At 38.6% G+C, this 72,089-nt stretch overlaps 2 protein-coding genes, 1 long non-coding RNA gene and 1 pseudogene across 4 annotated transcripts in view; 2 read left to right on the top strand and 2 right to left on the bottom strand.

Moving 5' to 3' along the window:
* Positions 1–450, top strand: part of LOC148846156 (uncharacterized) — a 3,897-nt gene extending 3,447 nt beyond the window's left edge. For both annotated transcript variants that reach the window (XM_088955350.1, XM_088955351.1), the window contains exon 2: positions 1–450. This exon is cut by the window's left edge. The gene's annotated coding sequence lies outside the window, so the exon portion shown is untranslated.
* A 37,562-nt stretch (positions 451–38,012) lies between these two features.
* Positions 38,013–39,035, bottom strand: LOC148846155 (uncharacterized). The gene has a single exon (XM_088955939.1). The coding sequence runs from the start codon at positions 39,033–39,035 to the stop codon at positions 38,013–38,015; it is 1,023 nt and encodes a 340-aa protein (XP_088812065.1).
* A 1,469-nt stretch (positions 39,036–40,504) lies between these two features.
* On the bottom strand, positions 40,505–44,323 carry LOC148846153 (uncharacterized). The gene is made up of 2 exons (XR_016102547.1): positions 43,370–44,323; positions 40,505–41,247 (listed from the first exon to the last, which is right to left on the bottom strand). It is a non-coding gene; the product is annotated as an uncharacterized LOC148846153 (long non-coding RNA).
* On the top strand, positions 42,390–42,989 carry LOC148846154 ((+)-cis,cis-nepetalactol synthase NEPS3 pseudogene; annotated as a pseudogene).
* Positions 44,324–72,089: the final 27,766 nt, after the last annotated feature.

Below are 72,089 nucleotides of genomic sequence, written 5' to 3'. Positions count from 1 at the left end.
ACTAAAGAGAGATTATCCACCTGTGGCCCACATTCCTTGTTATTTTCAATTATTAATTTTTGGGGTCCTCTCTAGAGTCTTTAGAGCTTCAAATTGGGGTTCAGGTGGGATCCACGCTTCCTTGAATTCTGAATTTCTGATCGAGTATCATTAGCCCATTTCTCATCCAATCTCATCCTCCTCGTTAGTAAGAATAAAAGTATTTGGAACGACACCAAGCGTACATTAGAATGGCTTCTAAAATAGGGTTTGAGAAAGCAATGAAGTCTTGATGTCATGATACGCGCTTTGTATTGAATTTGGTTGGATTTGGTGGATCTCTCTCTCGTTCCCCTCCGGTGGGTTTTTTGTTTTTTTGGTAGGCCAGACAAGAGGCTTTGGTGGGCGAGTTTGTTAATGTTAGAACTTTGTAATGAAATGGAATTGGGTAAATGATTTTTCACTGTTTCACTTCTCCATCTTGCCAAGGCTAAGGTAAGAGCACAGAGCAAACGATGTCATTTCTCAAAGGGCTCTCAGCCGTCTGATTTGCTTGAGATTGAGGATTCGGTCCAGTATGTTTTCTAGTAGGGTTGATTAGTTTTAAACTAATGGGTGTGTCCTTGGGGTGGTCTTAGCGTAAAAAATGGTTACTTTCAGACTTCATATGCAAATTGCAGTGCCAATGCCACAAAACTCACTTTACCGCTCTGCTATTAGGAAATGTAGTTTTTCCCACCCAAAGTACTAGAGTCTGGCTGCCACGATTCTTTGGGAAAACATTGGCTGTATGTAAAAAAAACTGCCTGGGCTGCCACGTCTAGGTAGGATTACATTTACTTTCCATTAGTTATAAGCTAAAGTTTTCCCTGTACAACAGAAGGGGTATTGGTGGGTGCCCAGATGTGTGTATTATCCAAGCTGTTGATAAAATATATACGTTTACATTGGTGGGTGCCCAGATGTGTGTAAATCCACGTCTAGGTAGGATTACATTTACTTTCCATTGCATTGGAAGGTTTTTTGGGGGATCTTAATTTGCCATGTAATTCATCACATCCTTTATTTTAGGATAAAATATATACACTTACAGCCATATGCCTCAATCTCTGAAATTGAAAGCATTAACTAATGCATTGACCCCTATGCCCATCAATTAATGTGAGAACTAACTAAAATAACCCCAAATTAATTTACAACTTTTAGGCTTCGTTTGCTTTTTGGCAAGTTATTTATTTGGGTAACCTGGTAAGTGCATTCACCATATTCATCATAAAATCTATTATTAAAAGGGGTTTTCTTGTTTCATTCAAGTGTTGACAACTTTTCTCAAGGTGGAAAAATTATTTATCCATTTAGAAAATGGGTATTACTTTTCGGGGTTTCTATGTAAATTTAAAACAAGAACATGAGATTCTTGGTCAAAGGAATTAAATTCACATTGAGCAATTTTTCCTCTCAAAATCTAGAAAAAGAATGCTCCCTTATGATCTGATTGGTTGTCAAGAAAGGATGGGATGGGATGAGAAGGGAAAATTTATTTTCTCTATCCTGTCGCTCTATTTTTGGTTGTCGAGAACAATTATCTTACCAAATTTGCTTTCAAAATAGATGGTTCCAAGATAGATCAAATACTTTAGAGCCCTTCGAATAGCCTTAAAACAACTAACAATAGTTTGGTTTAGTAGATCTAACATAGGGGTTGCATATTTGAAAAAATGCCAACATGTTAGATCTGCAGCCATAAAATCTTCTAATGGAAAAAACGGCAGCATAATCTAGGATTATTTTTGTTGCAGACAAGGAAGACGATGGTGGTTGTTGTCATTGTTGGCCTTGTGAATCTCGTCTAGAGGATAAAAGGGACATGAGGTCCAGAGTAGGGAGAATATAAAAATATGGTTAATAAGTGTTAAACAAACAATAGAATAATGTTTCCATACCTTACCTTCGCTGGAGAAGACGATAGAGATGGCTAGAGTTTTAACGAAAATGAGTTCCATAGCTTAAAGAAAATACAAAGGCATTATGAGAAGAAACGAAGAGGAAAAGAAAGTGATTCGATGACCTACCTTTGTCAGAGATGATGACGGAGACGATGGGGTTGTGACTATTAGGAGGCCGAAGCTCGGTTAAGACAATGAGGAGTTGCTGCCTCTCGACAATATTTTCGCACTTGCTTCTCAATATTTTCGCTTCTAGTGAGGTTACACCTATTTGGTACCTCACATTCCATATTTTTGAGAAGAGCATTCTCATCAGATTCCATTATTTCCATTATTTTGCTTAAAACAAACATGAGAAAATAGGAATCTTTGATGAATATTCCTTTTTCTCATCCTACTCACACAAACCAAACATACCAGTGGGGTAAATTGTTGAAACCTCGCTTGAAGTTTTTGGTTGTTGAAGCCTCTTCCAAAGTTAATTTTCAAAAAAAAAAAAAAAGAAATCTCCCCTAAAGTTTGGTAATTGCAATCACCTTCCCTGCTAACATAGTTACAAGTATCCTATTGTTAGAATTCTCTAAAAAATGCATGAAAATGTCTAAAATATCCATGCAATTACTTTTGTCTAAAATGTTTATTTTCTAATTTTTTCTCTTCATATGAATTTTTACCCCAAATCGTTTCAGTCTTTCTTTTTTGTGAAATTGATTTAATTTTCAAAATTGCCCTTCATATCAATCACTCAAAGGTAAAGCTATAATTTTAAATTCTCTTTTTTTTTTGTTGTTGTTTATAAAGTTTGTATTACTTTTCTATAGAAACTAGCCTTAATAATAACCACATGGGTATTTTGGACATTTTCATGCCTCTATTTAGATGCTTAAATAGAGGGGGTCTATTCAGTTTAGGGGTGGTGATTATAATTACAAAGCTTTAGGGGAGGCTATAGCAACAACCCAAAACTTCAAGGGAGGTTTCAGCAATTTACCCTAACTCTTAATTAAAAATGTTACTTGGGTTGAATTGAAGAGAAAAATAATTTAATCTTATAAATTTGTGATGTACAATAAAGTATGAAGTCTAGAATGGCAAGTCTAACATTTTGTATTTTGTTGAAAGATGCACCACTTATAGGGGTGGATTCAAGCCGAGCCAAGCCGAATAGTATGAGGCTCAAGTCAAAAACTCATAAGCTCAGGCTTGGCTCAAGCTTGATTTGAGAAAAAAAATTATAAAAATAAAAAATTATATATAAAAAATATTTTTTATTTAATATTTAAAAAGTAAGAATTATAATAATTAAGTATTATAATAATTTTATTATATATATTATTTTCTATAATTTTATTATATATATATTTATATATATTCGAGCTTGGCTTGAAGCTCGGTTGAACCGAGCTGAGCTGAGCTTTTCACGAGCCAAGCTCGAGTAGCTCATAAAGAGTTCGGCTCATGGCCACCCCTAAATTCAAAGTTTTCATGACTAGGACAATGACAGAAAGTAACTGCATATTTTTGCAAAACTAAAGAAGAGATTTTTTGTAAAGTGAAATCTCAATGAGGTGTTTATGATGGGAAGGTTTTTATATTTTTCTGGGTAAAAGACTTAAACCTCCCCCATAAATACTTATATCTCCCATTTAGTTTTTGTTAGGACTTAAACCCCCTATTACGATAAGATTTGACAAATTTGACAAAAAACACCTCTATACCCCTCATTATTATTTAAATTTTCAAAGAAAACCACATAAATATAACCCAAAATCAAAAAGGGACGAAAATAGTCTATTTACCTTTCAAATATTCCAGAATGTATCATATTCTTATCTATTCATCTTTTTTTTTCAAAAAAAAAAAAAAAAAGAGTTCTGCATCTCTTCAGGCCCATGGAACAAATAGGCATGCGGAAGAGGGAGAGGGGGGCTATGAGCCATCTCTTTTCTTTTTTTTTTTTTTTGATAGAAACCAACACAAGATGGGGGGTAGTGTGTCCCCATAAATTAGACTTACAAATACAAGCTAGATTCCAAGGAAGATCACTAAGATTGAGACTTACTGTATCCTATAGGGATGAAAAGGCTTGATTGGCAAGTCAGTTTGCTGCTTGATTAGCTTCCCGATAGACATGATTGTACACCAAGTCTTCGTTTGCTCGATTCTTCAGATCTAAACACTCTTGAATGATGTTTCGAAGGTTCCAGGGGGTCGATGAGTTGTTTCAGACAATAAATCACGATCAAGGGATGAAATGGAATGGTTTGGGAAATTCATTGCCAAGTTGTGGTTTGGGAAATTCATTACCAAGTTGTGGGCCTCCCATGCGGCCCAAGCTTCTGCCAAGTGAAGGGATGAGAGATCCATCATATGGATGGCCGAACCCTACAGGAAGGTTGGGCAAAAATTAAAAAATTTCCTCTCCCTTCATCTGGGAATCACATTCCCTATTTTAGAAAATTTGCATTTTCAAGGATCAATCTTGAACCCTAAATCGAACCAAATCTGAAACCAAGAGTAGGAGAGAGATATACCTGATACGGAGAAATAGTATCTCCCAACGAAGGTGTTCACGCCCAAAGAAAGACTCCAAAGACTGTTCCCACTAAAGATGATACAGTGAATGGTGGAGCAGAATCAGTAGTGTTCGTCCAACGAACCGAAATCTTCACCAAGAATTCGCTGGAGGCAGTGAGCACAACTTCAGATCAGCCTTTCTCCAAAGGTTGATATCAAGACTCTTCTTGATCGCTCCTAGAATGGAGATCGAACTGGCAGTGTGGCGGCAATTGGAGGAGAACGCAAGAGCAGAAGATGGCGAAGCTGTCTTCTCTCTTGGTGGTCTAAGCTCTGATATCTAAGAGTTTTGGGATGGGCTGAATGGTTCGCCCCTCCTCCTTTTATAGCCTTAAAGAGAGCTCCTAATCTCATTAGGAGTTTCATAATCCAAATTTGTATTTGGATAATGAGTTATCTTTAAGAGATAAGGATAAGCCCTTATCTTATCTGCAGATTAGATTAGCTCTTTCCTAATCTCATTAGGAGGTTTTTAGATCTAAATCTTATTTAGATCTAGACTCTCTGAGTGGATAGGGATAACTCCCTATCCTATCTATTGATCTAACTCCCAGATTTGCTCTTATTTAACTGATCATATCAACCCAGTTCGAAATGTGCTTTAGGCCCATGAAGTCTAAGTGCTCAGTATGCTTCCAAATTGCTGCTCAGTTGGGCTTCTTTGTATGGTGTGGAACCCAAACATTGATCTACACATCAGCCACATGGGTTCAGCCCAGCCTTTGTTACAAGGCTTGGCCGAATACACTGTTATGGACAGTGAACCCCCTAAAGCTCATCACATGGGCTCCTAATGGGCCCAACACTTACACTAAGTGGTCCCTGGGCCAAGCCACCTTATAAAAACCCAAAGACTATGGGCAGATGCAAGATTAGCCCATCAGGTATTACCCTCAATGGTCTTACATTTAACCTCTCATCCCATAATGATCAAACACTGCCCGACAAGAGATGACCTCTCCCTCGGTTGCAAGGAACAATGTTGCACTCTCTATTCACATGGATCCTAGGAATTAAAACATTTTGCAAACATTTTGAAATCATAATATATATACATATATATATATATATATATATACATACATATATATATATATATATATATATATATATAAATAAATATGTATATCCAAATATAAATATATTTTGCAAAACAAATTTCAATGATTGAAATCGGTTGCCAGCAGTCTTGATTTCCATCAAAGAGAGTGCATCCCCAACCATTACCTTTGTCCGACAAAGGGGTTGATCCTGTCACTATGATCATCCACTCAGGTGAATTCTCAGACTGTCCCAATATACCCAGGTTTTGACCCCCTCTAAGGATCTCACTGGTTGGCATATCAAAGATAGCCCAATCTGACACCTAGTGCAGTATCATAATCGAGTCTAGGGGTCAGGTGCAACTTTTCAGTTTTGCCCATCAATCTCCAAGGTCCATGGAAATACTGGAAATCTGGTCCAGTTTAGTGTTTCAAGTAAATCTACACTGCATGTACCTCGGGTCACACCCTAGCGGCTGAGACTGGCCACCCCAACATTTGGCGGCACATCGTGTTAGCCTTGGCAGGATAAATCTCCCTAGACTTATTCAATGGTTGTGAACATTCTAAACTAATACGAGTCTCATAAGTATCCAGTTTAAGAGTATTACACAGAAACACACCACAAGAACACGAATCAAATATGTACTTTATTCATTTACATTAAATGTCATAAGGTACATTTGGAGTTAAGGGCATACACTGTCTAACACCAAATTGATTGTCGTAGAACCTAAATGGTGAGCCTTGTAATCTACCACCTCACCAATGAAGTTCCTAGCTATGGCTACGATTGATTACAACCCATTGTTAAGCCGGGACACATCAAAGCTAATTTTAATAGTGCCAATTTTTGGAGTTTGCCACACAACATATTTGCATGACTTATGGGAATCCACCCCATTGGTCTTCAAATTGGTTTTATAGTATTCCGAAAAGACCGATAGAGCTCTTTCAATCACCACTTGAATAGGGGTTGATGCATTATTAAAGGATTTTTGGTTTCTATTTTTCCAAATGTACCATAATAAGAACACACACTTTACTCTTTCATTGTTTCCTCCATTTGAATTTTTCTTACCAATTTTAAGCCACCAATCTTCCAATGGTTATAACCTGAAGGATCCTCCAAAATGGGATTTATTGCATCCCAAATTTGTTTAATAACTGTACAATTTTTAAAAATATGATCCACATCCTCATTATCTCCACAAAAACTACATGTTCCATCCACACTTCAACCTCTATTTTGTAGAAGCAATTTTGTTGGGAGTCTTTTATTAAGGAGATAGAAAACATTTTTAAATTTTGGTGGACAATTAACCTTCCAAACAGTTGAATTCCACTTTGGGTTCAACTCTTCATGAATAGACAAGTTACATTTTAATTTATAAGTAGACTTAATTGAGAATTTTCCATCACAGCTAAGTCTCCACACTAATTTATCTTCATTTTTATTTGAGGGGATAAAAATAGATTTTATTTTCCCCCAAATATTCAAACGAACCAAGCTACAAATTCTATTTTCAATCCATACACTCCTATTCTGATCAATAACCTCACTAAGGAGGAGATTATCATTTTCAATTCTATCAGGAGGAATAATTTGGTCCAAGGAGGTATTGTCAACCCAAGTATCTTTCCAAAATTTGATAGATTTGCCATTGTTTATTTCCCAACCTAACCCTTTTTTAAGGAGATCTCTCCCCTTAAGGATACCTCTCCATGCCCATGATATACCTTTCTTTTCATTCACATTCCAAAAGTCCTCTTTTTGAAGGTACTTTGTTTTAATAATTTTAACCCAAAGGTTATCACTGTTAACTAATATTTTCCAGCCCAACTTTGCTAGGTTGGCTTCATTAACCCAATGGAGGTTTTTTTTGCCCCAAACCACCCCAACATTTTGAGGTACACACCTTGTATCAACCAATTAAATGAACCAGTTTTTTTTCACTAGAATTTGTCCATAAGAAGTTCCTTTGGCTTTTATCAATTTCGTCAATGATATTTTGGGGAAGCTTAAAAGAACTCATAAGAAATTGTGGCATTGAATTCGTTGTAACATTCAAAAGGGTCATTCTACCTACCAAGGATAAAGTGTTTTTTTTCCAACTTGCCTGTTTGTTATTAACCCTTTCCTTAAGATTCAAGAATGTGCTCTTTAAAACTCTACCATTTATTGTGGGGGCTCCTAAATAAATAGCAGACTTTGCTTGGATTGGGATCTTCATAATTTTTGCTATGATTTTTTGGAATCTCATTGGTGTGTTTTTCGAAAATTGGAATGTAGATGTTGAAAAATTTGGGCACTGGCTAGACGCCATAGCAAAATTAGTGAGAATGTCTTTTATTTTCAAACATCCTGTAATCGAGGTCTCAGAGAATATCATATAGTCGTCTGCAAATTGTAAAATTGGAATTTTTGGACTTCCTTTGGCAACCTTACAATCAATTGGGCTTTTCTTACATAGAGATTCTTTTTCAAGTTTCTTTGCTAATGTTTCTGTGCAAAGAATAAAAATATAGGGAGAGAGAAGATCTCCTTGTTTGATCCCTCTAGAAGGGGTAAATTCCATAGAGGGGCTACCATTTATTAAAATTTGATAAGATACCTTTTTTATACATTCCATAACCTAGGTAATCCATTTCTCATGAAATCCAAATTTCCTTAAGACTTTCTCAATGAAATCCCATTCTATTCTATCGTAAGCTTTTTTCATATCAATTTTGCAGGCAAATATACTAGTTTTTCCTTTTTTCTTTCTCATTGTATGTAACATTTCATGAGCAATAAGAATGTTATCATTAATCTGCCTGTTAGGCACAAAGGCACTTTGGTATGGAGATATAATATTCTTCAAGAAAGGCTTAATCCTATTAACAAAGATTTTTGAAATGATTTTGTAGATGACATTGCATAAATTTATGGGCCTATAATTGTTAACATTTTCAGGGTTCCCATTTTTTGAGATGAGTGTAATAAAAGTTTTGTTCAGAATTTAGTACAATTTCCTAAAATGGAAGAAAGCTTTCACAGCTTTACAAACAAAATCTTTTGTGATGTCCCAAAAGTTTTTGAAAAATAGGGCATTAAGGCCATCCGGACCAGGAGCTTTAAGATCTTTGATTGATTTAAGAGCCTCAACAATTTCCCCATCGATGACCTCCCTAATAATTGATTTATTTTGATCCTCAATTATACATTTATTGATCTCCTTAATAAATTCATCTATTCCTCTTGTCCCTTCTGTTTGAAATCTCTGCTTGAATTTCAAATAAAAGACACATAATATTCTCTCTTGATCTTCAATTCTTTCACCCTCGTCATTTTTAATAGTAGTGAAGTATGGAAAAACTTATTGTTTTTATCCCTAAGTTTAACCCACTCGATTATTGATTTTTTTGCCCAATATGCTTCCTCTTTAGTAAGAATATTATTTAGTTATTTTTGCAAGGCACCTTCCAAGTTCTGCAAAGATCTATTATTATTTTTCATCCAAGAAACGTTTTTGGACATCTTCAAGAGAGTTTAAAATGTTTTGTTTTTTCTTAAAAATATTTCCAAAGTGTTTTTCATTCCAAATTTTCAGCATTGTCGCCACTTTATTTCTTCTCTTTACGAATTGGATTGCTTTGGATCCAAAGCATTCAATGTTCCAAGCTTTAGATATGACCTCTTTCACACTCGGATCTAAGCACCACATCTGTTCGAATCTAAAGGGCCTCGGACCATTATATTGAGAAGGGTCCGTATGAAGGATGAGGAGGGTGTGGTCCGAGGAAAGGAATGACAAATTTTGCAGAGTGCTATTTGGGAAAAGTCTCCTCCAATCATCGTTAATAAGTGTCCAGTCCAAATGCTCCCAAGTGAATTTATTTTTCCATGTGAATTGGAGACCCTTCATTTACAACTCCATAAGGTTACAATCATTAAGGAGCTGGTTGAAATCCCTTGTTTGGCTCGCCATGACCTCTCTCCCTCCTTTCTTATTATCAATTGTCTTGAAAGAATTGAAATCACCAACAAGGCACCAAGGCTCAGTTATTGAATCTGAAATGTCTTTAATCCATTCCTAGACAACTCTTTGTTCAGATTTATTAGGCGGCACATAAACAAAAGTACACATCCAAAATTTGTTTGAAGTTAAATCAGTTATGCTAACATGAACAAGTCTCATTAGAAAATATTATATGAAGATTACATAATTTTTTTTCCCATAAAATCCAAAGATCCCCAGCAAAACCTACAAAATCAACTAAAAAATAGTTTTCAAACTTCAAGGATTTCACTATCTTTCTTGCATGAATTGGATTGGCTCTAGTTTCCATAAAAAAAATAATACCAAACTTATGAATGTGGTTCACATAAAAAACTTGTCTTTGGAGTTGTGGTCTGCCCGCACCCCTGACGTTCCAGCTAAGTAGTTTCATTGTTCACCTTGGTGCTGTTTGAACCCATATTGTCCCATCCAAGAAGATCACGATCATGCTCATAGTCTTCCCCATGCTGGTTTTTCTTAATCTTCATTTCTTCATTTGGTTATGCAATCCCATTTTGGAGTTGCTCCATCCAGTCTTCCTCCATACCGTCCTCTCCATCATCTCCTTTCCCAACTTCTTCATTTCCTACATCTTCCTCCTTGTCATCAAGCCCATTTTCATTCTGGTCATCTTGTTTCATTTCTTGCAAATCAACCTCACAAACGTTATCATTTGTTTTGTCCTTAATTAAAATTTTCCTTCTAGAATGAAACTTATTGGTCCCAACAAAGTTTGTCACTTTGAAATATTTTTGTACCCTTTTTTCAATCCATCGTTTTTGTTGGAAATTTGTGGTAGGTTCAATGATGGCATGACCAGGATTTATGAATTTGGTCCTAGCAACTCCATTAGTATAGTCCAAACACAATTCCGACTGAGGGATTTTCAAATGAGTATGAAAATTGCGCCTGTTGTTCCAAGCCTTTTCCCTGTTGCGTTGATATCCCCTTGTGCTGACCCTTGTGCCGACCACCCTCATATTACTTGGAGTATTTTATTAAATCTAATCTTTTTCCTGCTGTTAACAGTAATCCATCCATCTTGATTGTTGTCATTTTGCTTAGCTTTTGGACAATCATAGGCTTTGTGAGGTTACTAGCCCTCTCTCGTTCTTGTTCCCAGACCACCCACCCCTTCTTTCCCCTTCGTCCGGCCCAGTGAGGTTCGAAGAGATCTGATCTCTCTCAATCGAAGTGAAATGATAGGAAGACAAGACTCAGCTTGACCTACTTGACTCAATGGTTAGAATATCGCTTTCATACGATGAGTCATTGGATCAAATCCAATAGTAGGTAAAACCGGCCTAAACCTCTACTCTTCCCAACATGACAGCAAGCACGGACTAGCAGCAAGGAGTCAATTGAATGACCAAAGCATCGGTTGCTTCCACTTGTGGCCTTCTTCAACTAACAAGCAAGGCCCTACCCGAAATCCAACTGTAGTGGGTTTCTCCCAAGTACGCCGTTAGAGTGCGCCCTTTTTCAATAAGCCCCCCACTCCCTAAGGGGCCCCTCTCTGATAAGGAAGGAAATGAAAAGAAGATATGATCACTTGTATAACGATGATGTCAAAGGGAAGCAACATCGTGGGGTCTAGTGTACAATTAACAAATAGTAGGTCCGTTGGAGAGAAAATTGTATAATTGTTTAAATTTTTCTCTCCCTGCTCTCTCTTTCTCATCTTAAACTCTGAATTGAAAGCAAAGGTGCTAGCAAAGTTTTAAAAAATTATGTGGAGGCCGAACCATTTTTACCTCTAGGTTGCGAGTCACTAGCTCGATCGTTCAGGTCAAATGGGTCAGACTATCCCACATGTATTTAAGGTATAATAGTGGTGACCTGGGTGATGCACGAGCTTTTTTAAAAAAATTTGAAGCAAAAGGAATTAAGGGTGCAACTTGAGAAGGCCTAATTTGAGCCCAACCTGACTTAACCAAAGATTTTGCATAAGTTGGGCTTGAGTTTTCAACTTCAAGTTGGGTTTAAGCCAACAAACTCAAGCCTAACCTAAATTCAAATTGGATGAATTTGAGCCCGCCCAACATTTTGTGATACACATATCTACATATTATCAATATATTCTACCTAGAAATTGGGCTACAAAGCTCAACACATCCAATCCCAACCTAGCTCAAGATGTTGGATTAAAGCTCAAGTTAGCCTAGGTTGGTAAGAGAAAAATTACTGGTAATTTTCAATAATTGCTGATAATTTATTAATATATAATAAATATAGAATGACAATAATTACTGATAATTTACTAACCTAGGCCTGATACCAACTTAGGCCTAACCCAAGCTTAACCTGAAATCTTGGGTTGGACTTGGGCTTGGGCATATTGAGCTTTATAGCCCAATTTCCAGGTAGAAATATTGATAAAGTCGGGTTGGGTAGAGTTTAAACTACCCGAAGCCTCAACCCCCAACTTGAAATTCAAAAACTCAAGCCCAACTTGTGCAAAAGCTTGAACTGGGTTGGGCTCGAGCTAGGCCCACCCAACCCAAGGTACACCCCTAGCTCCTTTTGCCTCAAATGCTTTTAACAAAACTCATGCATCGCAAGGTCCCTCATGTAATTAATGGCACTAACTTTAATTTATATTTACTAATAGTAATATTAATTACTAAGAATAATAATATTTATGGTATTTTTTAATTATATATATATATATATATAGATAGATAGATAGATAGAGAGAGAGAGAGAGAGATTACTATTATTGATAGAAATAATAGTTAATTTAATTATTCATGAAAAATTATTAATTTTTAAATTTTGATATTAATAAAACAATTAATTATTATTGATAATTAATTAAATTGTTGGTAATATATCACTAATTAATTAATCATGAATTATTAATATATCACTAATATTAATTACTAAAAACAATAATATATTTTGGTATTAAATTTTGGAAATTTTAATAAATCATGGATATAAATAATAGATTTTAAGTGAACTTTGGGATTTTTAATTAATCCTAAAATGAATTAATTATTTTTGGTAAACTATTAGTAAATTGTCGATAATATTAGTAATTAATCATTAAAATTATTAATTTTTAAAAGTAGTAATATTGTTTGGGAGTTTTTAATTAATCACAAAAATAATTAATTTATTTTTGTATAAGTTATAATAAAATAAAATGAAAATTTTAATTATAAACAATAGGTAATATACCATTCAAAGTAAATGGGTAGTTAGATTAATGAAAACCAAACCATACCCAATCCAATAAACCACATCACTTTAGCTAAATGGATTGAAGAGAGAGAGAGAGAGAGAGAGAGAGAGAGAGAGAGAGAGAGAGAGAGAGAGAGAGAGAGAGAGAGAGAGAGAGAGAGATTTTAGGTAAAATATATCAAGCTAGCTAATTAGGAAATGAAAATAGAGGGATGGTGATGTGTACCATCTTGCTATATATATGTATAATAATATAACATGTTTTAGAAATATTATATGTATTTTTATATTTAATTTATTTTTCAATTCAGTTTTTAATTTTTTTTTATTTATAAAAATATTAAAAATTGTAATTTGAGGCTAAAAAAGGTGGTTTTTTTTCATGAAAATGACAAGGAAAGGCACCTATGGTACTTGGGACACATAGATCTCGAAAAGTTACCCAAAATGAAAAATACCCCAATCGGAAATCAGAGATTTGAGCCAATGACCAGGTCGAATGGGTCTACAGTTGAACCGGTCGGTCGGACTAAGTTAACGATTTTTTTACTACCTGACAGGTTTTGACTGAACCAGACCCGAAATCCTAATTGAGTGATGGTTTGAATGGTTCAACTGATTGGGTCAATGATGGGCTGAAAACACTAGGTGCTAGCACAAAAGGAAAGGAGCTTTGAGCCTCCCAGAGCTTTCTAGCCCAAAAGAAAGAATAGTGAAAGGAAGAAAGAGTAATCCATTTTTTGGTGTGAATTAATATCATCATGGCCCTATGGATCAGATCTTTCCATCCCTTTGCTACCTAGATCTTTTGTTTGATTTTGACATCTATAAGTGAGCTCTAATGGTGTTTTAATGGTCGAGTGTTATACTCAGGTGAGAACATGAGGGTTCAAATTTATTTTATTTCTTAGTAATTTGTTGCATTCTCTTCCTAGAAACATTCAAATGGCCACTTGGAAATTGATGCTCTCTTGTCGTTCTTCATTGGATTTTTTATATATCTTTATAAGTAAAAAAAATATATATATATATATATATAATATTTTTATTATATAATAATTTTTATTATATACATACATACATTTTTATTATATATATAATATTTCTATTTTTTGTATGTAAAATAAAAAAAATATTTTTATATCTATAATTTTTAATTTTTTGAAAAGTTTGGCTTGTAGTCAAGCTCGAGCCAAGACGAGTTCAAATTTGCAAGCTTTTGAACCGAACTGAGCTCGAGCTCAAGTCTCTAGTTCAAATTGAGCTCGAGCCTAACACTATTCCTGCGAGCCAAGCTCAAATAGCCAAGTATTCAGCTAGGCTTGGATCAAAACCATCCCTAGTGCCAATAAAAGAGTTTCTGCTAGCATTTCTTTGTTTGATAGTAGAAAACTAGTGAGAACAATGAGTAAAGGGATGATAATGGAGGGAAAAATTGGGTTTTACAAAAAATGACAGATTGATCTTATGTACAAATGGATAATAGGCGGAATTCTTGAGGAGCATATATTTTTGTCCAATGATGTCATTTAATAGGGGAAGTCTTTATCCAATTTAAAAGAGGAGGGGAAGATTTTGTATTGAGAAGAAATCTTAAGGGAGGTTTAAGTCTTGTACTCTAATTTACCTTTTATTTTATTTGTATTTTTAGAGTTTGAGTGGGGCTTGGTTCTATTCCATTACATATCATGTCATGTGGTATCTTTCTTTTGAATAATTTAAGTTGTGTTTGGTTCCATGAGTGTTTATTGAAAAAACACTGTCACATCAACGCTACATAGGCATTGGCATTTATTGCATATGAAGCAAAATGAAACAACTGTTTGGTTTCAATTTTTATCAAATAAGTGGTAAAAAACTGAAACACTTTGATTTTTGTGCATGGGACATTTGGGGAAATGTCAAATTCTCGTTTCCCCCAATGCCCTAACGTTTCTTGAAACCAAATGCTGATGTGCCACACTTTAATGAGTATTAATCTGAAATGGAAAATAAAAAAACACTTAAAAGTAAAACCCAAGCAAAGAAAATGTTTAAAGTAAAAAATATTTGAAGTGAAAAAATATAACTAAAAATTAAAGTGGAAAGTAGAAATAAATGATCTATCCATAAACCGACACAGAACCAAACACAGTTTCAATGGTGGGTAGATTGTTATTTCCAATTTTGTCATGTTTTCCGGATGGGTCACATGGATGTATCTGTTGCGAAACAGGTGTTTGGTTGGATGAATCCTTTTACCTTCCCCGTTTCAACTAGATCCTGATCTCCCACCAATTGTATTTGGGGTATTCCTATTCTACTCTTGAATAACCTTTCTGCTATTTTGTCAAGGCATTCCAGGAATTACCCCCCTCTCTCCTCTTAAGGTGACGGGATCTGCTCTTCACAAATGGGCGCATCACATGCATTGACAACATCTCTTCTCCTGTGAATAATAATTAATATGTATCGAAAATGTTTCCGTGCATGTGAGGCGCCTGTGAGGCGCGAGGTGGGAAAAGCAGATCGGGTGTCCAAGGCATTCCAGTCAACACTGGACACTGGAATTAATGAAGCCTAGATTTGTAGGCGTGGGACCCTATTCCTGGCATTTACTTTTAGTCTGATCTGATTGTGTTAGTTGTGTCCCAGTTTTCCGAATCCAATTGCTATACTCTAGCGGGTGCTAAAGCGTTACTGTTGCTTTTTTTATTTGACTGGGTGCCCTTAACTGTAAAGTGTAAAGTGTGCGCGTCTTTTGATCTGGCCTGCAGGAGGCTGCTTCTACCCGCACTACAGAAAATTCAACAAAGATATCACTTATCCATCTAATATTTTGTGCACTTCTTTGTGGCATGGACTGAATCCAAATTTAATTCAGTAAAGAAATACAGTTGAATAATACATCAGTCTGACTTTCGTCTCTCAGCTAATAGCCATGCTATCTATGGTGGTGGGGCTTTGGCCATTGTAAATGATGGTTTCTGGGGCACTGTCAGTCCCTAAGAGTCCAGGCCCAAGCTTTTACCTTGGTCGAGAACATGAAAAAGAAGGCTTTGAAGTTGGAGAAGACGTCAAAAAATAACCGTTTTGAATAATTTTAAAGCTGTTTTTGGGGCTACGGTGGGGCCCGATCTGCTCGCAACAAAATGTATGCTTTTTTCAACAATTTCCAACTTGATATCTGTCCGCACACCTTACTATATAAGACTGGGACTCACCATAAAATGTTGGGATGGATTCATGGACCATGGTAAGATGTGTAGACATAGATCAACTTGTTGGAAAAGTATTATCTTGTGAGCTGATCCCAGCTCACATTGGGTTGGGTTAATTTATTCTAGATAGGTAGAAATGATGGATCGACGATGGGGAGAGTAACATATTTGGGCCAAATTGTGTGGGTGGTTTGTTGTTTTTGCCCCTACCTCGTTACCATATTGAGATTTGTTGACACGCAATGCAACCTTTATGTAGGCTACAATGTTAACAAAGGTATACTTTGGCAAATCATTTTAAGATCTTCTGAAAATTCACTAGGCCAAAAGAAACATTGGGTGTAAGAGGGTAGTATATGGCTCGATTCGACCAACCCGAGACTAAACCCAGGTCAATTTGGTCCACTTCACTAAATACAAGTGTTGAAACATAACTAAACAATACACATTCTACAAACCAAGAGAACATTATTGAACAAGAATAAACATGCGTATAATGAATGGATATTCTAGAAATAAATCCAGCTAAACATATACAAGAATAGAAATATACATGATTTAAATGATAAAAGTGTGAATATGGAAATTAACAAGATAATTCTATAAACACATATTTTAACCACATATACAAGAACATTTCAAGTGGCTTTGTAACCATTCTTGCCCCATCACCTTGATGTGAGCCCATTCTCTCTCTATCTCTGTCTTTGTCTCTCTCTCATTCATATCAATCCTTTCCCACCTTCTGTGCATCTAGGTTTCATTTTGTCTTTTCTTTCATCGGAATTCTAATTTTAATGAATTACATTGGCCTGATTCCTCATAGGAGGGTATGTAGGCAGCCCCTTCGGGGGTCTGGTCACCTTCCTTCCTCCCTTTTCTTCCCCTTTTTCGGTTCCACAACCCGAACCAGCTCATTAGACCTTTAGGTTCAAACCATTGTCACAATGCCAACCTCACACTAGGCTTTTTGGAGTTGGTCTTTGTAGCCTAATGATTGTTTGGTAACCATTGCTTCTAAGAGGATCTTCTCAATGGATGGAAGAAAAAAAGAAAGTTTGGAAATCACTAGTTCCACCAAGAGCCAAGTACCCACATGTGCCAACTTTTTGTGTTATGATTTCACATGCAAGAATTTACATACATGAAACTAAAACAATATATGCATATTAACAATGTGTGGGGCCCAATATCATCCAAAAAAGGTAGAAATAGGGTGCAGGGCCCCATTAACACCTAGAACCTGAAAAAATCACTGATGTAAGCCCACCAAAACCTAGAAAAGTAGAAATATGGTGTATGGGACCTACTAACACCTAGAACCTATAAAAACAATAATGTGGGCCCACCAACAACCAAATGTAGAATTATGGTGTATAGGCCCTATTAACACCTAGAACATGTAAGGTGCACTAATGTGAGCCTACCAGGTGTGTTGTCCCTTAGGTACATAGTGATCAGTCAGACCATCAGAGAGAGCACAGAGGGTATCAAATTAATACCACACGGATGCCTACTATAAGTGTGGTGGAAAGGCTACGTGAGGGGGTCTCCTTGAAGGATAAAGGATGACCGGGTGCAGGAGGTAGGCTTAGGCAAGGGCAAATGAGAATGGTAAGAAGATGATTTCATTATGAGATGGATATTTATTTATAGGGAGAGATTCCGAGGTCCCGAAAGGAAGGAGCCAAAAGCATTTGATTCCCACTAGGAAAGGGAATATTGGATTCGCTATCAGTTGTCAGGGAATACTACTAAGGTTTTGCCATGTCCGAGGATTCTCATAATTCGCGTGTGGTACTTCCTTTAGTGACCCATTTAACCGACATGGCACGAGTGATATCATCGTTTAGTAAGCACTCCTTTACTAGGTCCACGGGGCATCCTGTCACATGCATAATTTAAATATGCATGTGTAACTAATATTTATTCCAGGTCTACAGTAATTCTACGTTTGTCATGGTTCTATAATGGCTTTGAACTCATCGCAGCCCTGCACGTGTCTAAAACTCATTGCAAATTTGTGCATGTCTAAGGTTCATCGCAGATTTGTACGTGTCTAAAGTTCATCGCAAATTTATGCTTGTCTAAAACTCATTGTAAGTTTACACTAGCCAAAGTTCATCGCGATCCATTTCAGTACGAATTTGATGTAGTCATGTGATGAGTTATGTACTTATTGTAGATATCCGATGAGTTGTGAACTCATCATAGGCATCCGTATGATATTAATTCAGTATCCTCTGCACTTTGATGGTTTGAGTGATCACTATATACCTACATTAGCCCCCCTGCTTATCGGTAAGTGGAATCTTACTGATAAGCATCTTTGTCATCATATTTGTCTTGAGATTTTGTGATGGAGTAATGTAGAGGGGCTGGCACATTGATCTTTGTGCATTAAGTCTGGTGGTCATCCCTGTCTTGATTAGATCTTTCACGATTAGGGGAAAATTCATTTGGATCTGTTGTTAGACCCCTACTAATTGACAAACTGTGAACCGGTCAATAAGCAGTCATACATTCAGCTTGGTGGTATCTTCGAATGGGAATCAGGTTTGTCCGTTTTGGGCTAGCTTTTCATTCACTCTGTGATTCAGCCCCCTGTATTTTGACAATTTTCTTTATGTTAGTGGGCAACTATATGCTTGGTTTGTTAACAAAGTTCTCAACCCCCTTGTCTATTGGTAGGAAGTAAATTGTCAAAAGACAAGTATTAAATGGCTATCTACATTAAGAGTTAAAATACAGGCATCCAATTCCCTGTCTTTGGTGAAGTATTGCCCATTGCGAATACACAGTGTGAGTTTATTGTGTTCTATTTGGGTGGCTTTTTGTATTTAGTCTCCGTTGAAGTGATGGGAAAGCTGTTATGCACCTGTGATGTGGCGGTCATCATTAGGGCTTTTTGTATCTGCCGTCTCCACATAAATACACTATGTTCACGCGTGTGGGTTGGAGGAAGGATGTAACATTTAAAGTGGTGGTTGCCAATGTGGCACCACGTTTAAATTAATGCACCGGTTTGTCCCGCTCGAATGGGGTATATTGTAATTTTATATAGTTTACTTTATCGTTAAGCTATAGTGGGGAAGTTGTAATCATATCGTTTCATCTTCACCGGTGCCGTTTGGAATTCCGGATGCGTGCAAAGGTTCTATAAAAGAGGGTTGTGACTGCTATCCTTCCTTTCTGCATTTTCTATTATTCATAGTCAGTTTTCCCTCCTTGTGTTTTCACCATTGGTAAGGCTGTGGCGGTTGGTCGAGTCTCTGAAGGTCCAGAGAAGGCGATGGAAAAGAGAGAGGTCGTGGAGAAGAGAGAGGAAGAGAAGAGAAAAGGGAGAGACCCCCTTGTGAGAAACCTTAGGTCAAAGTTATATTGCCCTTCCTCCCTAGGGAAGAGTTGTGGTCCCCTTTTATAGAGAGAAAACCAAGGTTATAAGGAGAAGGACTTAAAAGAAGACCTTTCCTATTAGGAAAGGAGATATTTTCTTTTCATTTGACTATTAAGGAAGCATTATTGGGGTTTCGCCATGTGTCCAATGAGATCCTTCGAAGACAAAGTTTTCTTTCTCTTAAGGATTGTCTACATATGCTACTTCTTTTTGTGACCCTTTTATACTAACATGGCGCGATTGATGCCATCATTCGGCGGGCATGCTTTTACTAAACCCACGTGGTGTCTTATCACACACATAACTTAAAGATGCACGTGTAACCGACATTTATTCCCAACTTTCTATGGTTTTGTAATGGTCTTGGGTTCATCGTAACTCCATGTGTGTCTAAAGTTCATCGCAAATTCATGCATGTCTAAGATTCATCACAGATCTGTGTAGGCCAAAGCTTATCACGACATGTTTCGGGTATGAGTTCACCGCAGATTTGCGATGAGTTGTGAACTCATCTCAAACGTGCGATGGATTATGGATTCATCACAGGCATCCGTGTAGTGTTGGTCTGACACTCTCTATACTTTGATGGTCTTAGTGACCACTATTTACCTACATTAGCCCCCCTACTTATCGGTAAGTGGGAACTTACTAATAAACATTTTTGTCATCGTGTTTGCTTTGGGGTTTCGTGATGGGGTGATGAGAAATAGGATTGTAGATGTTGTGGTGTCCTGATCTTTTCACATTAGGTTTGGTGATCGTTCCTGTTCTTGATGAGATGCTATGTGAACTTTGTATACAAAAAATTTTATTTGGGTATGTTGATAGCCCCCCTTGCTTATTGACGAGTGTGTACTTGTCAATAAGAATTGTGGTGTTCAACTTAGTAATGTCCTTGGATGGGAATCGAGATCTTTGATTTTGTGATTTAGCCCCTGTCTTTTTGAGTAGATGTCGTGTCGACTCATACTTGTTTTCTAGGTTGTTTGAGTTATAGGCGAAGTTTTGAAAATGCGAGTGATGGTAAAATCATAGGAACATTTTGTAAGGTAAAATTCAATACTTCCTGTACTTTAGCCTCTCTGTTTCTTGATAGAAGTCATTGTATCAAGAAACAGGTGAAATGAATAGTTGGCTACTTTAATGTCCAACCCCTATATCTTGATAGAATGTCTTCTATCGAGAAACATTTAAGTGAGGTTTGTTGGGTGTGTTACTTTTGCTATCCCCCAATGTGAGTGGGGGTGTTGCATGGGTGTTTAGCGAGAAGAGTACCCAACCCCCGTTCATTTTTATAGAAGGCATGAGGGAAAGCCCCCCCTCCCCATTTATTGTGCAAGATTTTGGAATATGTTGATGTGATTTGAGAATTTGTTGTGACTGCTTTGCAACATACTAATATTCTTGTGATGATGTTGCGGATCTTTTATTTGAACTACATTCAATGATACGGGGTGTGTTATCGCTTACGAAGTTCTTTTGGATTGTTGCAGCTTGACTTGGTTATGTCATTACGACTAAGTGCTTGTGATACTCCATCTCCCTTGAGTTTGCCAAGGTCCGTTAGTGTGGTTGGGTTTTTCCGAATCATTCCTGATCCAACAGGACATGTCATCGCACTTGATTATGCTAAGTACCTGTTAGACAGTTTTGTATGCCCTTAGCTTCAATCAAGATGATGTACTTTATGAGTTTATGTAAATGAATAAAAGTACATAATTGATTCATGTTCCCTTGGTATGTTTCTGTGTAATACCATTAAACTGGACACTTAATGAGACTCGTGTTAGTTTAGAATGTTCACAGCCAATGGGTCGGTCTAGGGAGACCTATCCTGACAAGGCTGACACTGTGGTGCCACCAAGTCGGTTGGGGTGGCCTGTCTCAGCTACCAGGGTGAGACCCTAGGCACATATAGTGTAGGATTAATTGAATATTTGAACTGGACCAGATTTCCAATATTGCCCTGGACCTTGGAGATTGATGGGAAAAACTGGAAAGTTACACCCGACCCCTAGAATCGATTATGATACTACACTAGGTGTTGGATTGGGTTGTCTTTGATATACCAATCAGTGAGATCCTTAGCGGGGGTCGAAACTTGGGTATGTTGGGATAGTTTGAGAATTCATCTGAGTGGGTGATCATAGTGACAGGATCAGCCCCTTTGTCGGACAAAGGTAATGATCGGGGATGCACTCTCACTGATGGAAACCAAGACTGTCGGCAGCCGATTTCAACTGTTGAGATTTGTTTTGAAAAATATATTTTATATGAGATATGAAAGTATATATATTATGGTTTCGAAATGATTTGCAAAAGGTTTTAATTCCCGGGATCCATATGAGCAGAGAGTGCAACACTGTTCCTTGCAGCTGAGGGAGGGGTCATCTCTTGTTGGGTAGTGTATGATTGTTATGGGCTAAGAGGTTAAGTGTAAGACCATTGAAGATAATACCTGATGGGCTAATCTTGCATCTGCCCACAGTCCCTGTCTGTTATAAGGTGGCTTGGCCCAGGGACCAGTTAGGGTAGGTTATGGGCCCATAGAGACCATGAGATGGTTTTCAGAGGGTGCACTACCCATTCGGCCAGGCTTTGTAACAAAGACTGGACTGAACCCATGCGGCTAATGTGTAGATCAATGTTTGGGTCCCACGCCATACAAGGAAGCCCAATTGGGCAGCAGTTTGGAAGGCCAAGTGAATAATACATAACCTTAAATGGGCCATAAGCCCATTTCGAACTGGGCTAATTTGATTACTCACTTAAAGGGGCGAATTCTGATATAGATCAACTGATATGATTGGGCCCATACCCTATCCACTTAGAGAGTCCAAGAGCTAAATAAGATTTAGATCTGGAAGCCTCCTAATTAGATTAGGAGATGGCTGATCTGATCTGCAGATAAGATAAGGGTTATCCCTTATCACTTAAAGGGACTTCTTATCCAAATATGGTTTGGATTAGCAACTCCTAATGGGATTAGGAGTTGATCCCTTTAAGATTATAAAAGGAGGAGGGGGCGGCAGCCTTTAGAGATGCAACCAACACACTCTTGTCTTCAGAGCTGAGATCACAAGAAGAGAGAATTCTGCACCCTGCGAATACTCTCTTGCCGCATCTTTCCTACAGCCACCGCCTCCAGTAGTTCGATCTCCAGTTCTTGGGAGAAATCAAGATTCGATCTTGATGCCAATCTTTTGGATAAAAGATTGGTTGGAGTTGTATTCACAAGCCATCCAGTTGATTCTTGCGAAGGGTCAAGTTCTTTTGGAAGAACACTACTGATTCTGCTCCACCCTACACTGCGCTATCTTCAGTGGGAGCAGATTTTGGATCCTTCCTTGGGCGTGAACACATCCATTGGGAGATACTGCTTCTCTGTATCAGGTATAATCCCTCCCTACTCCTTTTGGTTCAGATTTGTTTCAATTTATGGTTCAAGAATGATCATTGAAAATATGATTTTCTAAATAGGGAATTCGATTCCCAGTTGAAGGAAGAGAAAATTTTTTGAAATTTGCCCCTTTATTCCGCAATCTTTGGGCGTCCGTGTGATGGATATCCTATCCCTTCAGTGCTATCAGAGACAGGTTCAAATCTTGAACCATTTTGTTTCAGATTTGAACCTGCACAAATGGGCAGAAGGCACTCTACCCAATTTGCGCAGATATGGGTTTTGGGAAATTTGTTCCCAAAATTGATGGGCAAATAATCTGAAATTAATTTTATATAAAATTGATTATTGTTTAGAATAGTTCTTTATGATTTTCTTGATTTAAGGGCTGTTCGTACAAGAGGAGATCGAATTCTTGGTTTGTGCAGGGAAAACTGTAAGATTTGCAGTTTCTTGATTTTTTATTACATTTGGTCTGTAAATAATTTTTTTTTAGACTCAATGTATAGGTATTCAATCTGATGTAATCATTAATAGAAATAGGATTTCAATTTACTTTTATTTTGGATCGAAGATGGCAGCGCAGATAGGGAGATTTCGTAGAGAAGGAGATTTTGCAGGTAGGACATTCGCTATCTGTGATTTGTAGTTTATGAAACTGCAAATTGTGGTCTAACCTCTATTTTGCAGGATGGATTGTGCGAACCCTGTTTAACTGATTCTTGATTTTCTTTTATCAGTTCTTTAATTTTAGATTATTTTCTTGAATTAAAGATTTAATTAAAGATCAAACCCTAGACCCATTCGAACCAATATTGGTTTAAACTGTTTGAACCAAATCTAGGGTTTAATCAAGGCTGAAAGTCAGCCCTAATTTTCCCACTAATGGGCATGAGGATTGATATTTAATTAAATGGTTAATTTGGCCCAACCTGTAAAGGCCCAGTTTTAAATAGTTAAAACTGCCAAAAGCCCACTTCAAAGTATAAAGCTATATGGGCCGAACTGGGCAACCCCACTTCAGCCCATATACTTAGATAATATTAATGGTTAATATTATGGATTTATAATGGGCTTCCAATGGGCCTTACAGATAATTAATTGATTGGATCAATTCATCCTTGCATGAGATGTTTGGATATGTGATGTGCTGCGTACATGGGCAATAAGTGCTTGGCCCATGCTCATTCGACAATGGCTCTTGCGCACACCATGGCTGAATGCACATCATGTCCATGGTGTCCCTTGTGGTCATTGGATGACCTCCCTTAGTGGTGGGCCCCTCACCTCATCAAGAGGTTACGTGCGGAACCCTAGCCGTTTTAAGGCCCACTGAAATCTGACTTTATGAAAGTCAGTGGGAGCCACTTTGGTTTGACCTAAAACCGACTAGGGCGTAATAACTGTTCCCTCCAACTAATATGAGTGCATGTGATAGGGAGATTCATATGATGAACTCTCTAAAGGCCTTCCATCATTAGCATGTGGATGGGTCCTTCAGTAATGAGGAAACGCACCAGAAAATGGGTTATCCATTTGCTGTTTGGCTTGTCTAAGTGTTTCATAAGATGATAGGGGCATCATAGACTAATGTGGGAGGGGCTTCACCAGAAAATGGGAACTCTCTCACGGTACCTTGGCGTTCACGAATATGATGGGTAAGCATTCACTGGACAGAAAGGTTTACCTAAAAACGGCTCTGAACCTTGTTTGACAGAGGCCAAAGGAAAAACTCATATGATGAGTGGATATGATCCTTCACAGAAAGGTGGTCGGGTTATGCAGCTGAAACAGTTGGCTCCATGCACCCTATGTGATTTCCCACATTTCCAGAGACAACCCGTAGTCTCCGTCACTGAAAAAGGAGGGAAATCTCAGAGATGAATAAATGGAAATGGATCGTAGATTAAAATCCATATCCATGAAATGAATATGAATCAAATTAGGTTGTGGACTGATGTTTGCTCTTTTATCAGAAAATGGCAAACAGATCATTTGCAAAGCTTCTTGACGATAACAAGCTTAAGGGCCCAAACTATGCCGACTGGTACAAGAACCTTATGCTGGCCTTAACCTCTGAAAAGTTGGATAAGGTATCCAAGAATCCTTCCCCGGATCGTCTGGGAGATAGGGCTTCTGAGGCTCGTAGAAGAGAATACCAAGAATGGGAGGAGAAAAACTCCCTTGCCCGCTGCTATATCATTGCCTCCTTGGACAATCCAATTCAGAGGCAGTTCGAACTTGACAAAGACATATTGGATAGTCTCAAGACAATGTACGAAGAGCAGAATCGTTATACTCAGCAGAAGGTCTTGAAACAGTTCATGACCGCGCAGATGTCCAAGAGTCAACAAGTCACGACCATTGTCTCTGAATGATGGGTTATATCAACGAACTGAAGGCTCTTGGATCCGGGCTAGATCTGATAACACAGATCAAGCTATTCTCAACTCTCTGCCTCCATCCTTTAATCCATTCATCATGAACTACAACATGAACAAGCTGAATGTCAGCTTACAGGAACTCAACAATATGTTGCAGAGGGCTGAAGAATTGATTAAAAAAGATGATCCCATTGCCATGATTGTTGAAACTGGCAAATCAGGCAAGAAAAGGAAGGCAAAGAGAAAGCCCCAGAAGAAGGCTGCCAAACCCAAGAAGCAGAAGAAAGACAAAGCATCGGATGCCTGTCACTTCTGCAAGAAGACCGACTACTGGAAGAGGAATTGTCCTGCCTACCTGGAATCCAAGAAAAGTAATTCTGAAACTTGTGTTATAAAAACCAATTTATTGGTAGATTCTGCGTCCTGGTGTATTGACTCTAGGGCTTCAACTCATGCGTGTAACTCACTGCAGGGGTTCAAGGTAAGCAGAAGGCTGAGTGAAGGAGAAGTCACACTCTACTTGGGGACTACTACAACTATTGCAGCCACGGCCATAGGAACCGTGGAGTTACATTTTAGGGAATGAACTATTATACTGAAAAATTGTCTTTATATACAAAATTTAAGGAGAAATTTGATTTCTATCTCAAAACTATGTGCAGATGGTTATTCTGTCTTCTTTAGTAATACGATTACTATTAAAAGAAATAACAAATTCATCGCATACGGGGAACTAGAGAATGATCTCTATGTTCTACATCCTTCTCTAGAAACTAACATAACTGAAATTACGTCGACTGAAATCCCCAAGAAGAGAGCCCGTGATACAGTTAATCCCACATGTCCGTGGCATTACCAACTTGGCCACATCAGTGTTGACCGAATCACAAGGTTGGTAAAGGATGGTTCTTTGGATTTTCTAACTTTAGAAGATCTTCCCACCTGTGATCCTTGCCTACAAGGCAAGATGACGAAAAGGCCATTTAACGGTAAGCCTGAAAGATGTACATGCACACTTGACCTAATACATACTGATGTATGTGGTCCCTTGAGTGTTAGGACACGAAATCAACACGTGTATTTCATCACCTTCATAGATGATTTCTCACGATATGGTTACGTGTACCTAATGAGACATAAGTCTGAATCCTTTGAAAAGTTCAAAGAGTTTAGACAAGAGGTCGAGAAACAACTAGGGAGAAAAATTAAGGCCCTTCGATCAGATCGAGGTGGCGAGTATCTCTCTGATGAATTCAGGGACTACTTAAAGGACAATGGGATAGTATCACAATTAGCTCCTCCTGCTATACCACAACTTAACGGTGTTTCAGAGAGGAGGAACAGGACCTTATTGGATATGGTCCGGTCGCTTCTCATACACCTAGAGTTACCCATATCCTTTTGGGGTTACGCATTAGAGACTGCGATTTACGTGCTGAATCAGGTTCCAACCAAATCGGTTCCGAATACTCCATATGAACTTTGGACTGGAAAGAAACCAAGTGTCAGACACTTGAAGATATGTGGTTGTCCAGCACACATTAAAAGAACGAGTGCAGACAAGTTGGAATCCAAAACCAGCCATTGCCTATTTGTAGGCTACCCAAAAGGCTCTGTAGGTTACCTATTCTATGACCCAAGTGAGCAGAAAGTGTTCTGCAATCGAAATGCACAATTCTTGGATACCGATTACATCCTGGACACCCATTGTCAGGAAATTGTTCTTGATGAGGAGAGCTCAGGAGTAGTGGGAGATGTCTCACAAGTTCCAGGTAGTGACCAACCTAGAAGATCCACTCAAGTATCCAGGCCACCAGTCCGTTATGGTTATGACCAGGATAATTACCTAGTGGAAACATTGACTAGTGAGGAGGATCCGTGACTTACGCGAAAGCTATGTTGGACATAGAAGAAGTGGGTGGAGGCCATGGGAGCAGAGATGGACTCAATGGAGACCAATGGAGTCTGGACTCTAATAGATCCACCCTCCGGGGTAAAAGCAATTGGTTGCAAATGGATTTACAAGAGGAAGAAGGGCCTCGATGGTATGGTTGAGACCTTCAAAGCTCGTCTGGTGGCGAAAGGGTACACTCAGAAAGAGGGCATCAATTATGAGGAAGCCTTTTCGCTTGTGGCCATGCTTAAATCCATTAGGATCCTACTAGCTATAGCAGCATACCATGATTATGAGATTTGGCAGATGGATGTCAAAACTGCATTCCTAAATGGAGATCTTACTGAAGATATCTATATCCAGCAACCGCAAGGCTTTATTGCTGCAGGTCAGGAAAACATGATATGTAAACTTAATAGATCCATTTATAGACTTAAGCAAGCTTCTAGAAGTTAGAACATCCGTTTTGACTCTGCTATCAAATTGTTTGACTTCGAGCAGAATCCGGATGAACCCTGTGTCTACAGGAAGTACAGTGGAGATAAGGTTACCTTCTTGGTTCTGTATGTAGATGACATTCTACTCATTGGTAATGATGTAGGAATGTTAACTACGGTGAAAGTATGGCTTTCACAGGAATTCTCATTGAAAGATATTGGAGAAGACTCATATATACTGGGTCTTCAACTCTATAGAGATAGATCGAAGCGGATAATAGGATTATCCCAATCTGCTTACATTGACAAAATAGTCAAAAGATATAATATGGAGAACTCCAAGAAAGGAAATGTTCCTTTCAGGCACGGAGTCACTCTCTCCAAGATGATGTCTCCCAAGACTTTTGAGGAGATTGATGACGTGAAAGACATTCCCTATGCCTCTACCGTAGGGAGCATCATGTATGCCATGCTGTGCACTCGTCCTAACATTGCTTAGGTAGTGAGTGTAGTAAGTAGATTTCAGGCCAACCCAGGGGAGGAGTATTGGACTATTATGAAAAACATACTTAAGTACCTTCGAAGGACAAAAGAGTTTTGTCTAGTATTCGATGGTAACTCACTACAAATCCAAGGGTATACAGATGCCGATTTCCAGTCGGATCCAGATGATAGAAAGTCTACATCTGGATATGTTTTCACGACAGAATCGTTTGTTGTTTCCTGAATGTCAGCAAACAGGGGTCCTGAGTAGCAAATTAATAGTCCACAACCCATTCCAAACGCATTGCCGTAAGTGAGGCTGCCTTATGAATGAAGGTGTTCATTCCTGAATTAGGAATTCAGCACATCACCCATTCAACTGTTGTATGACAACGCTGGACCTATGGGAGGATGATCTTAAGTGGTAGCATCAGCGGAGAATGTGGTAGACCCATTAACAAAGCCACTATCACAGAAAGTGTTTGAGAAACACGTGGAAAGCATGGGACTTCGGCAAGTACCTGATTGGACCTAAGTGCAAGTGGGAGCTGTTAGACAGTTTTGTATGCCCTTAGCTTCAATCAAGATGATGTACTTTATGAGTTTATTGTAAATGAATAAAAGTACATATTTGATTCATGTTCCCTTGGTATGTTTCTATGTAATACCCTTAAACTGGACACTTAATGAGACTCATGTTAGTTTAGAATGTTCACAGCCAGTGGGTCGGTCTGGGGAGACCTATCCTGACAGGGATGACATTGTGTTGCCACCAAGTCGGTTGGAGTGGCATGTCTTAGCTGCCAGGGTGAGACCCTAGGCACATACAATGTAGGATTAATTGAATTTTTGAACTGGACCAGATTTCCAGTATTGCCCTGGACCTTGGAGATTGATGGGCAAAACTGGAAAGTTACACCCGACCCCTAAACTTGATTATGATACTGCACTAGGTGTCGGATTGGGTTATCTTTGATATACCAATCAATGAGATCCTTAGCGGGGGTCAAAACCTAGGTATGTTGGGACAGTCTAAGAATTCATCTGAGTGGGTGATCATAGTGACAGGATCAGCCCCTTTGTCGGACAAAGGTAATGATCAGGGATGCACTCTCACTGATGGAAACCAAGACTGCCGGCAGCCGATTTCAACCGTTGAGATTTGTTTTGCAAAATATATTTTATATGAGATATGAAAGTATATATATTATGGTTTCGAAATGATTTGCAAAAGGTTTTAATTCCCGGGATTCATATGAGCAGAGAGTGCAACACTGTTCCTTGCAGCCAAGGGAGATGTCCTCTCTTGTCGGGCAGTGTATGATCATTATGGGCTGAAAGGTTAAGTGTAAGACCATTGAGGATAATACCTGATGGGCTAATCTTGCATCTACCCACAGTCCCTGGGTGTTACAAGGTGGCTTGGCCCAGGGACCACTTAGGGTAAGTGATGGACCCACAGAGACCATGAGATGGTTTCCAGGGGGTGCATTGCCCATAACAGTGTATTCAACCAGGCTTTGTAACAAAGGCTGGGCTGAACCCATGTGGCTGATGTGTAGATCAATGTTTGGGTCCCACGCCATACAAGGAAGCCCAACTGGGCAGCAGTTTGGAAGGCCAAGTGAATACATAACATTAAATGGGCCATAAGCCCATTCCGAACTGGGCTAATTTGATTAGTCACTTAAAGAGGCGAATTCTGAGATGGATTAGCTAATAGGATTGGGCCCATACCCTATCCACTTAGATAGTCCAAGATCTAAAGAAGATTTAGATCTGGAAGCCTCCTAATAATATTAGGAGATGGCTGATCTGATCTACAGATAAGATAAGGGTTTTCCCTTATCACTTAAAGGGACTTTTTATCCAAATATGATTTGGATTAGCAACTCCTAATGGGATTAGGAGCTGATCCCTTTAAGATTATAAAAGGAGGAGGGGGTGTCAGCATTTAGAGATGCAACCAACACACTCTTGTCTTCAGAGCTAAGATCACAAGAAGAGAGAATTCTACACCCTGCGAATACTCTCTTGCTGCCTCCTTCCTACAGCCGCCGCCTCCAACAGTTCGATCTCCAGTTCTTGGGAGAAATCAAGATTCGATCTTGATACCAATTGGAGCTGTATTCACGAGCCATCTAGTTGATTCTTGCGAAGGGTCAAGTTCTTTTGGAAGAACATTGTTGATTCTGATCCACCCTTCACTGCGCCATATTCAGTGGGAGTAGATTTTGGATCCTTCCTTGGGCGTGAACACCTCTATTGGGAGATACTCCTTCTCCGTATCAAGTATAATCCCTCCCTACTCCTATTGTTTCAGATTTGGTTCAGTTTATGGTTCAAGAATGATCCTTGAAAATATGATTTTCTAAATAGGGAATTCGATTCCCAGTTGAAGGGAGAGAAAATTTTTCAAAATTCGCCTCCTTATTCCATAATCTTTGGGCGTCCATGTGATGGATATCCTATCCCTTCAGTACTGAGATTGATTGTCATGCCTGTTATTTTGTCTATCTATTGATGTCTTACATCATCCTTGAGGTTTTTGAGGTCTTTGGTATTTTCCAGAATGTTTTAATGCAGTCGAGACGACTATGCGTCATTGTAGTTGAACAAATTAAATGTCATTGCATATGCAGAGGTTTGGGTGTCATTGTATTTGGGATGCACATCATCGCATGTGCAAAAGTCGAATGATATCGCAACTAAGGGTATTTGAGAGAGATAGATGCCATCGAATATGAGAGGTAATATCATCGCAAAGAAGAAGAAAGTTAAATTTCATTGCACCTGGTGTTGCTAGGATAGTTCATTGTACTTTGGAAAACTAAGTGTCGGTGTATCTCACCGCATTTCAGGATACTATGTATTTTGTTGGTTATTGCTCTTGGGGTTGCTAGGGTATGTAAGAGCACACTTAGGGTTGTTAGGGCCTTCACATGGAGCATACAACATCCTGGGCAGACTAGGGTATGTAAATGTTCACTTGGGGTTGCCAGGGCCTTCGCATGGAACATGCGGCATCCTGGGTAGACTAGGGTATGTATATGTGCTCTTGGGGTTGCTAGGGCCTTTGCATGGAACATGTGGCATTTTGGGTGGACCAAGGTATGCATGTGTTTACCTAGGGTTGCTAGGGCCTTCACATGGAGCATGCAACATTGTGGAACTAGCCACGACATCGCGGAATTGGTTGCAACATCTTGGAACTGGCCAGGGTAAGTATGAAAGCACTTGGGTTGCTAGGGCCTTCGCATGGAGCATGCGCCATCATGGAACCGACCACGACATTGTGGAACTAGCCGCAACATCCTAGAACCAGCCAGGGTAAGTATGTGTGCACTTGGGGTTGCTAGGGCCTTTGCATGAAGCATGTGGCATCTTGGAACTGGCCACGACATCGTGGAACCAGCCGCGACATCCTAGAACCAGCTTGGGTAAGTATGTGTGCGCCTAGGGTTGCCAAGGCCTTCGCATGGAGCATGCGGCATCGTGAAACCGGCCGCAACATCTTGGAATCGGCCAGGGTATGTGAGCACACTTGGGGTTTCTAGGGCCTTTGCATGGAGCATGTGGCATCATGGAACTGGCCACAACATCATAGAACCGACCGCGACATCTTGGAACCGGCTAGGGCATGTAAGCGCACCTGGGGTTGCCAGGGCCTTCGCAATGAGCATGCGACATCGTGGAACCGGCTATGACATTGTGTAACCATCCACGACCTCCTAGAGTTGGCCAAGGTATGTATGATGAGCTCCTAAGGTTGCGAGGGCTTAGTATAACCAGGGTGTCGGCCCGAAGGCAGTGCCCGAACCTGGTGAGCCAGGCATGTAATGAGTGGGTTGTGTTGCTGATTAGTGCTTGTTGCTTAAGACTTCCTTGCGATGCTGCAAAAAACATGTTAGCGAATTGCAAGATATGTGATGAATGCGTAATCGCTTGTTTAAAATTTATTTCAAAATTCATAAATCGGTTCAAAGTCATATGTTCATTATAGAGTGAAAAAAGGGTCTTATTTGAAAACATGTTGTTGATACATATGGTGTAACATAATTTCAAAACCAAATAATAATATATTTTAAGAGACAGTACTTTTTGAAAATAACCAGAGAGACCATACTAAAATAGTGTGTTTTAGTAAAGGTTTTGAAAGAAGAAAGAAAAAAAATGATTCTTTTTTAAAATGCCAAAGCATGTTTTCAAATCATGTGCGATTTTGGGTAGGCAACAAGAGCTGAGCTTACACATTTAGGGCTTTGGGTCTAATTTACTATACCAAAAATGTGGAGTTGAATATGCTACTGTTCAAAAGAAAACAATGAACAAAATCCATATAAGACTAGTTTTATTGAGAAAATGATCAAGGATGAAAAAGTTGTGCTCGGAATACATATATTTATGACTCGAAGAAAAATATGTTTTAAGAAAACAAGAATGATGATTGCATCCGGAACAAAGTAAATGAATTTATGTATAGCAAATGTCCCAAATTTTAATACTTAATTTGAAATTGAATTACACGCCTTGACATTCATAAAACGGGTCGTTTTGCTTTGTTGGAACATTTGTGTGCTAGATAGTTTGGGATCATTCTCCTTCATCAAGATTGAAGCGTCCACGGGTTTGAAATCTAATTAAGCAATAGTGAGGAGTTGAAGAAGATAAATAAATGAATAGGTAAGTAATCATCGAGGCAATGAAGATCCCAAGAAGATGGTAAGAGAGTCAATAATCTCAATTCTCAAGCTCTAGATCTGTCATTATTTTCAAAAATTAGAAATACTCTAGTTTAGAACGAATTCAACTACTATTATATATACCGTGAAGTAATGAAGATAGCAATCTACGAAATTCAACATAATAAATAGTCTGAGAACATGGAGCGACTGATATTCATCTACCAACACCGGATTACTTTCTATGAGATGGACATGTTTATTCATTTTCATTCTTGTTATACGTCCGTTTTGACACCCATGTCATAGAAATGTTCAGTCTATGAATCTTTTTTATTTTCTTAAAATCGTTCTAAGTATTCTAAGTATGGTCAACTTTATATCATTATATACAATACGCTCATCATCTCTCAGCATGCTTGAAGCATAGGTTCAAACCCTTGATTTTAAGGGAAACATCTTCTATCACCTTTCTCTCTCCTTTTTTTTAGAGAAGAGTAATAAATGGCTATTTTAAAGCCTTGTATATCTAACTAATTTGTCATTTCTATTCCTCCCTTTATTTGAAAAAGCACTTCATTTGTTATATTTTGGTCTGTTTGAAACCCCTACATCTTTGAACGGGATATCACGTTAAATGGTTGGGTCGTCCAAGACAGACAAAAGTATCACTAATAAATATTTTTCCAAGTTCCAATACTAATATTCCCTTAAGCTGCACAACATATCTCATGTGTTCTTAGTTAATAGCCTGCCTTACAACTAATCTCCCAATTTAACAACGACCGAAAATAGACTGTATTCATACTTCAACTTCTGGAATATATAGTATATTGCTTTAACTCTAAAGCAACTAGTTAACAATTTTAGAGTAGAAATACATCATCAAATTTTATATTGGAACTACGCAAAATTACAAACTAGCTGGGAGAACAGAATAGGAAAGGAGAAGTAAAAGAGTTTGGAAAGGCACAAAAAGTTCAGAGAGCAAATGTCGGCTATGCTATTTGAAATGAAGAATTGAAACAGACAATTTAAACGTACTTCGGCCGAGGAAATGCAGAGACAGAAAATTGAAATTGAATAAATGCGTGGGTATTTGAAACTTATTTTCACAACAAAGACACAATTTTCATTTGTACTCAATACGATTGACATCATCACTCACAATAAATCAGACAGCGTACTTCGACTGTGGTGACCTTGAAGGCACAAGGGGATTCTTCGTCTTTCTGAAACAAAAGTCCACCTTTTAATTAGTTAACGACTTGACTCTAAACTTAGAACAAGGAGAACAATAGGGTGATCTCAGGCTTGAGATTTCTCTAGAATATCTTGTCTAAGTCATAAAGTGGCAGTAAAAAAATCTAGGTTGATATTCTATTTTAGCACAGCGTTAGAAATCGTTTCATTTCAGTCTTGGACATCATCCTGAACCCATGTTTACAGTAACCAGTAAACTATATCTTTTTTTTTTTTTTATCAATAAGTAACCAGTAAACCATTTCCGAGAAGAAAGTGGGAGTTGAAGTGTTTACAAGGCCGCTAAGTTTATAGGTGGATATTGTTGCACAAGAACTACCATTACAGGCTTTGACAAGTGCCTCGGACATGGTAGCCACGAGGAAAAGTGAACATGTCAAGGAAAGGATCAGATACGATAGCTGTTCATATTATTATTAGACCTGTTCATGGGCCGGGCCGTGTTGGGATTTTACTTGTCATTAATGGAAATATGTTAGGCTCGAGCCCGAGCCCGAGCACGGCCCGACCAACGGGCCTATAACTTGGGCCCGAGTCCGGCCCTGATAAAAAGCCTGAAGCCCGACCTAATAAAAAAAATTACAATTTTCCCTATTCAAATTAGAATTAAAAATTCTAATGATTTTTTTCCTATTTAAATGAACAATGGGCCTACAAGATGGTTTATTTCCATTTCTTTTATGTTTTAAAACACAGGTTTACATTCTTAAATAAAAAAAAATTATTCAAATGGATATAATCACATAATCCATTTTAAGTCTAATTTTAGGTTGGGCTGGGCCGGGCTCGGGCCGAGCTATTTTGACAAAACCCGAGCTCGGCTCGAATTTATTGCGGGCCAGGCTTTTTGGCCTGAGTTTAAGCCCACGGGCCTATAAACATGTCGGACCACCCAACCCATGAACAGGTCTAATTATTATTATTATTATTTTTTCAATTCCATACCACAAAAAAAAGGGTAAATTACAAAGACCCCCTGTACTATAGGGTCTGACAAAGACCCCCCTGTACTTTATTTTGCGACAAAGACCCCCTCGTACTATGACCATGTGGTGGGTGCCGAACCCAACCAAAGATAAATAGTCATGCTTTGGGTTAATAATTTGCAGATAGTGATGAGCAAGGTTGTTCTCCACAGGGATTGGTGGATTTATTTCCAAGTAGATGGATTAAGGGGGATTTGTAAAGCTAAGGAAAACAAGTAAATAGCAGAAAATAACAGAAAACAAAAGATCAAATCAATGGCAGAAAACTTCCGGTTGAAGGGACAAGTTCAGCTTTGATTCATAGCATTGATCCTTGATGCAATGATAGATTCATATGTTTATGAATAAATTGGTTATAACTATTAATAAGCTTTAACAGCCAGCCTCTACTCTTATTATTCGACAACCAAAACAAGCTCTTTGATTGCTTCCCTTACTAATAGGCAGTCTAAACAAGCTCTTAGGATTTAACCTATTAATAGCATTAAGAGGGGAGAGATTCAATTCTGGTCAGCAATTTCACAAGCTCGGACCGTTTAAACTAGATCATACATTTTCCTAACATAGATCGAAAACTTTTTTGCAATCAATTAATGTTAGTTGCTACCATGATCGAACCTACCAATCGTATACGTAACTGGAGGTTCAATCGGCCATAGATTATTTTCATTGAATGAGCAAGGGGCCCTTCTTGCTTAATCAACAAAAATAATCCTTACAGTTAATTCGTAGAAAACATATGAATACCTATAGACAATGAACTGAAATAAATAAAAAAAAATCAATTAGATCTGGCAATGTTTACAGAACCAAGGCTTCCTTAACCCTTCAACTAGAAATAAAAACTTACAGACACTTCATGATGAAATCGCAGCTTCTAGATGTGAAAGGGGGGCGAACTCTTGCTTCTTCCTCCTTGGTTGCTGATTTCTCTCTCTGAAGACTCAAGCTCTCTTGGAGGATTTGATGCCTTGGGTGCTGGTCCACCCCCCCTTTGTATAGATTTGGGGAGAGGGCTGCTCTCCAACTCCCTTAAGGAGATTATCCTCAAACTGGAAAGTCCTAGTCTAAATTGAACTTATCCTACTTAACTCTTATCTCTTATCTTTCTAGGATTACAATTTGAGAATTTAAATCTGATAAAACTCTTTTATTGAGATTACATTCAACTTTTATTCTAATGGGACTCTTGGATCTTGAATTCGAATTGGGCTTCTTTAACAATTCGGGCTTGCTTCAAGACTTTTCTGCAAAATGGGCTTCAGCTTGTGAAATGGGCATTGCTGCGAAATTTCTTTGACTTTGGGCCCGAATTCTTCTTCGATACGGACCGGTTCTACCAAAACCCAAAACATAAAAGTTGTGGGCCTTTTCTTTATCTTTCCAGTGCTTCTTGAAATTTCCAAATCAGAGTCTGGAATTGACAGTTATGCCTAGATCACTGATCAGTGCCGAAACTGTGCAAAAACATCCGATTAGCTTTGTTTTCTTCAAATCGCCTATCTGCTTGCCCTGAATCGAAATACAAGAGTAATGAGTCTAATTAGGTTCCATTTAAGTGCAAAATACTAAATATTGAGGGATAAAGATATGACAAATTTTATTCTCATCAAATCCCCCCACACTTAAACCTTGCCCGTCCTCGGGAAAGTCAGAATTCAAGTAAAAAAAGAACAAGAATAAACTAGCTATCCTACAAATTTTTAAACTCAACTCTCCTTCGTCTTTCTCCACAAATATTCTAGGTTAATTATTGCAAACCATTAAGTCAACACAACAAAGTCATATACGATTCATTCATCAGTCAATCCAATTTTTGCTACTGCAAACCAGGTAGTAAATCAGGGAAAACCTTTTTATCTTCTCTCTCTTTTTATTTTCTTTTTCTCTCCTCTGAAGAAGTGAGTGCATTTTATTCTCCATCTCATATTTGGATTACTTGGTCAGTAAGTGCATGTTATGCTCCATCCTACTATTTGAATTACTAGCTAGTAGGTGCATTTTATGCTCCGTCCTACTATCAAATGACTTGGCTGGTATGTGCATTTTATGCTCCATCATACCAACTGTATGGTAAAGTATTTGCCATATTTACTTAAACCTGAATTTAGGACTAGCTTAAAAGGGAATGGCTTCAGAAAGGTCGTGTACTCCTTAATTGTACCTCATTACTAGGTTCACAAGAATTTTCCCAAAATATTGTTTCAATTGATTTCAAAAGAGTTGAGTGTTTTTTTTTTCCTACTAAAATAAAATAGTTAAAGCCTGTACTCCCTCCCCCCCCCCCCCCCCACACACACACTTAAAACTTGATACAAGATGGAACTACTAAACGCTAAATGCAAAAACAAGAAAAGAACAAACTTCCTGTTTTTAATCATAAACCAAATCCTCCGGGTCTTGTAGTTGCAACTTCCTATGTTTTTCCCTCTCATCCATCATGGGTGCGTAGCCGGAGGCAAACTAATGAAAGAAGAATTATGAGCAAATTCAAAAGAGTTCAGTTCAGAAGTCAAAGTTTGCAGTTCTGAATTCAGCATAAACTTTTGCTCTGCTCGTTGCAGTCGATTGGGCCCATTGTTAAGTGCAACTTTCAGTGTGTCTTCATCATCTAACTCATAAGTATGCTGCACTAAAGAGTCAATAACATCTATAGAAAAAATGGAATGCGCATCATTAGGGTATTTCATGGCATCATAGATATTAAATTTAATAATTTCACCATCGAATTCCATGGTAAGTGTCCCCTTATGCACATCGATTTTTGTTTTGGACGTCTTAAGAAAGGGTCTTCCCAGCAAAATTGGAGTCGAGTTGGAAGAATTATCTTCTTCTGTGTCGATCACATAAAAATCGGCAGGAAAGACCAAATTATTAACTTGGACTAGAACGCCCTCCAAGACTCCCTTCGGGTATGTAGTAGATCGATCAGCAAGCTGTAAGATCACGCCCATTTTTTTAATGGTTCGAGATTCATGGTTGTGTAAATAAAATGGGGCATGACATTTATCGAAGCTCCTAGGTCTAGCATAGCTTTTTCGATCTAGACATTTCCTATTTTACAGGGAATGGTGAACACACCTGGATCCTTGCATTTAGGGGGTAGTCTTTTCTAGAGAATGGCTGAAACATTTTTTCCTATATGGACTTTCTCATCGCCTTTCAGCCTTCTCTTAGTAGTGCACAACTCCTTGAGGAATTTGGCATAACGGGGCACTTGCTTAGTTGCATCAAGGAGGGGGATATTTACCTCAACTTTGCGGAATGTCTCGAGAATGTCCTTATCTTGCTCCTCCTTCTTGGATCTCGCAAATCGGCTAGGAAAAGGTGGAGCGATTTCTATGGCTTGGGGTGACTTTCCGCTTGAATCCGTTTGGGGAGATGGTGTCTCCTTTTCGGTTGTATCCTTGGATGCTTCTTGATTATGTTCATTCAGCTCCTTCCCGCTTCTCAATGTGATAGCACTAGCATTCTGTTTTGGGTTGGTTGTGGTCTGGGAAGGTAGCCTCCCTAATGATTGGGATTCCATTGGACTCATAGCCGTTGCTAACTGGCTGACCTGATTCTCCAGGTTTTGGATGCTTGTCCTCGTCTCCTGTTGAAATTGTTGAGTATTAGTTGCAAGGGCTTTCACAATTTCATCGAGAGACATACCTGGATTGGAATAGGATGAATATGGTGGAACCGGCGGCCTAGCTTGATGCTGATGTTGGAAGCCGAAGGGCTTGGTTCCATAGTTAAGGTTGGGATGATCCCTCCATCCTGCATTGTAGGTATTCGAGTAGGGATCATATCTCTTTTGTGGGAATCCTCCAACAACATTAGCTTGTTCGTAAGGTTCATCTTGAAGCATAGGGCACATGTCAGTTGGATGTCCCGGAGTTGAACAAATCCCGCAAGCCTTCACTGTTTGTGTATTACCTGTGGCCAATTGACAGACAAGAGAGGTCAGGCTTGCAATTTTTTGTTCTAGGGAGGAGATGTTTACCTCGTTAGCATGGGTTGCTGGAGGGTTGAGCCTATAGCCGAACTGTTGAGAGTTGGCTGCCATGTTTGAGATCAATTCTCTTGCTTGTGTAGGAGTCTTGTTCACCAACATTCCTCCGCTTGCTGCATCGATCATACTCCTATCCATTGGTAGTAACCCTTCATAAAAATATTGGATAAGGAGCTGGTCTGGAATTTGATGTTGCGTACAGCTGGCACATAGTTGCTTGAATCTCTCCCAATATTCGTAGAGAGTTTCCCCACTTAATTGTCTTATGCCACAAATCTCCTTTCTGATGTTAGCCGCTCGGGAAGCAGGGAAGAACTTCTCAAGGAATTGACTTTTCATATCATTCCATGTGGTGATGGAGCCGGAGGGAGGTAGTAAAGCCAATCCCTAGCTTTATCAGCTAATGAGAAAGGAAAGGCGCGCAGTTTGATCTGTTCCTCGGTAACACCTTAAGGCTTCATGCTTGAGCATACTACATGGAATTCTTTTAGGTGTTTGTGAGGGTCTTCACCTGTAAGTCCACAAAAAGTAGGGAGTAAGTGTATAAGACCATATTTTAGTTCGAAGGGTACTGCTAGATCTACATATTCGATGCAGAGAGGTTGTTGGTGCAGATCTGGTGCGGCTAGTTCCCTAAGGGTTCTCTCTTCACTATTGGCCATGACTTCTTCTTTAGGATGGTTGGGTGGCTCAATGATTTCTGCAGTCGACTTCACCATGGAAGTTGGGAGTGATGCTGCTTGGTTGTGGCGTTGGTTGGCTTCTTTCCTCAAGTGGCGAACTGTGTTCTCGATCTCAGGGTCGTAGTGGAGTTCACCTATATGAGAAGAGCGAGGTATAAACCAAACAAAAGGAAATAAATCTACTTAGGACGCCAATCCCCGGCAGCGGCACCAAAATTTGGTGGGTGCCGAGCCCAACCAAAGATAAATAGTCTTGCTTTGGGTTAATAATTTGCAGATAGTGATGAGCAAGGTCGTTCTCCACAGGGATTGGTGGATTTATTATCATGTAGATGGATTAAGGGGGGTTTGTAAAGCTAAGGAAAACAAGTAAATGTCAGAAAATAACAGAAAACAAAAGATCAAATCGATGGGAGAAAACTTCTGGTTGAAGGGACAAGTTCAACTTTGATTCGTAGCATTGATCCTTGATGCAAAGATAGATTCATATGTTTATGAATAAATTGGTTATAGCTATTAACAAGCTTTAACAGCCAACCCCTACTCTTATTATTCGACAACCAAAACAAGCTCTTTGATTGCTTCCCTTACTAATAGACAGTCTTAAACAAACTCTTAGGATTTAACCTATTAATAGCATTAAGAGGGGAGAGACCCAATTCTGGTCAGCAATCTCACAAGCTCGGACCATTTAAACCAGATCATACATTTTCCTAACATAGATCGAAAAGTTTTTTGCAATCAATTTATGTTAGTTGCCACCATGATCGAACCTACCAATCGTATATGAAACTGGAGGTTCAATCGGCCATAGATTATTTTCATTGAATGAGCAAGGGGCCCTTCTTGCTTAATCAACAAAAATAATCCTTACAGTTAATTCGTAGAAAACATATGAATACCCATAAACAATGAACTGAAATAAATAAAAAAAAAATCAATTAGATCTGACAATGTTTACAGAATCAAGGCTTCCCTAACCCTTCAACCATAAATAAAAACTTACAGACACTTCATGATGAAATCGTAGCTTCCAAATGAGAAGGGGGGCGAACTCTTGCTTCTTCCTCCTTGGTTGCTGATTTCTCTCTTTGAAGACTCAAGCTTTCTTGGAGGAATTGATGCCTTGGGTGCTGGTCTGCCCCCCTTTATATAGATTTGGGGAGAAGGCTGCTCTCCAACTCCCTTAAGGAGATTATCCTCAAATTGGAAAGTCCTAGTGTAAATTGAACTTATCCTACCTAACTCTTATCTCTTATCTTTCTAGGATTACAATTTGATAATTTAAATATGATAAAACTCTTTTATTGAGATTACATTCAACTTTTATTCTAATGGGACTCTTGGATCTTGAATTCGAACTGGGCTTCTTTAACAATTCGGGCTTGCTTCAAGACTTTTCTACGAAATGGGGTTCAGCTTGTGAAATGGGCCTTGCTACGAAATTGTTCCGACTTTGGGCCCGAATTCGTCTTCGATTCGGACCGATTCTGCCAAAACCCAAAACATAAAAGTTGTGAGCATTTTCCTTATCTTTACAGTGCTTCTTGAAATGTCCAAATCAGAGTTCGGAATTGAGAATAATGCCCAGATCACTGATCGGTGCCGAAACTATGCAAAAAACTTCTGGTTAGCCTTGTTTTCTTCCAATCGCCTATCTGCTTGCCCTGAATCGAAATACAAGAGTAATGAGTCTAATTAGATACCAATTAAGTGCAAAATACTAAATATTGAGGGATAAAGATATGACAAGTTTTATTCTCATCACCAACAAAGACCCCTTTCATTAGCTTTAGGTTGAAATCTGCGGTTGCAATATTTTTAATCTCCATATTACCCTTGTAAGAAAAAGACTGTTTATCTTCCCTGACCTCACGATACAGGAATAGTAGCAGCGGAGTAATCCAACCAGCGAAGGAGACGTCGACAAAGAAGGGGAAGAGATTTGCCATGATCGACAGTGGCGTCTTCCGTTCTGGATTCCCAGACACAGCGAACTTGGGGAGAGATGTCAATTAATTGACGTCGGTGTTGCCAACGCTGATGAGGACACACAGTTCACTCTGATCTCATGCTTACCAAGATACCGACTAGCCGATCGCACTCTGACAAAGGGGATGGCGAGAGAATGACAGCTCGAAGCGAGAGCTCTATTGGGGCGCAATGGACCCCTTGGCATCGAGCAAAGACGATATGTGAGTTTCAGAAGAAGCCTATAGGCCTCCAGTGCACCGTATCACTAACAACTACACACTGCGGGGAGCTTCATAGCTAACAGGGTCAACTTGTTCACCATCGAGCAAAAGATGACACAGAGCTTAGCGCTAATGGAAGAGCACGGCCAAATCATGGTTGCTTGAGAAAAGGTTAAGCCATTTCTCGAACAGCGAGCCAACCCAAGACATGGGCTTAGCTATTGAGAGCAAAACTTTTTGTAAAAGGACAAAGATGAAAATGAGCCACTGACGTTGGAACTCTGTTATCCTCCTTTCTTCTGAGTATTCCACAAATCTTATATTCTCTATGTTGGAGGACAATAGAAGGTAGATGAGATCGATCAACCCTGCTTTCTCTAGTTTCAAAACGAGACGATTACTACAAAAATCCTCCTCATTGCACGCCATTCTTTCTCTCAGAGAGGGGGGGGGGGGGGGGGGTGGGGCCAGCCGGGCAGGCAATAAAGATGAAAGGACGCGACTGCAGGTCTGACTAACTATGGTGCCTTCAGTCCCAAGTCCCAACCCAAAAAATGAAAAACAAACGATTCCCTCTAAATGAAGTACTTGTGCGTGTTCTTTTATTTATAGAAATGCTCATTGATGGCTTTAGGTACAGGAACAACAGTAATGGCGGTAATCCAAGCAGCAGCATTAGGAAGGCCACTGCATGCCTCTTCGTCGATCATGTCTGCCTTGTCGTCATCATCGCCGATGTCCAAGACGAACTGGGCCAGTGGGTCGCCACATCTATTGGCATGGATAGGTGTATCTATATATACTGTGACGTCATCGATGAAGATCAAATCAAGTCCATGGTGGAATGAACGGTTCGAAGCTACGGTCACCTGGACATCATGTTCAGCAACGCTGGTATCTTTTACAACCACCAGGGTATCTTGGACCTTGATTTAATTGCTTACGATCATCTCTTCGCCGTAAACGTCTGGGGAATGGCCGCCTGCGTGAAGCACACCGCGCAATTCATAGTGGATACAGACGTCAAGGGGAGCATTGTGTGCATGGCAAGCATGGTTGCAACTAGCTGAGCCGAGAACTACACTAACTACGTCATGTCAAAACACGTAGTGTTGGGGTTGGTGTGGTCGGCCAGTTGGTATCTTGGTAAGCACGAGATCAGAGTGAATTGCATGTCCCCGTCAGCGTTGGCAACATTGACGTCAATTAATTGATATCTCTCCCAAAGTTTGGTGTGCTTGGGAATCTAGAATGAAAGACGCCACTATCGACCATGGAAAAGTTGAGAGGAGGGAATCGTGAGGTGGGAAAAGATGAACAATGTTTTTCTATGGGGATTAAAAAATATTGCAACTACCGTTTTAATGGAAAGCTAATAGAAGGGGTCTTTGTCTCACTATCATAATATAAGGGGGGTCTTTGTTACAGACCCCATAGTATAGTATAGGGGGGATGGTCTTTGTAATTTATCATAAAAAAAAGAAAACCCACAATTAACAGTGAAATTGTAGCTATACGAGTTAAATAAGGCAAAACTAAAGATTGGGGTCATACAACACTAGTAACAAAAGCAAAGAAACAGAAAGCATCATACCTGAGAGTTTCCATTCTCTAATCTTCTTTGGCAGAAAGCGAAGTCGGTGCCACAACTAATATTGATCAACCTGATCAAATCAACCGACTCTCTTGTCCCTTTTTGAATGCTATACTACGCTCAAGGGTAGACGTGATGGAGTTTTGTCGTTTGTTTGATCAGTAACCATTGTTGTGACCAGGAACTTGGATCTCCATTTGGGTTTCAAAGGTCGGTGAAGAACCTCCAAGTTCACCATTTCAATATGGAAGAAACACAATCTCTAGACACGGAGGTAAGGAAGCGATCGAATCTTTATGTGCGAGCAAGAGCACCTTCACGTAAAAGACTTTATTTGAGACCAGATCGATGAGGCCGGAGGCCGGAACACCAATAGAAGACCAAAGCAAAGACAGAAATCAAGAAAAATCCTTTCCTGAAGATCTTAAGACAAGCTTAAAACATCAAAATCCTAGAGCCCAACGGAGTGAGCGAGAAGAGGACAGATTTCTTATCTTTTCAATGAACTTGAGAGATAGGCAGAATGACTCAATCTAGAACATTGAAACAAATCCTAGATGATGAGTGCCTCAGTACTAGGAAAATAGGTCTAAGATAAAGATGTAGAAACCGTCATGGAATTCTTGTTGCTTTTTCCCCAATCAGCAAGTCTCGACTTTTTATCAAAATGAGAGATTGAAATTTCACTTTTCCCCTACCGAAGTCAGGATCAATAATTCAGTCCTCTCATCTTTTTTTTATCAGTGCCAATTTCTTCATCACAGATCTTAAAACCGCCGCTGCACTTGTCAGTGGTTGGAGAGGGATTGATACATCGGTTGATGCCTCAAATGCCGTGGGCGGTTCGGCTAAGAAAACCTACATAGCCCTGTGTTGCTAACAGAGATAGTTGAAATCATTTGCTCTGATTTCAACTCCCAACTCTCATCAGATCTTGATGCCATCGTCCCCTCCAGAGATCGGAAATGAACCAGAGATTCTAATGTTTTCACCATTGGTAAGGTTGTGGCGGTTGGTCGAGTCTTTGAAGGTTCGGAGAAGGCGATGGAAAAGATAGAGGTTGTGGGGAAGAGAGTGGAAGAGAGGAGAGAAGGGAGTGACCCCCTTGTGAGAAACCCTAGATCAAAGTTATATTGTCCTTCCTCCCTGGGGAAGAGTTGTCCTCCCCTTTTATAGAGAGAGAGACAAGGCTATAAGGAGAATGACTTAAAAGAAGACCTTTCTTGTTAGGAAAGGAGATCTTTCCTTTTCGTTTGATTATTAAGGGAGCATTATTGGGGTTTTGCCATGTGTCCAATGAGATCATTTGAAAATAGGGTTTTCTTTCCCTTAAGGATTCTCTACGTATGCTATTTCTTTTTGTGACCCTTTTACACTAGCGTAGCACAGGTGACATCATCATACGGCAGGCACGCTTTTACTAAACCCATGAATTTTCTTATCACACGTAATTTAAAGATGCACGTGTAATCGATATTTTTTCCCAGTTTTTTTGTGGTTTGTAATGGTCTCGGGTTCATCGTAAATTCACGCATGTCTAAGATTCATCATAGATCTATGAACTCATCGCAAACATGTGATGGGTTATGGATTCATTGTAGGCATTTGTGTAGTGTAAAGGAATTTGAAATCCATCGTATGGGTGATCGAACCATGCAAGATGGCTAGGCAAATTTTCAAAAATTTTCTTTTCACCTTCTGAGAATCGTATTCCCTGATTTAGAAAAATAACATTTTTTAAGGATCGTTCTTGCACCAAAACTGGACCAGATCTGAAAACAAAAGGAGGGAGATGCATATCTGATATGGAATCCACAGATGTTGCTCCCAAAGTGGTAGTTCATTCCCAAACTGAATCCCAAAACCAGCTTCCACTTTGATGGTGCAACTTTGAATGAAGCCAGTTCAACAATGCATTTTTCAGCAAAACTGCAATCCAACTATATGGATCGAACAAGGGAGGTGAGCACAAAATTTCTCTGCAATTTTCTTGCAAAATTCAGAGAAATAACTGATCCAAAATCAGTCCAAGAAGGTGAGATTGAATTAGGGTTTCTAGTGGAAAGAGTAGAGAGAGACAACTAAAAGCAAAGAGTCATCTAGAGCAGTTCACCTCCTCTCTTTTTATAAGCCTTATGGAGAACCACTGCTAATCGAATTAGGAGGTTCCTAATCCAAATCTTTATTTGGATTTGGACTCTATCAGTGGATAATACTTATCCTCTTATGAGGATAGGTTCTTCAGACCCATATCCAAACCCATATTCGCCCATGTCACATAACTGCTTAAGATGTCATGTGACATCTTGATTAATCTCATTAATAATGGGCTTTAGGCCCATTAAGCAAGTGGCTCACATCCCAAGATAGTTCCTGGCCCATGTAGATTCAATTTGTATGGCGTGGGACCCCAACAATGACCTTACATAAGCCCACATCAGTTTAGCCTAGCCTCTATGAAAAGGCTTGGCCGAATTCACTACCAATTGTAGTGAACCCCTGAGTCCATCAATATGGGCTCTTAATGGGCCCAACATTTACTATTAAATTGCCCCTGAGTCCAACCATCATATGAAGGCCCCAAGATAATGGACTTTGTAGGATGGGGGGTAAGGCTAGGTTGGGGAATGGCCTCTTTGAAAGACGAAGAGAAGTCTCGAGGGTGAAAGAAGGTGAAGGTCTTTAGGTAAAGGGCTTGGAAAATGAGAGAGCTATGAATACTCAAGAGTATCAGTAACAAATGCTTAGAATCAGATGAATTCTATTGTGAAAAAGATCTCTATTTATGGAGGAAGTCCCAAGATCCCAAAAGATATGAGATGAGGATATTCACTCCATATAAGGGAGGTGGATATTTGATTCGTTGTCGATTATGGGATGCGCTACTGGGGTATCGCCACATGTATCATGAGGATCTTCTCAAGGATTGGCTTTCTTTATCCTTGAGATCCCTCATTACTCACGTGTGCAACTACCTTTTTGCATGTCATAACTAATCCTATGTGGCAACAGTGACATCACTGTTCGACGGTTAGTACTTCGTCAATTCTACGTGGTGGTTCGCAATGTCCTTTGCTGTCTTGGGTTTGCATGTGTCTGGGAACATGTGGGCCTCACCATGGGCTTGGCCTACTGTCCTTTCTAGCCCGTTATCCAGAGCGGGCTAGCGGGTTGTGAGTTCATCGCACATTATAGTGGGTGTGGCTTCATCACACACTTAGGTGTATTTGGGTCTATTGGATGGGTCTTTCTGAGATTTATTTAGGTTCAGGCATTGCCTGGACTTGGTGGACCATGCATTTGTCACAGTTTTTCTTATTGTGTTGTGGGTTTATCGCAAAGGTGGCGGTGTACCACAAGTTCATCGCAACGTGGGGGTTGACTGCAAGTTACTCATAAGTGCTTTTGTGGTGTTATTCTCGGTGTCTGAGTGTTTTTTAAGGGTATGAGTGAGTTGTACATACCTACATTAGCCCCCTTACTTATTGGTAAGTGGGAGGTTATCAATAAGTATATTTCCTTTTTGTCTTCGGGTAAATACTTTTTCCTGTGTGCATTGGGTCTGGTGCTTCTGCCTATTTTGTGGTTTTGTGTCGATCTCATGCACCATGCGTTCATGTTTGGCGGCTCATTATAATTTGAGGCTTAGCCCCCGTCTTTTGGTGATTTGTTTTCTGGCAATAATCAGTGTTGCAAATTAATAGTGGGCATGAGCGGTGGTTGATGACTAAGCTACAACTATAGTCATCATTTTGCTGATTCCATTGTAAGAGGTGTTGCGTGTGTCAATTGGGTTTCTAGTCTTCAAGTGATGGCACTAAGTGCATCATTACATCTAGGTAAGTGTTCCACAGCATCCCATTTTCTTGGGGGCACATTTATGAGCTGTGTTATGTTGCCTTTTGCGACGATTCGGTTGGGTGCACCTATTCGGCTCCCTCTCACCAGCTTGTAGGTTGTTTATAAAAGGGTTTGGTGTGTCTTATTTCTTATCATCGTCTGTGTTTGATCTATTTTTCTTGTTTTGGTTGTCCTACTGCCCCGTGCGATTTGCAATTAGTGATGGTTCTTGATCAAAATAGTGCGCAGATGGCTATCAATGAGTTTGTGGGCTCTAATTCGTCATCTCTGGCGGGGTCGGTACCTGGTAGGGTAGACAACGATCAAGAGCTCCCTTGGGGTATGAAGCTGTTGATGGGGTTTCTGTCTAGGGCGTTTGTCTGAGTGACATGTATGCAGTGAGGAGGTAGTAGTGCGGTTTGCGGAGGCGATTATTCACTTTGGCTGGCTACCACTGTTCGAACTTCCCTCCATTATTGTTGGTCCGGAACTAAATACGCTTGCGATAGTGGTGTCTAAGATTATGAACCTCCTTCTCGACCAAATGTTGTGGTCAGTCCTCGCATAGTGGTTGAGGACTTGTGAGAGTTTTTTCTACGATCGATTTTCACGTCACATATATTGAGGAACGCATCATTCTACTGGTGCATGTATTCTGGAGGGCCGGTCTTGGGGTGTCACTGTTAGTTTACGAGCGGTCTTTGAGGGATGTGCGTCATCATGTGGAAGTAGCAGAAGCAAGGTTGGTTGAAGCTGCTAGGAGGCTCACGGACCTCGAGGCGCAATGTGCTCGCCAACATCAACTGGTGGGAGAGTATGAAGTAGAGGTGGGTGAGTTGACAGTGTATGAGGGTCAGAGACCTCTGCTTGGAAATATAGAAACAATGAGGAATGAGTGGGCCACTTTGTGAAACCTGTATTTTTGTTTGTAATCATGTTAACTAATTTTGAATAAAATCAATGAGCTTCTCTGCATTCTAGTGTACTTAATTTATTGTCTTCCACATTGTATTGTATTTCTGAGAATGGTTTGTGGATAGCTTTAGTCTGGTTTAATCGTTTGTGGCCGGATGACACCCATGGTGCATTGGTGTTTATCCAACTTTGAGCAACGCACACTTCTGTTTCCTAGTTCAGCTACATTGTCGCCCTCCGCTTGGGTGTTGGTAATGCTGCTGCCCCCTTTTGCTGTGTGCTTCAACCTCGTTGGCTGATCTAGGTATGGCTATTAAGCCATGAGTTCTTATTGGACTGTTAGCACTTCATGGAAGGAATAGTGTGTAGGCGGTGGTGGCCTTCCATGTGTGACAGCCGGATCGATACTGTGTCTACCTCTTTGTCGAGGACATACGATTTAGTTTCTTGTCCGTGTTTGGTGATTGAGTAGGACTGAGGGGTTTATTTGGAGCAGCCACGTGGCACTCGTTGGTAGTGGCCCTTCAACTGTCTTCGTAGTTCAGTCGCACGTGTGGGGCGAATTCAATATTCGATTCGATTCGGCGGTGGTTACTAACATGGTACTACATTTAAATAAAATGCGCCTCACTGGTCCTGCTTTTGGAAGGGTGTTTGGGTAATTTTTCGTGGTTACTTTTTCACTAAGCATCATTTCGGGTATTGCACAGATGTCTTATCGTCTTCTCCGACGCCGTTTGGTCTGCTGTGCATGTAGAAGTGGGTATTGCACAGATGTCTTGTCTCTCATTTTTTGTGTCTGTTTCATCAGCCTCCATGGCCGCTTGTCGAGGAAATCCATACTCCTTTTTCGATGACTTTGTTAGTTAAGTCGATATTGTATCATTGTTGGTGGAGAGAGAGGCAGCCGTGGCCATTGATGGTGGGAGGGGTTTCTGGCCCCTTGTGCCTGTGTCTCAGGGTGAGGGCGACTCCTTTGATGTCATTATCGGCACGAAATTAATGTGTTTTTATGACACTACAGATGTTTCTATGTTCTACAAGTGTCAAGAGCCCCGAACTGATGGTTCAAGGTCTCCCACTAACTATACTGCCTGAACGTGACACGTTCTTGAGAACCCCATGTATTTTTGGATGCTTTAAGATGCCATGCTTCTTAGATTCGTGGATCGCTACACAAATCTCCTTCAAGTATATAAGGCACCTTCTGGGTCATTGGTGTTTTTGTACCCAAACCTTCGTGGGTGCATTTGGGGAGTTCACCATCACATGGAGGATGTGATGGCATTTTGGGGGTGTTGTGTCTGTGTAGCATTTGTAACAAGTTGAGTCCATCCCTTCAAAGTTGAAGGGATTGTATGAGGAGCTTCGTAGGGAAGATTCTCCTAATAAAGCGTTGGTGGACCAATCCACTTCTTGGCGTAAGATGCCATTGGATTAGTGGATGGCATATTGGTTTGAGTGCTATGGCAGGAGGGATGTTATGGTGCGAGGTCCAGGCTCTCAATGTCACCTTGCCACCTACATCCTCTACGTGGTTGATAACTCTGTATTTTGATGCCTCAATGGGCATTATTTTAGGGTTACCTAGGCTTTAGAATAGTCAAAATGTGCCATTTTTTCAATTAAATTAAATATTGTGACGTCTAAGGGTCCCTGTGCAAATCCTGGGAAAACTGGGAAAGTTTCAAGGCTGAAATACAGTTTTTGGGAAGTTTGTGTGAATTTTACCTGAGAGAGGGGGTGTTTCTATAAAAAATTAAGCACAGGAGGACGCCTCCTATCTACTAAACCTAGAATGACACCCCTTTTACTATATTAGCATACTCCCCTCTCCTTAGCAAACCCTAGGGTGCCTCCCCACTCATTCTTTTCATCTCTAACAAACCCTAGCCACCCCTTACTGCTAAATCCTCAACTTCTATTCCTTTTAATTTCCACCCTCTATTCTAGGGCGCCCTCTCTTTAGAATTCTAACCCTAGCGCACCACCTAACTTCTAATCCCCACCATTTTGCCTTTAGCCACTAGATCTCAGCCCTCTATTTCACTCTCTATCTCAGTCATTCACACTAGGGCACCTTCCATTCCTTTTAATCTTCACCTTTCAACCCTAAGTGCCTAAATCTCCACCATCCAATCTTGGGTGCCCAAATCTCAGCCATACATAATATTGGGCACCCTCTTATTCTCTTCTCAGCCTTAGGATCACCATAGAACAATCCTAACCCTCCATTCTCAACCCTAGGGCACCCATATTTTTGCAAAAACCCACCTACCACCCCTCTCTTTCTCTCTAATCCCAATTTTGTCGACCCTTCTCTATAAAAAAGACCCCAAGGGCCCTAGAGAAAGGGTTGGTCAATTCACCTAGTTCACAAGGCTAAGGTTTTTGAGGAGTTCAATGGTTGTAGAAGGGAAGGACGCCCAAATCTTGTGAGGAGGGGTTTCTACAAGCAGTCCAATCAATCTGCAACTACCGCCATTGGATTTGATCAGCCACCATTTTCATTTTCTTTATTTTCTTTTATGTTATCTTAATTCCAACAATCTTTTAGTTTTAATTTCTATTTGATTGCTTGTTTTCAAATCTAAATTTATCCAATTCACGGCTAAGGTGTCTCGAGGGATTCGAGGGCTGAATGGAAGAAGAAAGCTTGTTTTCGTCTTCCTAGACAACTACTGCCACTGAATCCAAATTTTGGATCACTTTTATTTGTTTCTTTTGTTGATTTCAATGCTCTTTAATTTCTAAATTTTAATTATTGTCTTGTTTAAATCCAAACCTTTAATTTTAGCATTAATAATTTCCATTTTCTTATTTTTTGCAAATTTCAAATCAATTTTCCTTTTATCTGTTTGGAACCAAAAAAAATAATTTTTATTCTTGCTTCCTTATGGGTTCGACCCCTTCCTCACCACGTACTATGTTGTTTAAGGTTATGAGAGGATTGGAAAAATTTATAAATCTCTAAACTGGTGTTCCAAAGTGGTTAACGACACGCTTCCGGTTACATCAAGTTTTTGGCACCGTTGCTGGGGAAGCAACGGAGAAAATTTTTTATTTGCTTCGTCCAGATCTGTTTCTTTATTTTTTTTATTTTTGTTTGATTACTTGATCTGTAGTCTCATTTTAATTCTTGTTTCTCTTTGATTTTGCAGGACGTAATAGCAAAAGGTGGGGTACCGAAGTGTTGCTGGACTACTCAAGAAAAGAGAAGAGAAGAGAAATTGGGATTTCAATTCAGGTGTAGTCGTCCCAATTTATTCTTGTTTCTTTTTTTTTGTTTTTATTTTCTAATTGTTTTTGGTAAAATAGGGTTTTTGAATTCTTAGTTAATTATTTTTTTGATAGATCCGATTTATTTATTTTTTAGTATTGTTTTTTTTTTGTTTTGTTCTTAGATCAAATTTTTTTCTTTGTTTTAATTTCTTGAGTGAAATAAAATTCTGTTTAGGTATGTTAGGTTCTATTTTTTTTCTATTTTCATATTAAAAACTCATTTTGTTATTTTATTTTATTTTATTTTAATTTATTGTCGCATATTCTTTTTTGTTATTTTCTGTTTAATCCCTAAAGTAGCGATTTCCCTTGTTAGTATTTAATTTTGTAGTTGTTAATTTTTTTCTAGCATAATTAATCCTTTTATTTTCTGTTTACTATAATTATTTGTTGCTTTACTAAATTGCCCCTTTAATTAATTTGTTATTTAATTGAATAATTAATTGTTAATAGGAAATTATTTAAAATTTCAAATTTGAATTCAAATTTTGAATTTGAATTTGAATTTAAATTTAAATTTCAAATTTCGAATTTAAAAAAATTAAATTAAAAAAATTAAAAATTTTAATTAATATTTTATATAGGGTTATTTAATTGCTGAAATTATTTTATTAGTTGTTAATGTGTTAGGGTTTTTCATTTTTCTTAGTTGCTCCTTTTTCTGAATTAGTTTGTTTTATTATTTTATGTTCAATTGCTGAATTGTATATTGAGATAACTATTCATGCATTGTAATTAGTTGCATTTATTTTGTTTATTGTGTTTTTCCGTTAATCCATTTAAGGGCAATCCAATTTAAATAAGATAAGGTTGGTGTTTCATCACCCTTCCTTGGCCTACAAACCACCACCCTTTCACGTACGGTTCACCCTAAACCTTAATTTAAAATTTGAATAGCAAAATCCTTTAGGGGCCCCCATATTTGGTTCAAAAGTGTGCTTAGTTTTAGGGAAGCTTGTGATTAGTTTCCATAATCGGCAGCTGGTGTCTAAGGAAAGAGGTTAAACGGCTAAGCCTAAGCGAGCTTTGTGGTTACTTAATTAGGTTATTGGGAGAGCAAGGGAAGCCTCTCACATCTCCACCTCTTACTTGGCTAACCAAAGGAAGTGGTATAATTCCAAGTGAACATAAGAGGATTCACATTGGTTGAACCAATAGTTTAGGAAACCTTAGGTTAGCCCATAGGTCGTATGTTTGAATTGCTTGCATTTTTTTAAATTTTAAATTTCAAAATTTAAATTTGAAAATCTAAAATTGAAAATTTCAAATTTCAAAAAGAATATAAAAATAAAAGTACTTTAAAAAAACAAAATAAAATGAATTCAATGGCCAAAGTTTGTGGAGTGAGAAACTACTTCCAACCTATTCGACGGATAGATTGGAACCATGTGTTTCAACAACTGGATAAGATTAATGGGATGACCCAAAGACTTGATCAAATCCTTGCATTTCGTCAACAAATTGGCCCATACCCAACATTGTCATCCTACCCAACATGTTCCATCTGTGCAAGCCCGACTCATCCTGTTATCCAGTGCCCTATGGCAGGCCCACGTCAACCAGTCATTCTAGGGCAAGTACATGTAGCTAATAGATTTTTCCAACCCAATGCTAACCCATTCTTTCGCCCATATAACCTTGGGTGGGAAAATCAGCCCAACTTCGCTTATTGGGCCCAAGCCCAAGAAACCACCCTGCCAAATGTGCATTCTCAATGACCTGAAGCCTAAACTTACTGTAAGTATAATGATTACCCTAGGACTCAACCGGCTCAGCCATGTCAAACCTACCCTCAACCCTATTAAACTGATTTGCCTGATGACATGTTTTTGCAGCTCCAACAACGGATCTTAGCTCAACAACAATCAATCCTAAGATTAGAGAGCCAAGTAATTCAGCTCATGAATGCTAACATGCAGTGGGAGAATGATTCAATGCTTATTTAGCCGATTGTCGACCCTAGAACCGAACCCTTAGGTCTTCCTCAACACCTTATGACTTCTAATGTCCAACCCTTAGAAAATGCTGGCAAAATTTTGGTTCTTCAAAATGGAGAAAAGTTTGAAGTTCGGTATGAGTTTGGAAGTCCTTCTACCTACCTAGACCAGAATTGTTGTACAATAAATGTAAATAGAAACCCTGGAGAAACCGGTCCGGTCACAACAGATGACCTGACAAAGAAAGCTAATTTTTTAACAAAATCTCCACACTCATTATGGTCTTGGCCTACTGTTGAACCTCTCCCGGAGCTAAAGAGTGAACCACCCGTGCCTTCTCTTGAATCTCCTCTACAACTAGAATTAAAACCATTGCCGAACTCCCTTATCTATGTGTTTTTAGGACCCGACCAAACACTTTCAGTAATTATAGCAGCCAATTTAATCCCTATACAAGAAGTGAAACTGATTGATGTCTTAAAAGAGTATAGGGATGCCATTGGTTGGTCGGTGGTTGACCTTTGTGAAGTGGTTGGATGCGGGTATTATCTACCCAATTTCAGATAGCAGTTGGGTAAGTCCTACACATGTGCTATCTAAGAAGTGTGGACTCACCTGGTCACCAGTGATCAAGGTGAAGTGATCACCACATGGCTTTCCACGGGATGGCGAGTATGTATCGAATTTAGGAAACTTAATGCAGTCACAAAAAAGACCACTTCCCTCTGCCCTTTATTGACCAGATTCTAGAAAAACTTGCAGGGCAGAAATATTTCTACTTCTTAGATGGGTATTTTGGGTATAACCAAGTAGCCATTTACACTGAAGACCAAGAGAAAACTACCCATATGGCACATTTGCCTTCTGGAGAATGTCGTTTGGATTGTGTAATGCACCAACAACCTTCTAGAGGTGTATGATTGCAATTTTATTGGAAATGGTAGGTGATTTTTTGGAAATATTTATGGATGATTTCTCTATCTTCGGGGATTACTTTGAAACTTGTCTCGAACACTTACTAAAAGTAATTCAATGATGCGCTGACAAACTTGGTACTCAATTGGGAGAAGAGTCACTTCATGGTCCAAGAGGGTATTGTCTTAGGCTACATAGTCTCCAAATAAGGGATTGAGGTAGATAAGGCAAAAGTTGACCTAATCTCTAAACTCCCACTGCCCACCTCTGTCAAGCAAATCTACTCATTTCTCGGACATGCTGGTTTCTATCGTAGGTTCATTAAGGACTTTTCCAAGATCTCTAGGCCTCTATGCAATCTTTTAGTGAAGGATGTCCCATTTAATTTCGACGAAGTTTGTCTTAAGGCTTTCAATTATTTGAAAGAGGCATTGACCAAAGCCCCAATTCTTCAACCTCTCGATTGGTTGTTGCCCTTCGAAATAATGTGTGATGCTTCTGACTACACCACTGGAGTAGTTATGGGACAAAGGGTGAATCAATGTCCAGTGGTAGTATTTTATGCTAGTCGCACCCTATCTGAGGCTCAGTTGAATTACACCATTACTGAAAAAGAATTGTTAGCTATAGTATTTGCTTTGGAAAAGTTTCACCCATACCTATTGGGCACCAAAGTTGTTGTATATTCTGATCACTCGACCTTAAGACATTTTTTGTCTAAGAAAGAGGCCAAACCTAGGCTCATCAAATGTATCATTCTTTTGCAAGAATTTGACATTGAGATTCAGAATAAAAAGGGCTCTAAAAATGTAGTAGTTGATCATCTGTCCAGAATTCAAATTGAAAAGAGCGAGCATGTGCATGACTATTCCTTTCCAAATTAACACTTCTTAGTTGTTTCCCATAGTACACCCCCATTGTTTGCTCATATTGTCAACTATTTAGCGGTGGATAAAATTCCTAAGGGGTGGTCCAAGAATGAGAAGGACAGATTCTTCTCACAGCTCAAATATTATTTCTGGGAAGACCTTGAGCTATTTCGTATCTGTTCGATTCAAGTAATCCGAAGATGCTCGAGTCTAAACACCAAAGTATTCTTAATTTTTGTCACACACTTGCTTGTGGGGGGCACTTTTCGGGGAAGAAAACAACGACCAAAGTACTACAAAGTGGCTTTTATTGGCCAAGTTTATGTAAGGATGCCCATGCTTTTAGTCAAAATTGTCTAAGATGCCAAGCTGTCGGGAATATGTCCCGTAGAGATATGATTCCACTTAAACCCATTCTATCAGTAGAAATCTTCGATGTTTAGGGTATTGATTTCATGGGACCGTTTTCGTCATCATCCGCTCTACATCCTAGTGGCTGTTGATTATGTGTCGAAATGGATTGAGGCAGTAGAAACTCGGACCAATGACCACAAAGTTATAATGAAATTTGTTCAAAAGAACATTTTCTCTAGGTTTGGGTGTCTATGAGCAATCATTAGTGATAGGGGGTCACATTTTACTAATGTACAATTCCTTGCTTTGCTACGCAAATATGGAATCATTCATAAGATAGCAACCCCTACCATCCACAAATGAATGGTTAAGTGGAAGTTTCCAATCGGGAAATTAAGAATATTTTGCAAAACTCTGTTAGGCATGACCAAAAATATTGGCCCGATAGGTTGGATGATGCACTTTGGACTTATCGAATGGCGTATAAAACTTCCATCGGAATGTCACCTTATAGGATAGTCTTTGGCAAAGTTTGTCATCTTCCTGAAGAATTAGAGCATTGGGCTTATTGGGCCATCAAAAAGTTTAATTTGATCGAACCCAAGTTGGACCCCACCGGGCTTTGCAATTAAATGAGCTGGAAGAACTTCACAATGAAGCTTATGAAAGCTCTCACATTGATAAAGCCAAAATGAAAGCATTTCATGATAAAAACATTTTAGGAAAAACATTTGAACCTGGTCAAAAAGTTTGGCTCTTTAATTCTACGTTGCGGTTGTTTTGGGAAAAATTAAAGTCTAGATGGGATGGGCCATTTGTTGTTGATAAAGTGTTCGAGCATGGTGCGGTTAGAATAGTTGATCCTAAGAATGGAACCATGTTCAAGGTCAATGGTCAAAGGCTTAAACCATACATAGAAGGAGTATCTGAGAGTAGAGGAGTTGAGAACTTTAGTTTGAGTGATCCAATTGCATCTGGCTGAAGATGTTAAACTTAGCGTTGGTTGGGAGGCAACCCAACATAGTTGTTTTTAGGAATTAGAATTTTTGGTTTCTTTTCTTGATTTAAGACCATTTGGCGGACCTTGAACCCCTTGGGGAAAACCTTCTTGATTGTTCCCTTTAGCCCAAGTCCCTTTTGCATCAGTTTAGTTATGCCATTGGGGACAATGGCATTTAAGTTGGGGGGTGAGGAAAGAGAGAAAATTTTGAAAAAAAATTTGAGAAGCTAAGCCTTTAAATATGTAGAATTAAAATTTCACTAAAAAATTAAAATCTTTTTTCATTAGAAGAGATTCCCGAAAAGAAAAAGTTGAGGAAACATACAAAAGAATATTGAATTTTGTAGAAATTGGTAGCAAGTGACAGGAGTTAAATTGGTCTTATTTGAATATTGTCGAAACCATTTAGAAATTGAAAATATTCCCAAGTTTGCCCCCGTAAAGATAAGAAGAGAAAGATTAAGAAATTAGATAGAAATTCTTCAAATTGTTAGAGATAGTGGGCTACCCAGAATAGTGTTTCAAAAGAGAGAGAGAGGGAGAGAATAAAAGGTCAATGGACACCCTAGACTTAGTAACCAGGTCTCTTCACCTAAGTTAAGTGTCGAGATTTACATCAAACGGGAAAGGGAAGGCCAAAGGCACTTACCTAACACTTAGTAACCGAGTCTCTTTACTTAAGTCAGGTGTCGAGATTCGCGTCATACGGTGAAAGGTAGCAATTAAAACGTGTGTGCATATCAAGTTCAGGGGTAGAAATCCATTGTCAAAAATGATAAGAAGAATACCCACTTGATTTTAAAAATCAATCTCAGCTTATCAAGATAGTTTGCAAATGGAAGAGTATATAAGATTTTTAAGCCAAGTTTCTATAATATTCAAAGCGGGACGATTTTACCACTTAAACCTAACACTAATTTATACAAAGTTTGAGAATTCTAGAATTGGGATACTTGGCTAATTTTGTCAGGGATGATCTTGTAATGGGAATGATCTCTTTACTCAATGTAATTTTAAGGCTACATTGCTAATGGACTAGCAATGATCAAGTTGGAGGTGTTATAACTCTGTATTTTGATGCCTTAATGGGCATAAGGATACATTGCTAATGGCTAATTTGTCATTTTCCCAATTAAATTCAATATTGTGACCTCTAAAGGTCCCTGTGCAAATCTTGCAAAAACTTGGGATGTTTCAGGGTTGAAATGCAGTTTTTGGGAAGCTGGTGTGAATTCCTACTAAGAGAGGGGGAGTTTTTGTAAAAAACTGAGCACAGGAGGGCACCTCCTATCTGCTAAAACCAGAATGACACCCCTCCTACTATATTAGCATACTCCCCTCTCCTTAGCAAACCCTAGGGTGCCTCCCCACTCATTCTTTTCATCTCTAACAAACCCTAGCCGCCCCTAACTACTAAATCCTCACCTTCCATTCCTTCTAAACTTGACCCTCTATTCTAGGGCGCCCTCTCTTTAGCATTCTAACTCTAGGGCGCCACCTAACTTCTAACCCCCACCATTCAGCCTTTAGCCACTAGATCTCAACCCTCTATTTCACTCTCTATCTCAACCATTCACTTTAGGGCACCTTGCATTCCTTTTAATCTCCACCTTTCATGCCTAAGTGCCTAAATCTCCACCATCTAATCTTGGGTGCCCAAATCTCAGTCATACATAATATTGGGGACCTTCTCCTTCTCTTTTCAGCCTTAGGATCACCTTAGAACAATCCTAACCCTCAATTCTCAACCCTAGGGAGCCCATATTTTTGCAAAAACCCAGCTGCCACCCCTCTCTTTCTCTCTAATCCCAGTTTTGTCCACCTTTTTCTGTAAAAAGGACCCAAAGAGCCCTGGAGAAAGGATTGGTCAATTCACCTAGTTCACAAGGCTAAGGCTTTTTTAGGAGTTCAAGGGTTGTAGAAGGGAAGGACGCCCAAATAAGCCCAATATTATGTATGACTGATTTGAAATTTGATTGATCAATTCACCAATAACTGAGTCAACCAAACAAAGGTAGAAGCAACTATAGAATATCCAAAACTAACCAAGCCATGGCAAACCAATCAAATCAATACCCACTAATAAAGCATATTAGCAAAACAAAATCCGTATATTAACAGAAATAAACCCAGCATACCTAAATAAAGTAGGAAATCGAGTCAACTTCTCTATAAGATATAATTAGACCAACTCGTTGGAAAATAAAACAAATAAATGTTGATCAATCCAAACAGTTCCGTCTAAGCAATCAAAAATAAAATAAAGAAGAAACTTGACTTAATCAATTTAACCCACATGAATAGAGCTTATTACAACTCCAATGACACTATTCTAAATTAAACAAACCCACTATAACTTATACCATAGGCCAGATAATCTCTGAAATCTAAGTTTAATCAAACCCATTCTTCCAAATCCTGTGAAGCTGAGTCGAGCCAAACTAGGTAGAAGAAACTACACATTATCTAAAACTAACCAAGCTCTGGCAAACCAGTCAAATATCAATCAAATCTATACCCACTAACAAAGCTTATTAGCAGAAGAAAATCCCCTTACTAACAGAAACAAACCTGGCATACCTACATAAAGTTGGAAATCAACTCAGCTCATATTTAAAATAAAGCCAGAGCTACTCACAGGAACATAAAACCAATAAACGTAAATCAATCCAAAAAGTCCCGCTTAAACAATCATAAACAAAACAAAGACGAAACTTAACTTAATCAATTTAACCCACAAGAATAGAGTTTATTACAACTCTGATCACACTATTCTCAATCAAACAACCCACTATATCTTATACCACAGGCTGGATAATCTTGCAATTCTAACTTAAACAAACCCAATACATTTAGAGAAGCTGGGAAATCAACTCAACTCCGTCAAAAAGTGAAACCTGACCTAATCAAATCAAAACAAAGCAAATAAACAATGACCTATCCAAACAAACTCATTTAAACAACATAAAAATACAGAGAGAATGCCTGACAAAAATCACATCAACCAACAAGTACCAAGTGAATTACCCCCCTAAAGTCACTATTTTTTGTTACGAACCCTTTATATCTCTCTAGATAAGCTAAATCTACTCACACAAACTTATAAGTACCAAACAAAACCTATGAGGACTGATTCAAGCTAATACACTCAGACTTATAAGTGCCAAACAGAACCTATGGGAACCTGATAATCTCGTAATTCTAAGTTAAACAAACCCAACACATTTAGAGAAGTTGGGAAATCAACTCAACTCCATCAAAAAGTTAAACCTAACCTAATCAAATGAAAACAAAGCAAAATAAACAACGACCAATCCAAACAAACTCATTTAAACAACGTAAAAAACACATAGGGAAAGCATGACAAACCCCACATCAACCAACAAGTACTGAGCGTATTACCCCACTAAAGTCATTCAGTTAGACGAACCCTTTATATCTCTCTAGATAAGCTAAATCTAATCACAAAGACTTATAAGTGCCAAATAGAACCTATGGGAACCAATTCAAGCTAATACACTTGGGCTTTGTCAACGTCTTTGTGCCAAACCAACTAACCTATAGTTTTAAGGATCAAAAAAGAAGTTTTCGTAATTCATTGCCAAATATTCATAGCACAAACAATTTCATAATCAGAAAAGTCTCTGAATACCCAAACGAAAAACACATTAAACTATTAGTGCCAAATTATAAATTGCGATCACTCTCAGCATCTTAAAACAATCCACCTAATAGAGTTTGTTACAACAGAGCACTATCCAAAGCAAACAAGGCCAACCCAAATTGGAACCCACACAACCATGCGAGGTCGGCCGAAACTATCATTCTGTAACCAATAAAACAAAAGCATAGGAAGAAATAATCCACTTTATTTAAAAAATCCAAACAATGTTATCGATAGCTTGCCAGAACGATGCCATCAAAGAAAATCGTAGCTGAAATCAATCCAAACAATCCAAAACTATCCAAACCAACCTAATATATTATGTTAAAGCTAAACTATAGTCAACCCACACGAAACTAGATGCAAACAATTTTAGATTATTCCCTTTCTAACCAACAAACCCAGATGCAAATGAATCAAACTCAACATAGAGAAAACCATCTGGTAGAGATCAAATATATCTAAGCTTAATCAAACCCATTCTTCCAACTCATGTGAAACTAATTCTAGGCAAACCTAGGTAAAAGCAACTACAAATTATCCAAAACTAACCAAGCCATGGCAAACCAATCAAGCATCAATCAAACATCAATAAACCAATAAACATAGATCAATCCAAATAGTCCCGTCTAAACAATATAAAACAAAACAAAGATGAAACTTGACATAATCAATTTAACCCACATGAATAGAGCTTGTTACAACTCTGATCACACTATTCTCAATTAAACAAACCCACTATAACTTCTACCATAGGTCAGAAAATCTCACAATTCTAATTTAAACAAAACCAACATATTTAGAGAAGCTGGAAAATCAACTCAACTCTATCAAAAAGTGACACATTACTTACACAATTGAAAACAAAGCAAATAAACAATGGCCAATCCAAACAATCCCATTTAAACAACCAAAGAATACACAGAGAGATAACTTGACATAAATCACATCACCCAATAAATACCGAGGGTATCAACCCCCTAAAGTCACTACTTTCACTTATACGAACCATTTATATCTCTCTAAATAAGCTAAATCTACTCACTCAAACTTATAAGTGCCAAACAAAACCAATAGGAACCGATTGAATCTAATAAACTATGGCCATGTAAACGTCCTTGTGCCAAACCATCTAACCTATAACTTTAAGAATCAAAAAAGAAGTTTAAGTATTTGATAGCCAAATATTCATAGTACTAACAATTTCATAATTAGAAAAGATTTCGAAAACCCTAATGAAAAACACATTCAACTATTAGTGCCAAACTATAAACTGCGATCACTCTAAGCATCTTAAAACAATCCACCCAATAGAGTCTGTTACAACAGAGCACTATCCAAAGCCAATATGGGCAACCAAAATTGGAACTAACACAACCAAGCGATGTCAGCCAAAACAATCATTTCGTAACCAGTATAATAGAAGCATAGGAAGAAATAATCCACTATATTTAAAAAATCCAACCAAAGCTATCGATAGATTCCTAGATTGATGCTATCAAAGAAAAGCATAGCTGAAATCCATCCAAACAATCCAAGACTATCCAAACCGACCTAACATATCAAGTCAAAGCTAAAAACGAGTTAACCCACCTAAAACAAGATGCGGACAATTTTAGATTATTCACTTTCTAACCAACCAAACCTGAAACAAATGAAACCAACTCAACATAGAGAAAACCATCTGGTAGAGATCGAATATAGCTAAGCTTAATAAAACCCATTCTTCCAAATCCTGTGAAACTTAGTCTAGCCAAACCTAGGTAGAAGCGAATACAGATTATCCAAAACTAACCAAGTCGTGGCGACCCAATCAAACATCAATCAAATCTATACCCACTAATAAAGCTTATTAGTACAATAAAATGCCCTTACTAACAGAAACGATCCCGCCATTCCTAGATAAAGTAGGAAATCAACTCAACTCCTTTATAAAATAAAACAGAGCTACTCACTTGAAAATATAACCAATAAATGTAAATCAGTCCAAACAGTCCCGTCTAAACAATAAAAAACAATACAAAGAAGAAACTTGGCTTAATCAATTCCACCCACAAGAATATATCTTATTACAACTATAATCACACCATTCTCAATCAAATAGAACCACTATAACTTATACCACAGGCTGGATAATTTCGCAATTCTAAGTCAAACCAAACCAACATATTTAGAAAAGTTGTTAAATCAAAACAAATCTATTAAAAAGTGAAACTTAATCTACTCAAATCAAAACAAAGCAAATAAACGATGACCAATCCAAACAAACCCATTTAGACAACGCAAAAAACAAAGAGGGATAACTTGATATAAATCACATCAACAAACAAGTACCGAGCTTATTACCCCCCTAAAGTCACCATTTTCACTTAGACGAACCCTTTATATCTCTCTAAGTTTGCTAAATCCACTCACTCAAACTTATAAGTGTGAAAATAGAACCCTTTATCTGTCTAAGCTGGCCATATAAACGTCCTTGTACCAAACCAACTTACCAATAATTTTTAAGGAGCAAAAAAGAAGTTTTCGTATTCCATAGCCAAATATTCATAGCACTAACAATTTCATAATCAGAAAAGTTTTTGAAAACCCTAACGAATTTCAACTTAACTCCTTTTTAAAATAAAACCAGAGCTAATCACAGGAAAATAATACCAATAAACGTAGATCAATCCAAAAAGTCCTGTCTAAACAATCTAAAACCAAACAAAGACGACACTTAACTTAATCAATTTAACCCACAAGAATAGAGCTTATTACAACTCTGATCACACTATATTAAACAAAACCACTATATCTTATACCGCAGGCCAGATAATCTCGCAATTCTAAGTTAAACAAACCCAACACCTTAAGAGAAGCTAGGAAATCAACTCAACACCATCAAAAAGTGAAACCTGACCTAATCAAATCAAAACAAAGCAAATAAATAACAACCTATCCAAACAAACCCATTTAAACAACGTAAAAAAACACAGAGATAAAACTTGACAAAAATCACATCAACCAACAAGTACCGAGTGTATTACCCCCCTAAAGTCACTATTTTTAGTAAGACGAGCCCTTTATATCTATCTAGATAAGCTAAATCTACTCACACAGACATATAAGTGCCAAACAGAACCTATGGGAACCGATTCAAGCTAATACACTTGGGTTGTATCAACGTCCTTGCGCAAACCAACCAACCTATACTTTTAAAGATTATAAAAGAAGTTTTTGTATTTCATAGCCCAATATTCATAGCACCAACAATTTAATAATCAAAAAAGTCCCCGAAGACCCTAACAAATAACACATTAAACTATTAGTGCCTAATTTTAAAGTGCGATCACTCTCAGCATCTTAAAACAGTCCACCCAATAGAGTTTGTTACAACAGAGCACTATCCAAAGCAAACAAAGCCAACCCAAATTGGAACCAACAAAACCATGCGATGTCGTCCGAAACTATCATTCTATAACCAATAAAACAGAAGCATAGGTAGAAATAGTCCACTTTATTTAAAAAATCCAAACAATGCTATCGATAGCTTGCTAGATGATGCCATCAAAGAAAAACATAGCTAAAATCAATATAAATAGTCCAATAAGAACTGGGACAAGCTAATCAACTCTGGCCATGTAAATGCCCTTGTGCCAAACCAACTAACCTATACTTTAAGGATCAAAAAAGAAGTTTTCGTATTTCATAAACAAATATTTATAGAACAATCAATTCCATAACCAGAAGTCTTTGAAAACCCTAACGAATAACACATTAAACAATTAGTGCCAAACTATAAAATGCGATCACTCTCAGCATCTTAAAACAATCCACCCAATAGAGTCTATTACAACAGAGCACTAACTAATGCCAGCATGGCCAATCCAAATTGGAACCAACATAACCATGAGATGTCGGTCGAAACTATTATTCTGTAACCGATATAACAGAAGCATAGGATGAAATAATCCACTTTATTTAAAAAATCCAACCAAATCTATCGATAGCTTGCTAGAATGATGCCATCAAACAAAACCGTAGTTGAAATCAATCCAAACAATCCAAGACTATCCAAACCGACCTAATCTATCAAATCAAAAGCTTATTACAACTCTGATCACACTATTCTCAATTAAACAAACCCATTTAAACAATTAGTATTGTTTAATTTAAAATTGTGAGTTTATTTGCTTTGTTTTGATTTGATTAGGTCAGGTTTCACTTTTTGATGGAGTTGAGTTGATCTCCCAACTTCTCTAAATGTATTGGGTTTGTTGAACTTAGAATTACGAGATTATCTAGCCTGTGGTATAAGGTATTGTGGGTTGTTTGATTGAGAATAATGTGATCAGAGTTGTAATAAGCTCTATTCTTGTGGGTTAAATTGATTAAGTTAAGTTTCATCTTTGTTTTGTTTATGATTGTTTAGATAGGACTTTTTGGATTGATCTACATTTATTGGTTTTATTTTCCTGTGAGTAGCTCTGGTTTTATTTTAAATATGAGTTGAGTTGATTTCCAACTTTATTTAGGTATGCCGGGTTTGTTTCTGTTAGTAAGGGGATTTTCTTGTGCTAATAAGCTTTCTTAGTGAGTATAGATTTGATTGATATTTGACTGGTTTGCTAGAGCTTGGTTAGTTTTAGATAATGTGTAGTTTCTTCTACCTAGTTTGGCTTGACTCAGTTTCATAGGATTTGGAAGAATGGGTTTGATTAAACTTAGATTTCAGAGATTATCTGGCCTGTGGTATAAGTTATAGTGGGTTTGTTTAATTTAGAATAGTGTCATGGAGTTGTAAGAAGCTCTATTCATGTGGGTTAAATTGATTAAGTCAAGTTTCTTCTTTATTTTATTTTTGATTGTTTAGATGGGACTGTTTCGATTGATCAACGCTTTTTTGTTTTATTTTCCAATGAGTTGGTCTAGTTATATCTTATAGAGGAGTTGACTCGATTTCCTACTTTATTTAGGTATGTCAGGTTCGTTTCTGTTAATATACGGATTTTGTTTTGCTAATATGCTTTGTTAGTGGGTATTGATTTGATTGATGTTTGATTGGTTTTCCACAGCTTGGTTAGTTTTGGATATTCTATAGTTGCTTCTACCTATGTTTTATAGACTCGGTTTCACAGGAGTTGGAAGAATGGGTTTGATTAAGCTTAACTATATTCGATCTTTACCAGATGATTTTCTCTATGTTGAGTTTGATTCATTTGCATCAGGGTTGGTTGGTTAGAAAGGGAATAATCTAAAATTGTCCGCATCTTGTTTCATGTGGGTTGACTATAGTTTATTTTTTGACTTGATATATTAGGTCGGTTTGGATAGTCTTGGATTGTATGGATTGATTTTGGCTATAGTTTTCTTTGATGGCATCATTCTGGGAAGTTATCGATAGCTTTGGTTGGATTTTTTAAATAAAGTGGATTATTGCTTCCTATGCTTCTGTTTTATTAGGTACGGAATGATAGTTTTGGCTGACAAGAAATGGTTGTGTTGGTTCCAATTTGGGTTGGCCATGTTAGTTTTTGTTAGTGCTCTGTTCTAGCAGACTCTATTGGGTGGATTGCTTTAAGATTCTAAGAGTGATCGTTGTTTGTAGTTTGGCACTAATAGTTTAATGTGATATTCGTTAGGGTTTTCGATGACTTTTCTAATTATGAAATTTTTAGTGCTTTGAAATATTTGGCTATCAAATACGAAAACTTACTTTTTGATCCTTAAAAGCTTAGGATAGTTGGTTTGACACAAGGACGTTTACATCGCTAGAGTGGTTTAGCTTGAATCGATTCCTATAGGTTCTGTTTGGCACTTATAAATCTGAGTGAGTGGATTTAGTTTATTTAGAGGGATATAAAGGGTTCGTTTAAGTGAAAATCGTGACTTTAGGGGGGGGGTAATAAGCTCAATACTTGTTGCTTGATGTGATTTATGCCAAGTTATATCTCTATGTTTTTTTACATTCTTTAAATAGGTTTGTTTGGATTGGTCGTTGTTTATTTGCTTTCTTCTGATTTCAGTAGGTAAGGTTTAACTTATTGATGGAGTTAAGATGATTTCCCTACTTCTCTAAATATGTTGGTTTTATTTAACTTAGATTTGGGAGATTATCCGGCCTGTGGTATAAGTTACAGTGGGCTAGTTTAATTAAGAATAGTGTGATTAAAGTTGTAATAAGCTCTATTCTTGTGGATTAAATTGATTAAGTCAAGTTTCGTCATTGTTTTGTTTTAGATTGTTTAGACTGGACTGTTTGGATTCATCAAAGCTTATTTGTTTTATTTTCCTATGAGTTGGTCTTTTTATATTTTAGAGAGGAGTTGACTTAATTTCTACTTTATTTGGGTATGTCGGGTTCGTTTCTGTTAGTAAAGGGATTTTGTTTTTCTAATATGCTTTGTTAGTGGGTATTGATTTGATTGATGTTTGATTGGTTTGCCACGGCTTGGTTAGTTTTGGATAATCTATGGTGGCTTCTACCTAGGTTTGGCTAGACTCAGTTTCATATGGGTTGGAAGAATGGGATTGATTAAGCTTAGATATATTCGATCTCTACCAGATGGTTTTCTCTATGTTGATTTTGATTCATTTGCATTAGGGTTGGTTGGTTAGAAAGGGAATAATCTAAAATTGTCCGCATCTTGTTTCGTGTGGGATGACTTTATTTTTGTTTTTGACTTGAGAGATTTTGTCGGTTTGAATAGTCTTGGATTGTTTGGATTGATTTCAGATATGGTTTTCTTTGATGGCATCATCTGGGAAGCTATCAATAGCTTTGGTTGGATTTTTTAAATAAAGTGGAATATTTCTTCCTATGCTTCTTTTTATCGGTTACAGAATGATAGTTTCGGCCAACATGAAATGGTTGTGTTGGTTCCAATTTGGGTCTACCATGTTGGCTTTTGTTTGTTCTCTATTCTAACAGACTCTATTGGGTGGATTGTTTTAAGATGCTGAGAGTGATCGCTGTTTGTAGATTGGCACTAATAGTTTAATGTGTTATTGGTTTTCGAAGACATTTCTGATTTTGAAATTGTTAGTGCTTTGAAATATTTGGCTATGAAATACAAAAACTTCTTTTTTGATCCTTAAAAGCTTAGGTTAGTTGGCTTGGCACAAGGACGTTTACATTGCTAGTGTGGATTAGCTTGAATCGATTCCTATAGGTTCTGTTTGGCACTTATAAGTCTGAGTGAGTGGATTTAGCTTATTTAGAGAGATATAAAGGGTTTGTCTAAGTGAAAATGGTGACTTTAGGGGGTAATAAGCTCATTGCTTGATGGCTGATGTGATTTATGTCAAATTACGTCTCTATGTTTTTTTACGTTGTTTAAATGAGTTTCTTTGGATTAGTCGTTGTTTATTTGCTTTGTTTAGATTTGAGTAGGTGAGGTTTCACTTTTTTATGGAGTTGAGTTGATTTTCCAACATCTCTAAATATGTTGGTTTTGTTTAACTTAGAAATGGGAGATTATCCAGCCTGTGGTATAAGTTATAGTGGGTTTGTTTTATTAAGAATAGTGTGATCAAATTTGTAATAAGCTCTATTCTTTTGGGTTAAATTGATTAAGTCAAATTTCTCCATTATTTGTTTTATTTTCCTTCGAGTAGGTCTTGTTATATTTTATGGGCCGAACTGCTTAATGCTATTCAGCCCATTTACCTAGAGAATATTAATCAATAATATTATGGATTAAATTGGGCTTTAATGATGGGCTTTACAGATATTAATTGATTGGATCAATTTTGTCCGTGCATGTGATGTATGGATGTGTGATGTGCAACGTTCATGGGCCATAAGTACTTGGCCCATGCTAATACAATAGTGGCTCTTGCACACACCATGGCTGAATACACATCATTGCCATGGTGTCCTCAAGATCATTGGATGATCTCCTTTCATGGTGGCCCCACACCTCCCCAAGAGGAATCATGCAGAACCCTAGCCGTTTAGGGCCCACCGAAATCTTGGTTTTATGAAAGTCAGTGGGAGCCACTTTGGTTTGACCAAAATTAAACTAGGGCGTAACTTTGTTCCCTCTTGAAATATGAGTGAGTGCATATGATAGGGAGATTCATATGATGAACTCTCTAAAGGCCTTCCATCATTAGCATGAAGATGGGTCCTTCAAGTAATGAGGAAACGCCCCATAAAATTGGGCTATCCATTTGCTACTGGATCTGTTGGAATGTTTCATAAGATGTTAGGGGCATCATAGACCGATGTGGGAGGGGCCTATTCTAAAATGGAAGACTCTCTCACGGTACCTTGGCGTTCACAAATATGATGGGTGAGCACTCACTGGACAGAAAGGCTTAACCTAAAATGGCAATGAACCTTGTCTGGCAAAGACCAAAGGGAAAGCTCATACGATGAGTGGATATGATCCTTCACAGAAAAGTGGTGGGGTTATGCAACTGAAGCAGTTGGCTCCATGCACCCTATGTGATTTCCCACATTTCTAGAGACATATTCACAGTCTCCGTCACTAAGATGGGAGGGAAATCTCAGAGATGAACAAATTGGGAATGAAACATAGATTAAAAGCCATATCTATGTAGATAACATGAATCAAATTAGGTTATGGACTAATGTTTGCTTTTTATCAGAAATGGCAGACAGACAATTCGCAAAGTTGTTGGATGACAACAAACTAAAAGGACCTAACTATGTTGATTGGTACCGTAATCTTATGCTAGCCCTGACCTATGAAAAGCTAGATAAGGTAGCTAAGAACCCTGCCCCGGAGCGTCTGGGTGATAGGGCTTCTGAGACCCGCAAGAGGGACTACCAGGAATGGGAAGAGAAAAATTCCCTGGCTCGGTACTATATCATTGCCTCCCTGGACAATCCGATACAGAGGTAGTTCGATTAGATCAAGCTATCCATTGACATATTGGACAGTCTAAAGACAATGTATGAAGAGTAGAACCGTTCTACTCGCCAAAAGGTCTTGAAGCAGTTCATGACCGTGCAAATGTTCAAGAAACAGCAGGTTCATGACCATTGTCTTCGGATGATGGGCTATATCAATGAATTTGAAGCTCTTGGATCCGGGCTGGACCATGTGACCAAGGTAGATGCCATCCTGAATTCTTTGCCCTCTACCTTCAATCAGTTCATCATGAATTACAACATGAACAAGCTGAATGTCAGCATCCAGGAACTCAGCAATATGTTGCAGAGGGCCGAGGAACTGATTAAAAAGGATGAGCCTCTTGCTATGCTTGTTGAAGCTAGCAAATCCGGTAAGAAAAAGAGGAAGGCTCAGAGAAAGCCTCAGAAGAAAGCTACCAAATCTAAGAAGCAGAAGAATGACAGAGCATCAGATGCTTGTCACTTCTACAAGTGGACTGGCCACTGGAAGAGGAACTGTCCTCAATACCTAGAATCCAAGAAACAAGGTAATTTCAAATCTTGTTTCATAGAAATCAATCTGTTGGTAACTTCTGCTTTCTGGTGTATTGACTCTGGGGCTTCGACTCATGCTTGTAACTCACTGCAAGGGTTCAGGATAAGCAAAAGACTGAGTGACAGAGAAGTAACTCTTTACTTGGGGACTTCTGCAAGTGTTGAGCTGCGATTATAGGAACCGTAGAGTTAATTTTCAGAGAAGGAACTATTGCATTGAATGGTTGTCTTTATGTACAGAATTTGAGAAGAAATTTGATTTCTGTTTCAAAATTGTGTGTGGATGGATATTCTGTTTCTTTAGTAATACGATTATTGTCAAAAGAAATAACAAATTCATCGCATACGGAGGACTTGAGAATGGTCTCTATGTTCTCCATCATTCTCTGGAAACTAACATAACTGAAACTACGTTAGTCGATATCCCCAAGAAAAGAACCCGTGATACAATTAATCCCACGTGCGTGTGGCATTACCAACTTGGCCATATTAATATAGATCGTATCACAAGGTTGGTAAAGGATGGTCCTTTGGATTTTCTAACTGTAGAAGATCTTCCCACTTATGAACCTTGCCTTCAGGGTAAGATGACGAAACGGCCATTTAACGGTAAGCCTGAAAGATGTACGGGACGCTTGACCTTTTACATACTGATGTATGTGGTCCCCTGAGTGTTAGGACACATAACCAACACGTTTATTTTATATCATTTACCGATGATTACTCTCGGTATGGTTACGTGTACCTAATGAGACACAAGTCTGAATCCTTTGAGAAGTTTAAGGAGTATCTCTCTGACAAATTCGGGGACTACTTAAAAGTCAACAGGAAAGTATCACAGTTAGCTCCTCCTGCTGTACCACAACTAAATGGTGTGTTAGAGAGGAGGAACATGACCTTATTGGATATGGTCCGGTCACTTCTCGTGCACTCAGAGTTACCTACATTCTTTTGGGGTTATGCATTGAAGACTACAATATATATGCTGAACCGGGTTCCAACCGAATCAGTTCCGAAGACTCCCTATGAGCTTTGGACCGGAAAGAAGCCAAGTGTGAGACACTTAAAGATTTGGGGTTGTTCAGCACACGTTAAAAGAAGGAGTGCGGACAAATTGGAATCCAAGACCAGTCGTTGCCTATTCGTAAGCTATCCCAAAGGCTCTGTGGGTTACCTATTCTATGACCCAGGTGAACAGAAGGTGTTCTGTAGCCGAAATGCCCATTTCTTGGGGGATGATTACATCCTGAACATTCATTGTCAGGAAGTTGTTCTTGATGAGCAGAGCTCAGGGGTAGTGGGAGGTGTCCCACAAGTTCAGGTAATGACCAACCTAGAAGATCTACTCAGGTTTCCAGGCTTCCAGTTCGTCTCGGCTATGACCAGGATAGTTACCTGGTGGAAGCTACGACAAGTGAGGAGGATCCTGTGACTTATATGGAAGCTATGTTGGACATAGATTCTTTGAAGTGGGTAGATGCCATGAGAGCTGAGATGGACTCAATGGAGACCAATGAAGTCTAGACTCTAGTAGTTTTGCCCCCTGGGGTTAAAGCAATTGGTTGCAAATGGATCTATAAGAGGAACAAGGGCCCCGATGGTAAGGTTGAGACCTACAAGGCTCGTGTGGTGGTGAAAGAGTATACTTAGAAAGAGAGCATCGATTGTAAGGAAACCTTTTCGCCAGTGACCATGCTTAAATCCATTAGGATCCTGCTAGCTGTAGCAGTATACCATGACTATTAGATTTGAAAAATGGATGTCAAAACTACGTTCCTGAATGGAGATCTTACTGAAGATATCTATATGCAACAACCGCACATTTTTATAGTTGCGGGCTAGGAACACATGGTATGTAAACTACATAGATCCATATATGGACTTAAGCAAGTTTCTAGGAGTTAGAACATTCGGTTTGACTCTACTGTCAAAATGTTTGACTTTGAGTAGAACCCGGATGAACCCTGTGTTTACAGGAAATCCAGTGGTGATAAGATTACGTTTCTGGTTCTGTATGTAGATGACATTCTACTTATTGGGAATGATGTAGGAATGTTGACTACGTGAAAGTATGGCTTTCACATCAATTCTCCATGAAAGATCTTGGAGAAGCCTCCTATATATTGGGTCTTCGACTCTATAGAGATAGATCGAAGAGGATAATAGGATTATCCCAATCTACTTATATTGACAAGATAGTCAAAATACACAGCATGGAGAACTTCAAGAAAGGAAATGTTCCTTTCAGGCATAGAGTCACTCTCTCCAAGGGAATGTCTCCCAAGACTCTCGAGGAGATTGAGGGCATGAAGGACATTTCCTATGTCTCAGCCATAGGGAGCATCATGTATGCCATGCTGTGCACTCGTCCTGACATTACTCAGGCAGCGAGTGTGGTAAGAAGATTCCAGGCCAACCCAGGGTAGGAGCACTGGACTGCTATGAAAAATATACTTAAGTACCTTCGAAGTACAAAAGAGTTTTGTCTAGTATTCGATGGTAGCTCACTACAAATCTAGGGGTATACTGATGTCGATTTCCAAT

This window comes from Nelumbo lutea, chromosome 7, assembly GCF_056320005.1.
Source record: "Nelumbo lutea isolate HS-2025 chromosome 7, American lotus-T2T, whole genome shotgun sequence".
NCBI classification, from domain to species: domain Eukaryota; kingdom Viridiplantae; phylum Streptophyta; class Magnoliopsida; order Proteales; family Nelumbonaceae; genus Nelumbo; species Nelumbo lutea.
This window is presented reverse-complemented; position numbering and strand designations above follow the sequence as displayed.

What these genes read in the sequence shown, in the direction of transcription:
- LOC148846155 (XM_088955939.1), bottom strand. Translation starts at nt 39,035, where the DNA reads ATGGATAGGAGTATGATCGATGCAGCAAGCGGAGGAATGTTGGTGAAC.